This window comes from Tursiops truncatus, chromosome 1, assembly GCF_011762595.2.
Source record: "Tursiops truncatus isolate mTurTru1 chromosome 1, mTurTru1.mat.Y, whole genome shotgun sequence".
In the NCBI taxonomy this organism is placed as follows: domain Eukaryota; kingdom Metazoa; phylum Chordata; class Mammalia; order Artiodactyla; family Delphinidae; genus Tursiops; species Tursiops truncatus.
The window spans coordinates 174,556,650-174,615,219 of NC_047034.1; the positions used below are offsets into that span (position 1 = coordinate 174,556,650).

The 58,570-nt window shown below is 51.5% G+C and overlaps 2 protein-coding genes and 1 non-coding gene across 7 annotated transcripts; all 3 read right to left on the minus strand.

Annotated features, from left to right (window-relative positions):
• Positions 1-3,490: 3,490 nt before the first annotated feature.
• MIIP (migration and invasion inhibitory protein) lies at positions 3,491-13,354 on the minus strand. The gene is given in 11 exon segments (XM_004331064.4): positions 3,491-3,798; positions 3,801-3,819; positions 4,104-4,238; positions 5,201-5,297; positions 5,458-5,587; positions 6,287-6,339; positions 6,425-6,533; positions 10,201-10,282; positions 10,718-11,044; positions 11,294-11,489; positions 13,222-13,354. Coding segments are annotated over 10 exon segments (1,131 nt in total). The 5' UTR covers positions 11,408-11,489; positions 13,222-13,354; the 3' UTR covers positions 3,491-3,733.
• A 4,905-nt stretch (positions 13,355-18,259) lies between these two features.
• On the minus strand, positions 18,260-18,386 carry LOC117309786 (small nucleolar RNA SNORD22). Its single transcript, XR_004524084.1, has one exon. It is a non-coding gene; the product is annotated as a small nucleolar RNA SNORD22 (small nucleolar RNA).
• Positions 18,387-25,785: 7,399 nt separating this feature from the next.
• MFN2 (mitofusin 2) lies at positions 25,786-53,386 on the minus strand. Of its 5 annotated transcripts, XM_019930853.3 has the most exons (19): positions 53,228-53,385; positions 51,883-52,018; positions 47,395-47,573; positions 43,183-43,318; positions 39,990-40,152; positions 39,182-39,306; positions 38,356-38,464; positions 38,136-38,243; positions 36,340-36,493; positions 36,105-36,172; positions 35,842-35,963; positions 34,313-34,439; positions 33,798-33,902; positions 33,420-33,522; positions 32,394-32,614; positions 31,656-31,811; positions 30,041-30,237; positions 29,100-29,234; positions 25,786-27,873 (listed from the first exon to the last, which is right to left on the minus strand). In XM_019930853.3, the coding sequence occupies exons 3-19, from the start codon at positions 47,567-47,569 to the stop codon at positions 27,804-27,806; spliced, it is 2,274 nt and encodes a 757-aa protein (XP_019786412.1). In that variant the 5' UTR covers positions 47,570-47,573; positions 51,883-52,018; positions 53,228-53,385; the 3' UTR covers positions 25,786-27,803. The 5 variants fall into 5 exon arrangements, with proteins under 5 accessions (XP_019786412.1, XP_019786414.1, XP_019786416.1 ...); XM_019930855.3 differs by lacking the exon at positions 31,656-31,811; XM_019930857.3 differs by lacking the exons at positions 51,883-52,018; positions 53,228-53,385 and adding an exon at positions 46,228-46,354 and having other exon boundaries at positions 47,395-47,534.
• Between the last annotated feature and the right edge of the window lie 5,184 nt (positions 53,387-58,570).

Genomic DNA, 58,570 nt, shown 5'->3' on the forward strand with positions numbered 1-58,570 from the left:
GTAAATGGTGCTGGGAAAAGTGGACAGCTACACGTAAAAGAATGAAAATAGAACACTACCTAAACACCATACACAAAAATAAACTCAAAATGGATTAAAGACCTAAATGTAAGACTGGACACTATAAAACTCTTAGAGGAAAACATAAGAAGAACACACTTTGACATAAATCACAGCAAGATCTTCTTGACCCACCAAGTAATGAAAATAAAAACAAACAAATGGGACCTAATGAAACTTAAAAGCTTTTGCACAGCAAAGGAAACCATAAGATGAAAAGACAACCCTCAGAATGGGAGAAAGTACTTGCAAATGAAGCAACGGACAAAGGATTAATCTCCAAAATATACAAATAGCTCATGCAGCTCAATGTCAAAAAAACAAACCCAATCAAAAAATGGGTGGAAAACCTAAATAGACATTTCTCCAAAAAAGACATACAGGTGGCCAAGTGGCACATGAAAAGACGCTCAACATCACTAATTATTAGAGAAATGCAAATCAAAACTGCAATGAGGGATCACCTCACAAGAGTCAGAATGGCCATCATCAAAAAATCTACAAACAATAAATGGAGAGGGTGTGGAAAAAAGGGAACCCTCTTGCACTGTTGGTGGGAATGTAAACTGATACAGCCACTGTGGAGAACAGTATGAAGGTTCCTTAAAAAGCAAAAAATAGAACTACCATATGACCAAGCAATCCCACTATTGGGCAGATACCCTGAGAAAACCATAATTCAAAAAGACAGATGTACCCCAATGTTCACTGCAGCACTACTTACAATAGCCAGGTCACAGAAACAACCTAAATGTCCATCGACAGATGAATGGAAAAAGATGTGGTACATATATGCAATGGAACATTACTCAGTCATAAAAAGGAATGAAATTGGGTCATCTGTAGAGATGTGGATGGACCTAGAGCCTGTCATACAGAGTGAAGTAAGTCAGAAAGAGAAAAACAAATATCATATATTAACACATATATGTGGGATCTAGAAAAATAGTACAGATGAACCTATTTTCAGGGCAGGAATAGAGACACAGATGTAGAGAACGGACGTGTGGACACAGGGCGGGGTTAGGGGAGGGTGGGATGAATTGGGAGATTAGACTGACATAAATACACTACCGTGTGTAAAATGGATAGCTAGTGGGAACCTGCTGTATAGCACAGGGAGCTCAGCTCCGTGCTCTGTGATGACCTAGCTGCGGGGATGGGGGGAATGGAGGGAGGTCCAAGAGGGAGGGGATATATGTACACATTATGTACAATAACAAAAGGTGGAAGTGACCCAAAGGTCCATCGGCAGATGAATGGATAAACAAGATGCAGTAGATCCATACAAGGAAATTTTTTAAAAAATAAATTATTTATTTTTTTGGCTGCGTTGGGTCTTTGTTGCTGCGCCCGGGCTTTCTCTAGTTGCGGCGAGCAGGGGCTACTCTTCATTGTGGTGTGTGGGCTTCTCACTGTGGTGGCTTCTCTTGCTGGGAGCATGGGCTCTAGGCGCGCGGGCTTCAGTAGTTTTGGCACGCAGGCTCTAGAGCGCAGGCTCAGTAGTTGTGGCACACGGGCTTAGTTGCTCCGCGGCATGTGGGATCTTCCCGGACCAAGACTCGAACCCATGTCCCCTGCATTGGCAGGCGTATTCTTAACCACTGCGTCACCAGGGAAGCCCTGAAATACTTTCCAGTCTTAAAAAGGAAGGAAATTCTGGCACTTTACAACATAAACTCTGAGGGCATTATGCTAAATGAAAGAAGCCAAATAAGAAACAAAAGACATAGTGCATGATTCCAGTGGTACGAGGTCCCTAGAGTAGTCACATTCAGAAAGTAGAATGGTGGTTGCCAGAAGCTGGGAGGGGAAGATAGGGAGTCAGTGTTTAATCTGTATTGAGTTCCAGTTTTGCAAGAAGAAAAAAATTCTGGGGATGGTTGGTGGTGATGGTTGCACAGCAATGTAAACGGACTTAGGGCCACTGAACCGCACATATAAAAGTGGTAAATTTTGTTATGTTTTACACTACCGAAAATAAATTTTTAAAAATTAATTTAAAAAATTACATGTGGAAGAGACTTTGTTTCTTCAGGTGCTAGAATCAAGTGGCAAACCATGACCTGCTGCTGAATCTGCCCAGACACGTGCTTTGGATCAGAGGCATTTGAACTTGAAAGCCTCTGGAGGGGATGCATGCTTGCCGGGTGGCCCTGAGTCCCCCACTCCCAGTCACCTTACATGCCTGGCTACTGAAGGCGTTGGAGGCTGGAACCCCAGATGGAGCAAGGGAAGACGTTTAGGCGAGAGCTCGTAGTGTCTGGTTTTTTTGCGAATGGCCTCTGCTGCGCAGGAGGCCTGCCTTGCGGGAACAGAGCTGGTGAAGTCCGGATGTGGAGGACAGTAACACTCACCCAATACCCCATGAGCCCCCTCCATGTCCCAACTCCTTGTGACTAGTTCTGGCCAATGAACCATGAGCAGAAGTGACCTGTGTGTCATTTCTGGGCTCAAGCAACTGGTGATGTCCCCCCACAGTGGAGCCTCCACTGGTCTGGGTCCCCAAAAGACCCAGACTTTTGACTTGCTGACTTGCTGACTTGCTCATACTACCTGACAGACAGGTAGTATGAGCAAGTCAGCAAGAAATAGGCCTTTATGTCAAACCACTGGGATTTGGGGGTTAATTTGTTACCGTGGCATAACCTCGCTTATCCTGACTAATACATGTGCTGTGCTGGACGGGGAAAGGTTTTCTCAGCTTCACAAGCTCCAGGTGGGAGCCACGGACCACAGCCATAGTTCCACGGCTCTAAGCGAGAAACCTCAGAAAAAGCACATGCCTTCCCTGGGCTTAGGTTCCCCAGCTATTCCATTTGTACCTAAAAATCAGGAATTTCATATTGTTCAACCTATGGGAGTATAAAGACAGGCGCTGCTTACTAATCCAGGAGGGCAGATCTGGGCTCTCGGCCAACCTTGCCTCTGACTCCAACCCTCCTGGCCTTTTCCCCATGTGTCCCTGACGGGGTTCTAGATCACCCGTGGCTTCTAGGGCTGGGCTAGAGATGGGAGTGAAGGAGCCACCTGGCCCAGGGACTTCAAGAGAGTCCCTCCATCACTGGACCCCAGTGTCAGGGGCCAAGAATAAGGGGAGAGCTCACTCATCCCCCACTGTCACAGCTCCAGCCTCATCCACAGGGAACGGCCTGAGACCCCAAGCCCCTTGCTGAGATGGATTTTTAAGGCTGACCTTGGCCTCAGCCTTACTCTGGGGAGCCTCACCCCCACCTGTCTGGTGGGGAGGCCACCTACCCAGAGTTAGAAGCTGCACAAAGAGCCACACTCAGCGCACTGGATCCACCCTGCACAGCACAGGTTGTCAGAGGTGTCCTTCTGCAAGTGAGGGGGCAGGCCGAGGCCAGGGCGCCTCTAGGGCTCTGAGGGCGTCAGCAGGACAGAGCCGGCGCACGTGGGAACCTGGAGCTGCGGGAGTGCTAAGCTTTATTTACAAACGTGTCACGGAAGCCCCTCGGCCCAACCCCAGGGTCTCCTCTGTCCCCAGGAAGGAGACAGGCCTGAGGCCACCCACCGGCCCAGCCTAGGAAGGTGGGGCCAGAGTCCACCTCCAGCTGAGGCTGGGCAAAGCTCCCCTCTCGTGGGCGCCCCTGCCGGAGGAGAGAGGCTGAAACGACGGTAGGGGCACTGTCCACCTCCCAGTGGCCAGTCCTCAGGGCTTCGGCCGGGCGGCACGGGGCTGGGGCATGGAGGGTTCTGACCAGATCGGGGTGGGGCTGGGACCCACGTTGGCACGGCCTGGAGAGTGAAGGGAAGAGTGTCAGGGGGGCCTCTTTGGGGGCAGCCTCGTCCCCTTCTGGATCTCAGAGTTGGGGTCACCTTCCAGGGTGGGGTGGGGTAGCCAGCAGGCAGCAGTGGTGCCTGGAGAGGTGCCGTGGGTCAGGGCCAGGGCTAGGGCCAGGGAACCCCACAGAGAGCCGTTTCCAGGCTCTGCACTCCTACCCCAATCCTGCCCCCCAGGACTCTGCGGTCCCCAGGCCGCTCCAAGGCGTCTGTCTCTCCCAGGGCTCCCTGGACCGTACCCGGTGAGAAGGGCTGGTGGCTGACAGCTTCCGACGCTGGGCCTCAGAAGAGACACTGGACCAGAGGTCCAGGCTCTTGGGGGCTGAGCTTTTCTCAGACTTCGGAGGAAGAATGTCCCAGCCCAGCAGGCAGTGCTGTGGAGAGCAAAGGGTTAAGGTGCCTGGCCTGGAGCGGGGCTCCCCACTGACTGGGCACACCCCAGGGAGGGGCTGTACCTCTCCCCTTGGACTGGCAGCATCCTCTAGGACAGGGCTGTGTCCCCCATGAGGGTGAAGGGGCCTCCCAATCAGTGTCCCCCATGGACTGAGGTTCCCCGAGGGCAGGGGTCTTATCCACCACTGTTACCCCAGGCCTCCCTTTCCTAACCCTGCTGACCCAGGCCCTGGGCCCTGACCACAGATGGGTGGAGGGAAGGCCGTGGACGCTGATGGAGCACGTCCTGTGGACCAAGTTCTGCCCCAAGCCCCCGACAGGTATTGACTCACTGACCTGCCCCTTGTCCACCCCATGAGCCTGAGGATAGTATGTTGTACCCATTTTACAGACGAGCAAACTGACTTTCCTCAGTACCCCTTCTCCTCCCCGCAACCCCAGCACCTCCGGACTCCACTGGGAATGAGTGGGGTCCCCAGTGACCCCTGTCCTACCCAGGAGACACAAAGGACCTAGGTTGAAATCCCAGCTCTTCCATCCCGCTGACCTTGGACAAGTCACCTCCCCCTGCCTCAGTCTCCTCATCTGTAAAGTGGGATAACAGTCGTACCTGCCTCTCAGTTGCTGTGGCTCCACGAGATAATCGCCCTAAGGACTGTGCATGTGGCCACAAGAGCGCAAGAAACGGGGCCCGTGTGCACGAGGCCAATGCACTGCACGGGCAGGCAGTCCTCCTGGAAGCCAGGGGCTGGGTGGGGAGCCCAGCCTCCCTCAGGGAACAAGCACGGTACACATGACATGAGTGGCCCAGCCCTAACCCCAGAGACTTCGGTCCTTCAGCCCAGCCTTGCTATTGGCCTTGGGACAGTCCCTGGCCCTCTGGGCCTCAGGACACGTCCAGAGACCTAAGCCAGACAGGGGACAGCCCCAAGGCCAGCCTCACCCGGGGCAGCGCCAGCGTGTCGGAGGCGTCGAAGCTCTTCCGCCGGTGGATGCGGTACCGGTGCGGGGGGTCCAGGACAGACAGCGGGATCCTCACCCTGGCGGGGGTAATAGTGGGGGCACTGCTGCAGGCGCCTCCAGGCCGCTGTGGCCCATCCTGCCCTCCCTCAAAACCACAGGCCCCAGGCCCTGCTCTCGTCCTCAGCTGCGGCTGCCCCTACAGCTCCCCCCGGTGTCCTGCCTACTCTGGCCACTCACCTGACCTGCGCTGGCTCTGCCAGGGTCTCTGGACCCCGCTGGCCCCGTGGTGTCCGGCACAGGCAGCAGGGGGTGCCGGGATCCGAAGGCACCAGAAACAGGCGCCGGTTGACACAGTAACAATACACACCTGTGAGATCCGTGAGAAGCAGAAGCCCCCCTCAGCCAGGGAACCTAGGTCCCTGGACCCCAACCACACAGGCTCACCCACGTGTACACAGACAGAGCATGCACACGCACACGTGCTCACATGCAACAACACTGAGCACCGCCTTCTACTCAAGCGTGACACTCGCGTGCACAGGCCAGCAACTTCACATGTGCAAATGTCACCCGTGCAAACACAAAGCACGGCTTCATACAGTCATATCTGTGGACACACATGAACGTGCCTACACTTGTAATCACACACACAGGGTGCACACACACGTACATCCATAGGAACACGCCTCACACACATATGTACACACATGTACACACTGTATGCTGCTCGTGCAAACCCACAGCAAAGACTTGGGTGCCCACGTGACTGAGCTGGAACATCCCCCCCCGCTGCCCACCCAGACGACCCCTGTGTGGAGAGGAGGTGAAGGGAGTGGGGACACATGGGAAAATGAGGCAGCTGGGAGAAAACGGAAGGCGCGGACAAGGGGCGAGGTGGATAGCACAGGGCAGGCCCTGTTCCCCCTGAGGCCAGGCCTCAGCTCACCCCAGGCTCGCGGCCCCCCTGCCTGGACCCCAGGCCTCCCTCCCCCCCGTCCCCAGCTGCCTCCCCAGGCCCCCAGGCCTTAGCTGGGCTACGGGGCAGCCGCCGAGCGTTTACACTCACATTCGTGGTCCTCCTCCGCAGCACTACTCTCCTGCAGGCCTAGGAACTGGGATCTGTGAGGGCGAGAGGGTGAGCAGGCCAGGGTGACACAGGCCCTGAGCCCGCCGCCCTGCCCGCCCCGCGCCTGCCGCTGCTCACTCAGGGTCATTGCAAATACACTCCTCCTTGTTGGCTTCCCGGAACTTCTGCAGCTTTGAGAAGAAGGCCTCGGGCTTGCTGGTGACAGGAGAGCTGTTGTCCGGAGACCCTGGAGCGGGCAACACACAAAGGAGCTGCTGTGTGGCCAAGACTCAGGGGAAGCTGGGCACTAGCACCCCAGGCCACCTGCTTTGACCCCACCATACCTCGTACAGACCTGGAGGGGACCTCCACTCATGTGACTGTTGGTTTTGTCTCGTGTCTGTCTACCCTCATGCATATCCAATCGTCCACGCAAAAAATATTTATAGAGCCCCTACTACGGGCCAGACACTGTTTTACGTGCTGGGGAAAGAACAGCTACCTGGACAAAGCCCCTGCCCTCATGAGGCTTACTTTCTAATGTGGCAACAGACGAGCTAGTCACCAAAGAAACCTGTAATACAACATTGAGGGGTGACACCTGCCAGGAAATAAAAGAGAGTCAGGAGGGACTTCTCTGGTGGTCGAGTTGTTGAGAATCTGCCTTCCAACACAAGGGACGCGGGTTTGATCCCTGGTCAGGGAACTAAGATCCCACATGCCATGGGGCAACTAAGCCCACGTGCTGCAACTACTGAGCCTGCACGCCACAACTAGAGAGAGAGAAGCCTGTGCACCGCAATGAAGAGCCCGCGTGCCACAACTAAGACCCGACGCAGCCCAAAATAATAAATAAATAAAAGAGAGTCAGAAAACTGAACTTGGTAGGGCAGGGGAGCCAGAGGAAGTTTCCCTGAGGAGGTGACACCTGAGCAGAGACCTGACGAAGGGAGGGAGGGAGCCGTGGGGACATCCCAGGCAGACAGAAGAGCAAATGCAAAGGCCCTGGGGCAGCTGTGGTTGGTATGTTTAAGGAACACCCAGGAGGTAAAAATAGGTGTAGGGGTGAGGGTGGAGGAGATGAGGCTGGGAAGCCAGCGGTGGGTTTGGGGACAAGGAGTGACACAATCAGATCAGTCATGTACTTTTATAGGACCCCCCTTCTGGCTGCTGCAAGGTGAGGGGAAGCAGGGGCACCAGTTAGGAGGCTACTGCAGGCATCCTGGTGGAGACAAACAGTAAAATTCTAGAAATACATGGAAGGCAGGACTACCAGGATGCACAGTGTTTGAAAAGGAGAGGAAAATATCAAGGCTGATCTCAAGATTATGGCCATTAGCTCCATAAATGGAGTTGCCACTAACAGAGATAGAACAGACTGCAGGAGGACCAGGTGGGGCAGAAATCAGGACCTTGATTTTGGACCTGAGATTAGTCTAACATACCTAATGAGCTCTGCAGAGAAGAAAGCCAGATATACAAGTCTGGAATTCAGAGGAGCAGCACGGGTAGAGATAAAGTCAGGGAGAAGAGAGCATGGAGAGCCTCGGCACTGAGGGGGGGCCTCTGGAATGTGGAACAAGGAAGTGGATCCAGCAGAGACTGGATAGAGCAGCCAGGGAAGTGGGGAAGAGCCAGTGCGGGGGTCCGGGCCTGGAAGTCAGAGGAAGAAAGAGCTTCGGGGAGGAGGGAGTGGCCGCTGTGTCCACGCTACCCAGGGGCCAAGAAAGCTCTGGACTGAGCACTGAGCTGGGAGCTGGCAATGCAGAGGTCACTGCTGACCCGGCCGAAGACAGCGTCAGAGGGTGTCAGGGGCTGAAGTCCAGTTTAAGAAAAAGTCAGGGAGAGAAACTGGAGACAGCGAGTCTAGATGGCCCTTTTGAGGAGTTTTGTTATAAAGAAAAGCAGAGAACACGGGCAGTAACTAGAAGCAAAGGCAGGATATAAAGGGAGCGATGCTTCCTCAGGATGGGAAATCACAGACTGCAGCTTTACCCCTGACCACATGTGAGACTTTGCTAAGTTTTTCAGTCTCTTGATGCCTCAGCCTTCTCATCTGCCAGTGGGGACAATATCAGCATCCACCTAATCAGATCATTGTGAGAAGTTAAGGAGTGAATGGGAGCGAAGCAGAGGAAAGCTCTTGGCACAGGGCCCGGCACATAATAAGCACTCACTGAAATCAATTGTCATTAATATTCCCTGGCGCTCATATACTGACGGGGCAGAGTGATGGTGGAGGAAGGAGAGGAGAGAATTACAGGGAAAAAACCCTCTGGGAGGGACTTCCCTGGTGGCGCAGTGGTTAAGAATCCGCCTGTCAATGCAGGGGACACGGTTTTGAGCCCTGGTCCGGGAACATCGCGCATGCCACGGAGCAACTAAGCCATGCGCCACAACTAGTGAGCCTGCGTGCCACAACTACTGAAGCCCATGCCCCTACAGCCCACGCTCCGCAACAAGAGAAGCCACTGCAGTGAGAAGTCTGCGCACCGCAACGAAGAGTAGCCCCCGCTCGCCGCAACTAGAGAAAGCGCATGTGCAGCAACGAAGACCCAACGCGGCCAAGAATAAATAAATTAATTAATTAAAAAAAAAAACTTCTGGGAGCCAAGAAGGGATGGGGCCCAAGCACACAAATGCAGGGATAGGACGGGGGCTCGGAAAGGGGGGTGAGAGGCGTGCGCACACACACGTGCGCACACACACGTACGCACACACACACAGGGCAGGCAGGGGGCAGCCGCCTCTACTTTCCTAGAGACAGGAAGCAAAGCAGTGAGCTGGCAGTCAGGGAAGTCCTTGGGATGGGGCCTGTGTCCCCACCACCGCAGGGTCTCAGCAGCCCCACAGAGCACCTGCCTTGGGGCAGCAACTCAACTTCTCTGTACACCAGTTTCCTCCTTTGTGAAAGTGGGGGTCCGATAGCACCAACCTCCTAGGGCCGCCCGCTCACTCACTCAGCCAGCGTTGGCTGAGGGCCTACTACGTGCCAGGCACCGTTCTAGGCTCAGACTCGGGGAGCACAGCAACAAAAATGACGGCCAGGCCCCTGCTCCAACAGAGCTTATAGTCCACCGGAGAAGTCAGACAAGAAACAAGCAAACAAGATGACTTCTGAGAATGAATGAATGATACAAGGAACATACAAACGGCTGATGCAACAGGCAAGGATGCAGGTGTGGTGGCCCTACAACGTTGTGCTCGTGGAAGGCCTACCATTTGAGCTGAACACTCAGTGACGAAAAGGAACCAGCAGGTGTGAACCTGGGGAGGTGCGTTCAAAGCAAAGGGCACAGCAAGTGCAAAGGCCCCGAGGTGGCCGTGAGCATGGCAAGTTCAAGGACCAGCAAGGAGGCCGGCGTGAGGAGTCAGAAGGTAGATGGTTAAGAGGCCATGTCACGGGGCCAAGCAGAAGCCAGATCACACCTCAAAACTCTATATAAGGATTTCAGATTTTACTCTAAGTGCTAAGTACTCTGAGTGACGTGATCTGATTCCCGTGTTTAAACATTAGTTCTGGCTGCTGTGCCGAAAATGGATGATAATGGGGGTGAAAGAGCCCAGAGGGAGACCAGCCAGGAAGCCACTGAGTGCTGGGGGAGTGGGGGGATGGGCAGTAAAACATAAAGAGATGACACGCATACAGAGTTTCACAGGGGCCTGGCACACAATAAATGCCAAGAAAATACAGCAGCTCTGATTTGTTCATTCATTCAACAAACACTCGGTGAGCACCATCTCTGTGCCTGTCACTGTGCCAAGGGCTGAGACAGGAGACGCGGTACTGAAGGTGCTCCCCGAGGGGGGTGGAACAGTCGGAAAAAGAGCAGCAGCGCCCGCTGGGGGCGCAGGCAGGCGCAGAAGCAAGCGGGGGCCTCCACCCGCGCCCCGGGCACGGGGGCTAGTCACACCTGCAATCCAGTCGCAGCCCAGGCACGGTCTGAGGCGCCAGCTCTTCTCAGGCACTGGAGACTCCTTGTTGGTCACTCGCGGCTGAGGAGGGAGGCAAAGACGGGCAAGGGCTAGGCCAGCAGGCCTGGCCCAAAGGAGGTCCCACCTTGCAGGGAGGAAAAGGGCTGTGTCTTAACTCATACACTGCCAGGGGCCCCAGGGCTCAGCCGAGGGCTTGGGGGCTGGAGGACAAGAGTTTGGCCCCCACCCGCCTCCATGTGTGTCTTTGAACAAGTCTGTCCTCTGAACGCCCGTCTTCCCATCTGCATAATGGGGCTGGTCACCTTCTTCCCAAAGTGCTGTCTGAGAAACTAATGGCCACAACTTATCAAGCACTTAGGCTGAGCTGGACTTGACTCACGGTACCTCCCAGGAGCCTCACCCTGGAAGGGAGGCTGCCCATGACTGCATCTGTCAGGGGGGAAACTGAGGCTCAAGGACGTGCCCGTCAGTGGATGCTCCACTCACCCGCATTACCTCGGACAGCTTGCTCCGTTGAGCCAGGAGGGACTTCAGGGCCTGTGCCTCCTGGGTGTCTAGACTGTCCAGCTCTGCTGAAGGCTCTGGGTCGCTCGAGTCTGAGGTGGCCAGCAGGGGAGCCGAGCAGGGCCTCAATGGGCCCGGGGGCTCCTGGTGGAGGCACCTGGCAGGTGGGAGAGAGACCACCCCGGAGCTGGCCCCGTCCCTATCACAGGGGTCACCTCGGTGGGCATCCTGTGGGCAGGAGGCTCTTGAGGCCACTGAGGACGTCTCTTGGGATGACGGCATCTCTGAGTTGTAGCTGCTGCTGGAGTCCAGGCTTGACTGGAACAGAGAGGCCAGTTCACCCAGCCATCTACCCAGCTGGCCTGCACTGGGCATGAAGGCCTGGTCCTCACACTTGCTCCAGCCTCTGCATGTCCCAGGCCAGTCCCTTCCCACTCTGGGCCTCACTCAGTTTTCTCATCATCAGTAAAATGGGCATGCTGCACGAGAGGACCCGGAAGCCCTGGATTCTGGCCTGAGGGTTAGGCAGCCCCTCCCTCACTCCCGGGACTTGGCCAAGGCGCTCACCTCTGAGGCTGCCTTGGCCACGGACCGCCGCACGGCATCCTGTCCGACCCACAGCTGCCTCAGGAGCTCCAGGTTGAGCTGCCGTAGCTGTGCCAGATCTCTGGTCTCCACCATCCCAGGCGTATCCACTGGCTTCCCACGACAGGTGTCACCGACTCCTGGACCACAGAGCGCCCTCACGGCCAAGTTCTCCTACCTGAAGCCAAGATAGACAGCACAACATAGCGCTGAGGAGGCTGCCCTGCAGAGCCAGAGGCCGGGGTTCAAATCCCCACTTTGATACTCCCTAACTGTGCAGCCGCAGACAAGTTATTTAACCTCTCTGTGCCTCAGTTTCCTCATCTGCCAAACAGACGATAACAGCATTGACCTCATAAGACTGTTGTAAGGATTAAAGGAGATCATGTATATTAAATGTTAGTACAGTGCCTGGCACACACAGTAAGCACTCAGTAAATGCCTATTATTATTACACTGGCCACAGCGTGTTTCCTAACATGTCAAAAGAGATCAATCCCTCTTTAACGAGCTTCCCTGGTGGCGCAGTGGTCGGGAGTCTGCTGCTAATGGAGGGGACACGGGTTCGAGCCCTGGTCTGGGAACATCCCACATGCCGTGGAGCAACTAGGCCCACGAGCCACAACTACTAAGCCTGCGCGTCTGGAGCCTGTGCTCCGCAACAAGAGAGGCCACGATAGTGAGAGGCCCGCGCACCGCGATGAAGAGTGGCCCCCACTTGCCACAACTAGAGAAAGCACTCGCACAGAAACGAAGACCCAACACAGCAAAAATAAATTAATAAATTAATAAACTCCTACCCCCAACATCTTAAAAAAAAATTCCTCTTTAACAACCTTAACGATGAAATTACTAGATTAATTTGTAGAAGACAACTAGGGCAAGTCCACAGATGTAAAGCATGATAACTTTCAAATTCAACACAAATCAGATTTGTGAAGGGACTCCTCCCTCTCTCCTGCCCTCCCTCCTTCTTCCCTTTTACAAACGAAGAAACCAAAGTTCAGAGAAGTTAAGCTACTAGCCCCAAGTCACACAGCTTGTAGGTGGCAAAGCCAGGATTTGAACCCAAACCGGGCTCCGGGGTACACGGTTATGCCAGCCTTTCCCCAAACAGTGTGGAGGGGGGCCTGGGAAGCTGCCTCCTCCTTCTCCCAGCCTTTGGCCCCCCAGGGATCCAGACTCAGGGACACACTGATGCTGCTGGAAGGGATTTCTGCAGACTAGGGGAAGAGGCTTCCTCTTCCCTCAGAGTCCCGAGCCCAGATGCCTCCAACCAGAAACTGAGTCTCCCCCAGTACACACGATCCCTTTCTAACACTGCGTCCAGACAGACACCCTACTCTCAGAATCCCAGCCCTCCCACCACCACTCCTCACGTGTGGACCGCCCACACCCGGGTCCCCTCCTCAGGGCCCGGTTGCAGTGGCTAAAGCAGAGAGAAGCCAGGCTACCCTGGAGCCGTCCCCACATATACCCATGCAGGGAAGGGGGGCAGCGGAGATGCGAGTACAGACTGTGCGGGGGGTGGTGCAGACAAGCGGGGTAAAAAGCCTCATCCGCAGGACAGGGACTCCCGGCTCCCGTCCTTATCTGACTCTGGGGCAGACCTATAGTTGGAGGATCTCCGTTTTCGCACGGTGTTAAAGAGAACACCTCCGGCTCCGGCGGCGCTCTGGAAAGCTAAAGCCGCACCAAGGTAACGGGAAGGCGACGTTCAAAAGAGAAACTGGGGCAGCAAGAGTACCAGCTGCGGTGCCGCGGAACAAAAGGGCGGGACCCCCGGGAAAGGGAGACTCAGCCTCCCTCTTCTTTCCCTTCGCGGGCCACGGACCCTCCGTGGGGGCGTACGTGAGGCAACCCGTCGAGCCCTTCCTCTCCATACCCGGCCCCGCCACTGCCTCACTCACCTCTAGGAAGCCCCGGAGCCGCGCAGCCCAACGCCGCCTGCGCTGCGGGGAGTTCCGCCCAGGCCACCCTACGCTTCGGCGGCCGGGGGGCGGGGCCTGATCCGGGAGCCCTGATTGGTCAGATATGGGGCGGAGCCGGGACGCTCTTGCGAGCTTTACTTCGCCTTCAGAAACTGCCTTTTCAACACTGAGGCGGGGATAACGACGGTGCTCAACATCTGATTGGTCGACTTCCCAGGTCTAGCGGTCGATAGTCGGAATGGGGCGGGACCCCAGAAGACGGGCTCCGATTGGTCAAGACAAGGCCGCGGCTATTTCACGTTTGGTGACGGCAGTGTCAGAGTCCGGACCTGATGCTTCCGCAGAGCCAAAAGATGCAGCTGTGGGTAGGCGGCGGCCAGTGACCCATGCTTTCATACTTTCTTTCGAGTACTTAGGCCTATTTTGTGCCAAGAGGCACTGTACTAAGCGTTGGGAGGCAGGAAAGAATTAAGAAGGGTCCTTTCCTGGAGGAGGGGGAGAGGCAGCGGGTAAGATATGAACACAGGTAGCTGTGATCCAGTCTGTAAAATATGGGCAAGTTTATATGGAGTGCCTACTTTGCGCCATGTATTTTCCATATGCCAATGCATGCCGGCCTCATAAATGTGCTTTAAGATGAATATTATTGTCCCGTTTTACAGACAAAGCAAAAAACGAGGTCATGAGAGATGAAGTGACTTGACCAGAACATTTTAGAGGCAGTCAGTATAATTCCCAAATTAACAGACGAAAGGAAAGGAAGAAAAGCCATCTCAATAGATACAGAAAAATCCACCAAGCACTGTCCCTTTTTCTTAGTAGCTGCAATTGGCGTGCCACAATCTTTTAAAGAGATGTTCCGGCATTTGACAAAATCCAACACTCATTTCTGATTTTTTAAAAAAATCTTCCAGCTTCATACAACTCAATAGCAAAAAAGACCCCAAACAATCCAACTTAAAAATGCGCAGAGGATCTGAATAGACATTTTCCAAAGAAGACAGATGGCCAATAGGTACCTGAAAAGATGCTCAATATCAATAACTATCAGGGAAATGCAAATCAAAACCACAATGAGTTATCACCTCACATGTGTTAGAATGACTATAACTAAAAAGGCAAGAAATAACAAGTGTTGGCAAGGATGTGGAGAAAAGGGAACATTTGTGCACTGTTGGTGGGAATGTAAATCGGTGCAACCACTATGGAAAAGAGTATGGAGGTTTGAGATTTCCTCAGAATTTAAAAATAGAACTACCTTATTATCCAGCAATTCCACTTTTGGGTATTTATCTGAAGAAAGCAAAAACACTGATTTGAAAAGCTAGATGCACCCCCATGTTCATTGCAGCATTATTTATAATAGCCAATATATGGAAACAACCGAAGTGTCCAGCAATGGATGAGTGGATACAGAAAGTGTGGTATATATCTATAATGGACTATGATTCAGCCGTAAAAAAGGGGAGATCTGGGCTTCCCTGGTGGTGCAGTGGTTGAGAGTCCGCCTGCCGATGCAGGGGACACGGGTTCGTGCCCCGGTCCGGGAAGATCCCCCCTGCCGCGGAGCGGCTGGGCCCGTGAGCCATGGCCGCTGAGCCTGCGCGTCCAGAGCCTGTGCTCCGCAACAGGAGAGGCCACAACTGTGAGAGGCCCGCGTACCGCAAAAAAAAAAAAAAAAGAAGGGGAGATCTTGCCATTTTCAATAACACGGATGGAACTTGCAGGCATTATGCTAAGTGAAATAAGTCAGATAGAGAAAGACAAATACAATATTTCTCTCTTATATGTGGAATCTAAAAAAACAAAAACAAAAAGCAAGCTCATAGATACAGAAAAGAGATTGGTGGCTGCAAGAGGCAGGGAGTAGGAGAAATGGGTGAAGTGGGGTTTTTTTTAGTTTAACTAAATTAATAAAAATCTTTAAAAATAAAAATCTTGGGGCTTCCCTGGTGGCGCAGTGGTTAAGAGTCCACCAGCCAATGCAGGGGACACAGGTTCGAGCCCTGGTCCAGGAGGATCCCACATGCCTTGGAGCAACTGAGTCCATGTGCCACAACTACTGAGCCTGGGCTCTAGAGCCCACGAGCCACAACTACTGAGCCCATGTGCCACAACTATTGAAGCCCACGCACCTAGAGCCCGTGCTCTGCAACAAGAGAAGTCACCGCAATGAGAAGCCCGCGCACCGCAACGAAGAGTGGCCCCCGCTCACCACAACTAGAGAAAGCCTGCACACAGCAACGAAGACCCAACGCAGCCAAAAATAAATAAATTTATAAAAATTAAAAAAAAATCTTGCAGCAAACTAGGACTGGAAGGGAACTTTCTCATCTTGATAAAAGGCATCTATGAAACACCTACATTTAACAGTATATTTCATAATAAAAGACTGAATGCTTTCTCCCTACAATTAGGAAAAGGTAAGGATGTCTGCTATCACCAGTTCAATTCAATATTACACTAGAGTTCTAGCCAGTGCAATAAGAAAAATCAAAGACGTCTGGAACAGAGAGGAAGAAGTAAAACTCTTTATTCACAGACAGCATGATAACAGAAAATCTCATGCACTCTACAAAAAAGCTACTAGAATCGTTAATGGGTTTTGCAGTTGCAAGATACAAGATCAATATACAAAAATCAGTCGTATTTCTATATATTAGCAATAAACAATCAGAAACTGAATTTTTAAAAAACCATTTAAAATACATCAAGAAATATAAAAATTAAATACTTAAGGATAAATCTGACCCCCAAAATACAAGACCTATATATTAAAGTTATAAAACAGTGTTGAGAGAAATTAAAGGAGATTAAATAATTGGAGAGATATACTGTGTTCATGGCTTGAAAAATTCAAATTTTTAAGATATCAATTCTCCCCAAATTGACCTATAGACTCAATACCCAAATAAAATCCCAAATAAAATCCCAGTAAGTTTCTTTGTATAAACTGACAATTTCTAAAATTCATATGGAAGTGCAAAGGACTTAGAGAGCCAAAACAATTTTGAAAACAACAAATTCAGATGACCTACGCTACCTGCTTTAAGATTTATTATAAAGCTATAGTAATCGGGCTTCCCTGGTGGCACAGTGGTTGAGAATCTGCCTGCCAATGCAGGGGACACGGGTTCAAGCCCTGGTCTGGGAAGATCCCACATGCCGCGGAGCAACTAGGCCTGTGAGCCACAACTACTGAGCCAGCGCATCTGAAGCCTGTGCTCCGCAACAAGAGAGGCCGTGATAGTGAGAGGCCCGCGCACCGTGATGAAGAGTGGCCCCCACTTGCCGCAACTAGAGAAAGCCCTAGCACAGACACGAAGACCCAACACAGCCAAAAATAAATAAATAAATAAATAAATTTTTAAAAAAAGCTACAGTAATCAAGAGAGTGTAGTATTGACATCAAGGTAGACAAATAAATGAATGGAATAGAATAGAAAGTCCAGAAATTGTCTCACACATACATGATTAATTTTTGACAAAGATGCAGAGGCAACTCAGTGGAGGAAGGACAGCCTTTTCAGCAAATGGTACAAGAACAATTGGATGTTCATATGCTAAAGACACACACACCACAAAACAAAACAAAAATTTTAAAACCCTCTATCTGTACCATATCTGTACCATATGTAAAAATTAACTCAAGATGTATCATAGACCTAATTGTAAAACCTAAAACTATAAAATTTCTAGAAGAAAACCGAGAATAAAATCTTTGTGACCTTGCATTAAGCAGAAATTTCTTAGATACGACACCAAAAGTACAATCTCTAAAAGAAGAATGGATAAATTGGACTTTGTCAAAATTAATAACTTCTGCTCTTTGAAAGACGTTGTTAAGAGAGTGGAAATACAAGCCGCAAGATTGGAGAAAATAATTGCAGATCACATGTCTAATAAAGAATTTGTATCCAGATTATATAAATAACTCTCCCAACTCACAAGAAAACAACCCAATTTTTTTTATTGACGTATAGTTTATTTATAATATTGTGTTATTTTCAGGTGTATAGCAAAGTGATTTAGTTAAATATTTTTCATATTATTTTCCATTATAGGTTATTACAAGATATTGACTATAGTTCCCTATACAGTAAATCCTTGTTGTTTATCTATTTTATATGTAGTAGTGTATATCTGTTAATCCCATACTCCTAATTTATCCCTCCCCCTGAATCATAAGTTTGTTTTCTATGTCTCTGAGTCTGTTTCTGTTTTGTAAATAAGTCCATTTGTATTATTTTTTAGATTCCACATATAATGTTTGTCTTTCTCTGTCTGCCTTACTTCACTTAGTATGATATCCTCTAGATCCATCCATGTTGCTGCAAATGGCAATATTTCATTCTTTTTATGGTTGAGTAATATTCCATTGTGTATATATATATATATATAAATCACATATTCTTTATCCATTCATCTGTTTTTTTGTTTGTTTGTTTGTTTTAAGGTTAAAAAACCAAAACTTTTATTTAGAAAGGCTGAAATGATTGTATGCTAATTTGAACAGCTAGGTTGTATAAGAAAGTTCCTTTTTTTTTTTTTTTCAGGCTGCACCTCACGGCTTGTGGGATCCTAGTTCCCTGACCAGGGATTGAACCCAGGCCTCAGCTGTGAAAGCACAGAGTCCTAACCACTGGGCCACCAGGGAATTCCCAAGAATGTTCCATTTTTGATGTCTTCCAAGAATTGGATTCCATTATGTGTGCTTTGTTCTTTCTTCAGACCTCTTAACTTCAGACTGGAGTTGAGCAGAAATATGGCTTACTCCTTTCCCCTGAAATCATTCTCAGGCTCCAGACAAGGGGCTGGACCTTTGGGTGAACAAGCAGGTAAGTGGCAATGGTACCTTTTAACTCGGGAGGCTTTCCAGGAGTGATACAGGAACAAGGAACAAGCTGCTGCAGAATGAGAACATCATGTAATTAGCCAAGTATCTAAAATAGCCAAAACTATTCTCGCTATGAATGGCCAAGAAAAGCCAAGCAAATGCTGTCCACAGACATTTGCTGTATCTTAGACAGTTCCTTATGGAACAAGTTCTCACCCTCTCTCCCAGTTAGCTCCAGCGGGTTCACCATTACAGGCTCTGGGGCTAGAACAGGGGTAAGACAGGATGCTTGCCTTCCTCATTGGCATCCATTCATCTGTTGATGGATACCTAGGTTGCTTCCATGTCTTGGCTAACAAGCAAACCAATTTTTTAAATGATTAAAAGAATCGAACACCAAAGAAGAGATACATACAGATGGTGAATAAGCACAAAAAGATGCTCCACGTCACAGAACTCTCCTATTGAGGCTGGTCAGAGACTCAGCTCAGCATCCTTACCCACCATTAATACACCTAGCAGCAGCTTTTATCCCAATCTGTCTTTCTAGAGTCTTCTCTTGCTCTAGGCTCCATTTGCTAGGCAAATGTAAAATAAAGCCAGAATGAGACACCGCCGCGTAACTATTTCTGTGTCTAAAATGATGGCATGTAAAATCAAAGACTCACTATACCAGTATTGGCGAGGACAGGGAAAAACTGGAACCCATGTGCTCTGCTGGTGGGAATGTAAAATTGTACAATCACTTCAGAAAACAGTTTGACAGTATCTTAAAAAGTTAAATATAAATTTACCATATGACCCAGAAATTCCAGTGCTAGGTATCTACCCAAGAGAAATGAAAACACGTCCACACAAAGACTTGTACAAGAATGTTCCTGGCAGCATTATTCATTATAGCCACAAAAAAGGGGAAATAATCCAAATGTCCATCAACTCATAAATGGACAAACTAAATGTGGTATCCATACAACAGAAAATGGCAATAAAAAGAAATGAAGTACTGACACGTGCTACAACATGGACGAACCTCATCAACGTTAAGTGAAAGAAGCCATACAAAAAAGACCACATACTGATGACTCCAATTATATGAAATGTCCAGAAAAGGCATATCTATGGAGACAGAAAATAAGATTAGTGGTTCCATGTGTCTGGGTGGGAACAGAGATTTACTGCAAATGGGCAGGAGGGATCATTGTGAGGTAATGAAAATATCCTAAAATTGGATTGTGGTGATGAGGGCTGCAGAACTTTGTAAATTTGCTGAAATGATTGAATTGTACATTTAAAAAGAGTGAATTTAGGGGCTTCCCTGGTGGCGCAGTTGTTGAGAGTCCGCCTGCCGATGCAGGGGACACGGGTTTGTGCCCCGGTCCAGGAAGATCCCACATGCCGCAGAGCGTCTGGGCCCGTGAGCCATGGCCGCTGAGCCTGCGCGTCTGGAGCCTGTGCTCTGCAACGGGAAAGGCCACAACAGTGAGAGGCCCGCGTACCGCAAAAACAAAACAAAACAAAACACAAACAAAAAGAGTGAATTTTATGATACATATATTGTACCTCAGTAAAGCTGTTTTTTTTTTTTAAAGTTAAACATACGTGACCCATTTGTTCTACTTCTAAGCATTTATCTAAGGGAAAAAATATAATCTACATGAAGACTTGTATATGAATGTTCGTAGCAGCCATATTGTATATCCAAGTGTCCATCAAGGGGGGAATGGCTAAACAAATTGTGGTACATCCATCCATACAATGGATACTACTCAGCAATAAAAATGAACAAACTACTTGTCCACACACAATACGGATGCATCTCAAAATAATTATGCTGGGAATTCCCTGGCGGTCCAGCGGTTAGGACTCTGCACTTTTACTGCTGAGGGCGTGGGTTGAATCCATGGTGAGGGAACTAGGATCCCGCAAGCTGCGCGGCCAAAAAAAAAAAAAGTAAAAAAACAAAGTTTTGCTGAGTGGGAAAAGAGTACACACTGAATCTTCAGTCTATATAAAACTTGAGAAGATGTAAACTCATCTATAGTGACAGAAAGATGAGGGGTTGCTTGGAGATGGGGTGGGCGGGAGGGATGATGATGGGGCACAAGGAAACGTGGGGCATGATGGGTTTGTTCACTGTCCTGATTGTGGTGATGTTTCATAGGTGCATACATCTGCCCAAACTTATCAAATTGTACACTTTAAACATGGGCAGGGCTTCCCTGGTGGCGCAGTGGTTGAGAGTCCGCCTGCCGATGCAGGGGACGCAGGTTCGTGCCCCGGTCCGGGAAGATCCCACATGCCGCGGAGCGGCTGGGCCCGTAAGCCATGGCCGCTGAGCCTGCGCGTCCGGAGCCTGTGCTCCGCAATGGGAGAGGCTGCGGCAGTGAGAGGCCCGCAAAAAAAAAAAAAACAAAAAAAAAACATGGGCAGTTATTGTATGTTAACTATATCTCAATAAAGCTATTAAAAGGTATGAAGCAAGTAAGCAAACAATAAAGAACTTGGCCTAGCTGGGCGCAGTATGTTTGCCCTCACTGGAAATGGACCATTTCCACTCTTATGCCATGATGCCGCCTCAGGGATGAAGGTTAATCCTCCTGGTGGTCAGAGCTGTGAGCTGTACACTTGGTCATCCATTCATGAGGAGGGATGAACAGTCTAAGGACGAGATGATACACAATCTCCTGGGTGGTGGCAAATGGTGTGACTGGAGGTCAGAGCTCAGGAGAAAGAGATCAGAAGACTAGCGCCAAGAACTGGGGAAAGGGGGAAGATGAACCAATGCTGTCCGGTACATGGGGGCGCACGGGATCACATCTTGGTGTCTCATGTTTCAAATCCACCAGAGGACATCTGCTGCCTGGGAGACGGCCCACGACCAGCTGGAACGGACGATGCAGCTGGTAAATATCAGCCCCCCTCTCTGCTCAGCCACCCCAGTGCAGGTGCGATGGGCCCAGGGACAGAGCAGCCAAGATGACGGGGTGAAGTAGCCTGGGCTCCTTTCCTAAAGGCTCGGTCCTGCTGCTGCTGGACCCCTAGTCTGCAGGACCAAAGCTGAGCCCTTGATACGACATCTCCAAGAGACCAGCCAGCCATTGATCTGGTGGCAGATCAATTACATCAGGTCCCCTTTGACCCTAAAGGGAGCGGTTTGTACTTATTGAAATTGATGCTACTCCATGTAAGGGTTCGCCTGACCTGCCTTCAGGGCTATTGCCCGCACCACCACCTGAGGGCTTAAGGCTGCCTGATGTAGTGACGTGGTATGCCACACCACATTGTCTCACACCAAGGGACCCATTTTTGTGCAGAACAGGTGGGACAATGGGCATCTGACTAAAGGATCCACTGATCTTACCAGGGACCCCAACACCCGAGTGGCATGTCCTGCTAAAGACATAGCTCAGGGACCATACGCTACAGCTGTGTTCGCCAGGGAGTTGACATATGCAGCTGTGTCCCCTGAGGCTAGATTACATGGGGAAGGGAAGCAGAGGGTGGACCCTCTCCCTACTGCTCGCAGTGAAGCACTTGTGGAACTTGCGTTTCCTATCCCTGCAAACATTGGCTCTGCCCCGTTGGAAGTGCCAGTGCCCGGGGCTAGGAAACTTCTGCCAGGGGACACGATAGGGTCCCACAGTCCCAATGAACTTGAAGACGTGACCATCACCTGGTCTTCGGGCCTCTCTGCTGGTGGACCAGCAGGCAAAGAGAATTACTGTACTGCTGGGGCTAATAGATTCCCATCCCCGTGAGGAGTCAGGACAGCGTGTACAAAATGAGGCAGAGGTTTTTCCAGAACCTCCTCTGGTGTCTCTCGGTGTCTCCACACCCACTGAAAATAGTAAGTGGCAATTGTGGCAATCACAGCCCACCCAGGGCAAACAGCCAAGGGCTCAGATCCCTCGGGGATGAAGATCTGGATGACCCCACCGGGAAATAATCAGACTAGCTGCAGTTTTGGCCATGGAATGGGGGTGGACGAGGGACCGACCGTATCACCTCGAAGGGGACTCGGTTTAATGGGACTTAGACCTCCCCTCTCGGGGAAGAAGGGCGGGGAGGCAAGAGCAGATCTGAGTGATCGGAGGGGTGAACGCTTCAGACCCTCTTGGCCTTACCCGCCTTTTGTTCCGGCTCTGCCTCGGCTGAGCGGTCTGATGCAAACGCAACTCGCCTGGCCACACCCCCTGCCTGAGTCCTGGCCCTCTCACCTCCACCACCCCCCGCGGGCCCCACTTGGTGCTCAAGCATTTCAATATGCAACCCAGAAATGCACAGAGTCAATGTCCCATGGGGCAAATCTTCACCAGCTGGAAGAGGGAGACGGTGAATAAATTCTGCCCCCTTCCTCTCCACCAGGAAGGGGCGCCGAGACTCATTCCATGCCTCCTCAGGGTCACATTTGGTGGCGGCCAACTCCACCACGCACACCCCTGCTGGCTCTCCCTCCTTCTGACCGCCCCCTCCGCCCTCACTGCGTTTCTCTGGGGTCGTTGTGCCGATTAAAACGAGGGCGCACAAGCCTTCTGCTTTAGGCTCTGCATTCCAGGAACCCGAAGCTGTGATTGCCACTGTCACATGCTGACTCCCCAGTGTGCGTCTCTGCACCAGACATCACCTGAACTCCAGGTTCACATATCCAACTATGGAAGAGGGACCCTAAGTTCAACACGTCCAAAACAAAACTCCCGATCTTCTCTTCCACACCTGCTCCACCAGGAAGCTTCCCCATCCTGCCACCGACCCAGGACAAAACCCGAGTCAGCCGTGACTCATCCAGTCCATCAGCACATTGCATTGTTTCTGTCTTCAAAAGGTCTCCAGAACTGACCACTTTTCACAGCCTCCATCAGAACCGCCTGGTGCAAGGCACCATCCTCTCCTCCCTGGAATATTGCACTTGCCTCCTGACTGGTCCCCCCTGCTTCCATCCTTACTCTCTTGTCTACTCTCCCTATAGCAGGACCCGGGACCGCTCGAGCATAAGTAAGTCAGCTCACGTCACCCCTTGGCTCGGAACTCTCCATGGCATCTACCTCGCTCACGGTGAAGCCAAGGTCCTCACAGTGGCCGGCAAGACCCCAGTCTCCCCTGGTTCCTTTCGCAACTGAAGTCCAACTGCTCTCCACCTCCCTTGCTCTGCTCCAGCCATGCTAGTCTCATTTTGTTCCTTGAAGTCACTGGCATGCTCGTACCTCAGGGCCTTTACACATGCGGCTCTGCCTGGAATGCCCCGCCCCAGATGTCCACAGGGCTTCATTCCCTACCGAATTCATTCGGCTCTTTCTTCAAACATCATCTTCTCAGCCAGGCCTACCCCAGCCACACTCTTGTTACCCCCTCCCTGACCTTCCCTGCCCCATTTTCCCCCATAGCCCTTATCTTCTGACATACTCTTTAACTCAGTGGTTTTGCCTGCTGTCTGCCTTCCCCCACAAGTATGTAAGCGCCATAAAGGCAGGGATTTTTTTCCACCTTATTCACTGCTGCGTCTCCAATGCCCAGAACCATGCTCGGCATACAGCAGGCACTCAAATATTTTGATGAATAAACTTCATCGTTTGTACAAAGGGGAAAATCGATCACTAGGTTTTTGAGAGGATTGGCAGTCACGCGTATGCATGTCTGACACAAGCCAAGCCCTCTACAAAAGTTGCCTGTTCTAATCTCTGAGTCTGGCTCAGAGACAGAAAACCCTGGCCTGGAGGTCAGAGTGAACCTAGCTGACATCTGTGAGCAGGACCCAGCGCTTGGAACAGGGAGGTACATTCCCGGCTACATATTCCGTGATTAAATTGCGACACTGTTACTGAAGGGCCCAAAATCTCAGGCTCTTGATTCCCCAGAACTCTCAGTGGGCAGATGAGGTAGTCTGAGGAGCCACAGGAATGAGTCTGGCCTTGACTGGGAATAAAGAACTAGGAGGTGTTGAGTGAGGCAAAGAGGGTAGAACACCGTTTTTCAAACGACTGGTCACGACCCAGGAGTGGCTGGTGAGCAATTTAGTGGGTTGCAAACAGCAGCTTCTTCATGAGAAAATACCTGTGTATTGCAGAAAAGGGGTAATGATTGACTTTTTTTTGGTGTCACTCGCACATATATGTGTGTACTCAATCGTGATGCATTTCTAATAATGGGTCAGGGTAAAAAAATGTTCAAAAGCCACTGGGCTTTGGGGAATTTGGACTTGGGCTCCAATCCAGCCTCCATCACCCTCCAGCTGCTGATGTCTGAACTAGTCCCAACCTCTCTGAGCCTCAGTTTCCACAGTGGAGTGGAAAATGTTAATTACTAAACATACAACACACTTGAAAGCCCCTAGGCGCCATGCCTACCTATCGGAAGTTTCCAGTAGCATTTGTTACTTCTGTCCCCCGGCGCTAGAGGGTTGATAAATGGTGCGACTGTGTTATCAGGGCAGGATCTGTTAATTCAGCAAGTATTTACTGAGTTCTGATTCTGTGCCAGGCACTGGTCTAGACCCTGGGCGCTTTACCAATGAACAAAACATGTAAAATTCTCATGTTTTGCTTATGTTCTTAGAGCTTATGCTCTAGCAGGTGCAGACACAGACAATATTGCTCAGATGACTAGGTAGGAGGGTACTCAGAAGGGTACTCAGAAGTGCCATGGGGGAGGGGAGAGAGGGATCTTAATAGGGAAGGGTGTGCACGGACCTCAATGAGGTGACGTCTCAGCAGACCTGGAGGTAAAGGAGTTAGTCAGCTGTGGTGCATTCTGGACCACGGGCAGAGGGTCAGCCAGGCAAAGGCCGTACGGTAGAGTGTGGGCAGCAGTTTCAAGGGAGAGCAAGGACCAGTGTGGCCGAAACAGAGGGAGCCGAAGAGGGAGGGGCAATCAGGGGCAGTGGATCCTGAAAGGCCACCACAAGGACTTGGGCCTCGACTCTGGGTGGGACAGGGAGCCAGAGCTGTATTTTGAGCAAAGGAGTAACACGAGCTGGGTTCTACTTCCAGCCTACGTCAAGGTCACTCTGGCTGCTGCTTTGAAACAAGTGTGAGAGGGCCAGGGTGGGAGGAGGGGCTGAGTTAGAGGTAGTAACGTGGGTCAGAGCCGTGACTGTGAATGGAGTGGATGAAATGGTCAGGGGCGAGGTGTATTTTTAAGACAGAAACTGACAGGTTGGACGCAGCACGTGTGACAGGGGAGTCCAGATCACGCCCCAAGTTTGTGACCTGGGAATCTGGAGGGACGAGGATGCCATCCGCTGAGGTGTGGAGGCCTCTGAAATGGATAAGCAGCGCAGGCAGTGGGCAGTGCAGAGCCCAGGGGACAGGTGTGCAGGGTCAGCGAAACTGACTAGTCACGCCCGAGCCACTGCTGAGGGCCCTTTAAAAAAAAAAAAAGAAAGAAAAGGTCACAACCAATTTCTCAGAAGACAAACTAGGGTGAACCAGTCTGAGTCATTACTTTTTAAGTGAAAAATGAATGGTTTAGAGTTATGGCGAAATCTGTAAAGAAATCACTCTAGATTTCCTGGTTCTCAAAGATCAGTTACGCCTTTTGCTCCTCTGAGAGTATCAGATTCCTTCCAAGAGTCAGGAGGAACCCACAGGCAGATTACAGTGGGAACTTCCCCTAAACGAAGTTAAGGTCATTTCAAAATACAGCCTGCAGACTTTGTCACGTCAAAGAGTTTGCATAGGAACAGTAAGCTGAGGAGACACACAAAACACAAATGGTTTCCAACTAGGTTTTATTTTAGTGTTCAATATTATCAGCAATGATACAGGAATAATTCAGGCAAATATATCACCTTAAATACATCAGAGAAAAAACCCACCATGTCAAGCACATCCTGAACTCCAGCAAATGAACATAAAAACAGAGGACGAAGTCAGCAGCATTAAATTAAAGTGCTTTTTGCCACAGTTCTTTCAGAGTCTCGCCCTCAGTGGTGTAATTTCAATTTTACTTATTGTATAAGAAGCTCAAAATCTCATTCACTGCCCAGAGGCTACATTCAAAAAAAATTCATGTTTAGTTATTCTAAATAACCACCCCCCCCAAAAGCACAAGATTCATTGGAATTGTGTGACACTGATTTCTCCAGACACACTGGGAGGTAACCACCATCCAGGCTGGCAAAAAGCTCAGAGCGTCCTCCCGCCGCACGGCGGCCTCGGCCAAGTCCATCGCTTTGTTCCACGCACCAGGGTAGACTGAGGGTTTGAAGGACAAGCGGGCACCTGGAGAGCTCGCCACCTGCATGCCACCCGCCAGTGAGCAGAGGTCACCAAGTCATTTCCCCAAAGTCGGAGGGCGGGTGGATTCAAGAGAGCAGGACAAGCCCCACCTCTCTGCCTGAGCCTCTTTCTGGGAGAGACGTGCTGCTGGCTTCTAGGAAGTTCTCTGACCTACCCTGCAAAGGCTGTCACCCGAAGGCTGTTTGCCCCAGACAGTTAACACCTTGGAGACAGGAACCTGCCCCCACTTTGACCGGTAACAATCCCCAAACTCAACAACAGGAAACACTTCTCAAAATCAACACGAGGCCCCATGTGTCACCTGGAGGCTCTGGGATCAGGGAGGGTGGGAGGCTGGGTGCTGGGTTCCCCGCACTGTCTCTTGGCCACGTGCAGCATCGCTGGCACAGGAGACTGCATCCAGAGGTCTGGTGGCCAAGGGCAGCTTGGGTCGAGGTGGGGTGAGGGGTGGGAACATGTCTCTTATAGAGCATCAAGCTAGTAGAGTGGGCTCTCAGACCCCACGAACCCCTCACAGAGCGAGGTCAAATGCAAGGTCCTGTTCTGCATCAACTCCAGATTCTCTAGCTGTCCTGGGAGGGGCCCACTCCTCTTAGCCTGCCGCCAAGGTTCCCTCCTTCCGCCATCTTTCCTTCTACTACATCCTTTAACTATCTGCACCAACCTATCTTTCATAAATAAGAAACCAGACTGATAGGCTAAGGACCGAAACCAGAACAAGAGACAGAATGAGGAGAAGGAGGCAAGCCTCCCCCCATCACGGCCCCGGCCGCCTGTGACAGCAGGGGCACTGGGACACGCCCTCCACACATGCCAGTCAGCGTTCCAGCTACCTCTGCACTCTCAGCCCCGCCACCAAGACTGAAGGGCTGGTCTGGAAGGCTCTGCAGATGGGATGAGGTATGAAAGCCGAAGGACCAAACTGACACGTAAGCCACAACCATCCTGGGACGGCCTTGGCCTTCCTGGAACTGTTCCCAGCGCAATCCGGGAAGAAAATGCAACCACCTCCTAAGGTGGCCTTTCTCTGTGGGTGCGCTGGGGTGCGTGGTAGGCAGGTGCGCGTGGGTCAGTGTTAGCGTTGGCTGGAGGAGGGGGTGTCTTGCCTGATATCCTTAAAGGCCCAACCAGGCCTTCTGCAATGCTGGCTGATCCCAAGACCTCATCAAGCAATCATGATTCTCAATCAACAGAGCCTGACAAAACCGAGAATAGACTCGACTTAACTCCTCAGTATCATGCTGTCCAGAGTCATCATTGAAAAAAACAAGTCTCCTTTAGGGGTATGAGCTGGCATATCTTCCTGCAACAGCAGGCAAAGGAGGGGGAAAATAACTAGCGTCTCAGGGCTCAAAACGGTGGGAGACAGTGGGTGCTTTCATTCTCACGGTGGCGGCAACGGACAGGAGCTGCACGTGGCCCTGGTGGGAGGCCCCTCGCGGCTGGCAGCGCTGCCCCTCCCTACGCGGGCTCCGGCTCCGGGCTGCCCACTATCTGCTGGGCTGCAGGTACTGGTGCGTGAACATGTTGAGTTCGCTGTCCAACCAACCAGCTTTATTCCTGCAGAGAAACGGTTACCTTGTAGCAGTAACAGCTGATAACAAGTAAGAGCACTGTGTGCCAAGGCCAAGTGCTGCTCTACCGGACGCTTGACTTGTACAGACTCATTTACTCATTATCCCTCCAATAACCTCCACTTCACCGATGAGGAAAATGAGGCCCAGAGAGGTTCAATAACTTCCTACGGTCACGCGACCAATCAGCGGTGGAAATAAAATCAGGTTTTTCTGACCCTCAAGCTCTGTGTTTGCTTCATGCCGGGACCACGGGTAAGTCCCTGGACTGCTGGGAACAGTCTTCCTGCCTGTCAGCAGGAGGCTGGGCTGCTCACACGCAGCCCTTTTCAGGTTCACCCTGTCGCTGCAGGTGACAAGCAGCAGAGACACCGCCACCCCGAAGCCACACGCCGCGTGAGATTTCCCCGGGGATGAGCAGCGTGTCTCTAGAACACAGCTGTCCCAGGGCAGTGGGCGGGGAGGGCAAGGCCCACCAGTGCCCTCTGATGCAGCTCCCCTCTGTGCTGACGTCAGGGCGGGGGCAGGAAGAACAGAGTCCCCGTGTGCTGATGTTATCCCGGCCTGAGTGGGCCGAGGGCTTCTGCAGAGCACTCGCACACTCAGCTCTGTGACTGTGTCATGAAACCTTACTCCATTTCACAGATGAAAGCAATGAGACATAGGAAAGCTCAGCGATTTGCCCAAATGGGGGTGCCAGGACCAGAAGCCAGGACTCCTGACTCCTGAGACCCATCCTCTCCCCAGCAGCCTGCTGCTGGAAGCTCTGACTTTCAACAGAGACCCTACGCAGACCTGGGTTCTGCTCCGGGTTCTGTCGGTCACCGGCTACCTGGCCGGCTCCCCTGTGGACACAGATGCTGCCGTGCCGCACCGTGAAATGGCGGAAAGTGGGGGCCGGGTGTAGCCCACTGTTCCCGCCGACGGTAAAGGACAATCAACGTGTGGAGTGTCACAGAGTGCTGGAGCCTAGCACGCCTGGATTCTTCTCCTCCTGGCTTGACCACTTACTGTGGGATCCCAGGTAAGTTACTTAACCTCTCTAGGCCTCGATCTTCCATTTTATAAAGTGAAGGTGATGATACGTCCCTAAAGGGACGCTGAAGATGGGACAGCACGTGTCAAGTGCCTGAGAACCCACGGTTAAGGACGTGCCTGTGAGCTGTAACCCCAGGGACCAGACCTCCTCTGCTGCCACATGGCCAACCTCACCTGAGCAGTTTGGCTTTGCTCTGCAGTGAATCAAGAACCTCAATTTTCTTGTTCATGGCGGCAATTTCCTGCTCCAGGTTCTCCCGGGTGACATCAACTTGCTGGCACAGATGAGCAAAGGTCCCAGACAGTTCCCTGAGGGGGGAGAGTCAGGATCAAGCAGGCCACGTCGGTGGTGAAGCAGCCAGCCCATCTGTCCCCTGCGCCTGTCCTGGTCTGTCAGAATCGCCCCCGCCCGCTGCTGAGGCCGCGGACATCACAGCCACCACACGCACTAGCGTCAGCACAGAGCAAGAACCCGGAGCACAGAGCAAGGCGCCCCGGCTCGGGCACAAGAGACCAGGATGCAGATCGCGGCCCCGCTGCTAATCAGCCGAGTGCAGGAGACACATGACTCCTCTTCACATCTCCGTTTCCTCATTTTGAAAAACAAGGTGCCAGTAAAAACGTCTACCTCAAAGGGCTCGGGGAGAAAATGAAGAGTTAGGTGCCAAACGCCTAGCAGAGGGCCTGCCACATAGCAGTAAAAGGCAGGCAGCCAGCGCCTTCCCGACCACCACCCAGAGCAAGCCATCCATTCCCACCTGCCCTAAGATACGCCATGAAGAATGGGCTGTGGCTCAGAACATCAAAGCTACGCCCACAACCCAAGCCCTTCGAGGTAACCTTTAAAAGATGGCTACAGGTAACACCCCTCGTCTTCCCATGTCTTCCTTCCTTGGGAGACCAGAGGCCTACTTGGTCCCAGCCCAGGACGTAAGGTGTCCCTGGAGACCCCTCCCCCATCCCTAGCCTCCACGCTGGCGCTGCACAGCTGAAGGCCAGAGTCAGACAGCACTCAGGGCCCAGTGGTTTCCAGGTCAGGTTAGGAGGAAACCTAGAGGGCAGTCCTGAACCACGGGAGCCGGCACCGGCCCCTCGGGGCTGACGGGGCCACTCACTGCTGGACTTGGTGGCTGCAATTGGAGCCGGTATAGCTGATGATGAGCTGCAGCTTCTCGCTGGCGTACTCTACAAACTGGCGCTTGAAGGCCCTCTCCTTGGCCTTGGCGGTCCAGGTCAGACGCTCGTAGACGTACAAGAGTCCATAGAGGCCAAGGGAGAGGGCGATGAGTCGCCAGCCCACAGCCTTCCACACCTGCAGAGGCACAGTGGTCAGCTGGCACAGTCCCTCTGCCATCCCACCGCCCATCCTCTCAGCTAGGACTTTCCCAAGAGCCTCTGTGCTTCTACTCAGAACACTCCTTTCAATGTCTTCCTTGGTCTCACTGAGGCCAGAAGGGCAGGGACCTTGTCTAGTTTGGAGACGAGGGAAACTTAGTGTGGGCCACACAACATGACTTGTGCAAAGTCCACCTCTGTGGTTGTGAGCACCAGAAGCACAGATCCAGGCACAGAAAAATCTTAAAGATAAACGTTGGAGTACTCTGAAGGGACCTTCCATTCTGGTGACACTGACAAGCAGAATTCTGCACATCGGTCCTCAGTAGATGGCTTCTTTTGGTCTGGTTTGTAACACTTTGGTTGGAGGCAGTGTAGTTACAGTCAAAGAGCACTGGACTTGGAGCCAGAAATCGAGGCTCTAGTGTGAAGCTCTTCCTTGGCTGGTGACCTTGGGCAAGTTTGTTTACACCTGTTTCCTCCCAAAATAGGAATAACGGCCCCCACCCAATTCTCAGGGTTGTTTGGGTAAAATGAGACACTGACTGTAAAAAGGGTTACATAACCATCAAGTGTCAGCTTCTCAGATCATGACCCTCTGCCAGGTCACCATCTGTGAAAAAAAACCAGAGCATGTACCATCTACAGCCAGGAGGGAGGGGACCTCAGCTCCAGCCCGCCCTAGTCTTACAAGCTGAGAATGGAATTCCTGGCAGTTTCGTTAGTTACGTTCTGCCACCACTCCACAACTCAAATGACCGTGACAAAGAGAACTTTCCCACATCGTCAAGAAAATTCAAGGCATAAATAACTCTAGCTGCAGTGTGTCTTGGGTCAAGACATGGGAGTACCCCAGTAATCAAGAAGGCAGCCTGTGATCTCAGGCCTTGGGGCAGAAAGAAAGGGCAATAAAACTGCAGCTGGAGAGACAAGGGTTCAAGGCCCAGCCTGGCCTCTTTCTGTCTCAAGCCCTTGCAAGTTTTGCTCTCGGTTTACTCACCTACCAGTGAGAAACTCCTGGTCATACCCACCTCTCTAGAACCCAGGTCCGTCAATTTCTCAGGTCACTTCCCTACCCTACTGGCCCTACAGGGGAAAGAATATGGTCCTGGAGTCAGATGGGGCCAGAGTTCAAATCCTAGCTGTGTGTACTTGGCAAGCCAACTGCAGATGTTCTTCTGTAAAACAGGAACCTAAATGTCACGTTAGTTGAGTGAGACTTAAATAAGTCAATAAATGTATGTTAAAGGGCTAAGGCTACACGGCTCCTGAGATCACAGCAAAAAGTCATCACGGATGTGAAGTGCAGGGCCGATGCGGGGACACCCACCAGACTGTGCCTCTCGGTCCCCACACACCTGCCACCCCCCTTCCCGAGCAGGGCTTGTCACTGACCACTCCTCCAACGACGAGAATGCCCATGGAGGTCCTAGAGGTCAGGGAGGCCAGGCCGGTGACCATGGAAACCATGAGCTCCTCCTGGGTGAGGGAGCCCTGGGGCAGTGGGGGCATGCTGGGGTTGGCCGGGGTCAGGGGCATGGGCCGCTGCACCTGCAGAGAGAAACAAGGCGGGGCTAAGAAGATACCGGCCAGTCTCTCATTCTAGGGTCCAGAACAGGGGCACGAGGAGTGGCTCTTCAATTTCCCAAAAGGGAAAATGAGCTTCACATGTAGCAGAGAATTTAAGCTCCTAACAGACCTGCCGGCCCAAAGGTGAGCACCGTGGGGTACCACAGAACGGGAGCAGTGGCCGCCCTGGAACGCTTCAGCACAGGTCCCCAGGTGTGGGACGTGGCCCGAGAGCAGCCCGGGCAGTAACTCCAATGGTACAGAGATGGGGGGTTCAACATCCAAACATGAAAATGGTGGTATGTGGACAGATAGGTCATCTATATTTAATAGTTACATGCTCACTTTAACGTGTAATAGAAAAAAAAAAATGCAGCTTGCATTTGTAATTTCACAAATATTAGTGCTTAGGATAAAGCTAGGTTGATTTGTGGCAAAAACCTGACCGTGGTGGTGGCCCACATGCCACGGCTGTGACCTCAGGGCACTTCTTTCAGAACAGTTTGTGTGCCTGAGGTGCAGACTGACCTCCCTTGATGCCCGAGGGTGCGGGACTTCGCTTGCCTGTTCGTTGTAGCCCATCAAGGCCCGGCGGCTGTTCTTGGGGCCCAGGAACCTGTTCACCAGCATGGTCCACCCGAGAGAAAAATGAAACTCGATGTCCTCCTGAAAGTCGGCACACAGCTTGTCGCAGTTCAGGTCGTAGCTGAGGGAGAAGCACTGCCGAGGGACCAGCAAGTCTATCTGACTCCGCATGGACACAGGAAGGAGGGGTTTCAAGCCGTCTGTCAGGAACAGAAATGCGGAGAAAGCACAGCAGCTCAGCCCCGTGCCACGCCAGGGCTGAGCCTCAGAACACTCGCTGCGGCCCAGGATGCTGACGGTGAGGCCCAGAAACCAGGCCTGGAAGAGTGGGCCAGTGGGTGAGGGGATGCAGGCCAAGGTTCCACACCAGCTAACGTGCGGATTTAAGGAGCAGGCCGAGCTCTCAGCCTCTGCTAGTTCCAGGTGGTAACACAACACACCCCCACGGGGACCTCCCTGGTGGCGCAGTGGTTAAGAATCCGCCTGCCAGTGCAGGGGACACGGGTTCGAGCCCTGCTCTGGGAAGATCCCACTTGCCGTGGAACAGCTAAGCCCATGCGCCACAACTGCTGAGCCTGCACTCTAGAGCCCGCGAGCCACAACTACTGAGCCCACACGCCACAACTACTGCAGCCCGCATGCCTAGAGCCGGTGCTCCACAGCGGGAGAAGTCACTGCAATGAGGAGCACACGTACCACAGCGAGGAGTGGCCCCCACTCGCCGCAACTAGAGAAAGCCCGCGTGCAGCAACAAAGACCCAACGCAGCCAAAAATAAATAAATAAATTTATTAAAAAAATTAAAAAAGGACGCCCTCCCCCCACGACCGACCCCCCACGTCTATGTGTGGAATGAACTCATGACACATGCCCAGAACCCCAAGGTATGGAGCTGACTCATCATAAAAGGTGACAGACAAGGAAAGGCCGTTACTTCTGTAGACTGGCCTGGAACTGATCTTTGGGCAGCCCAGGGACCAGGTCCCGAGGCCCCCACAGCACTGACCTATCATCTCCTGCTGCATGGTCTGCAGGGAGCTGGTGATGGCCGTGGAGCAGCGGTCCGACATATTTCGGCCCAGTCCTTCCTCTATATGGCGGTGCAGTTCCTGCAGCCAGAAGAGAGGTGAAGGGAAGCGGCGCCCTCTGCCAGAGGTTCCCTTTGGGGAGCCCAGGGACAGGGAAATCCGAGGCTGGTCAGCCCAGGCCCACCAGGCGACAGCGGCAGGCAGGCCGCATGGGAGCCCGGGGCTCGTGTCCCCGGCTGAGGGGCCCTGACTCAGAGCAGCAGGGCTGAATCGCCGTCTGCTTGGTGATCCCTTCCAGTAGCCAACAGGGAATAAGGGGAGCCCCTGCCCAGAGCACCTGCCACTTAACGACTCACATTCTTATAAACCTTGAGGACCACTGGGGAAGGGTGGAAGTCCATCTGGTACTCGTCCACCAGCACAGAAAGGCGCCGGATCTCCTCAGCCATCGCGGTGGACACCTACAGCAGAAGCAGCGTGCTGGTAAGCGTCAAGGAGGAACGTGGTTCAATTCCGCAGCACCAGGAGAGAGTCTAACAGACTCTAGCACACTGGATATCTTTCCCCTCGCCCATGCAGTGTCCTCAGCTGATCTACGGAATTAAAAGTTTTTGAGGTAGAGAGACTGGCTGACCAAACACTCCTGTAAGATATGGAGGAGAAGGCCCAGAGGAGGGGGGACTTGCCCAGGGTCACACGATGGAAGAGCAAACCCAGGGAGGCGCCACATTCTTGAATCAGGGCCACGACTTCCTCCTGGAAGGCTGAGGAGCCCCCAAGGAATAGGACGTCTGTGTTTTCACTTTTCTAGCTCCCCAGCCTCTACTCGGAGTCCGCATCTCCCCAGTGTGCTTCCTCTCCCGCCTCTCACCTGCCTCTCAACTTCCTCCGTAATCTGCTTAATTCGCAGTTTGTAGTCTTGCGCCAAGAGCTCCAGCTGCTTGTCAATAAATCGCAGCCGCTCCTGCCGCTCTTCACGCATTTCCAGGCAGTAAACCCTGAAAGAGCGAGCTCTGGTTACGCGACGCAGGTCCCCACACGACTAAGCAGAGAAGCAAGAGGTGACGCGGGGAAGCCTGTGTGGGCCCCGGCGGTGATCCTGGCAGCTCCACGCACATCCCCGGACGCCTGCTCTTCCCCTTCCCAGGTATGAGGGAGAGATGGCGCCGACAACTCACTCAAGTTTTCCAAATTTGGAAGATGTGGTGGTGACCGACAGGGGAGGGAGCTTTCAGGGGCTTTAGAACAAGTTCTGCCAATTAATATAGAAAAAAATCACTAGGATAATCAAGAAAAAGAAAAAAGAGGTACTACACTACCCAGAAGCCTGGCCAAATTCCCCAAGTCTGAATTACTGATGGGGTCAGGGAAATGGGAGTTCCAGCACACACTGCTGGTGGGAGCTTGGACGGGTTCAGATGTTTCAGAAAGCCACAAGTAAAACTGAGTAAAACTGAAATGCATATACCCTAAGAGGAAACCTTCCACCTCCAGGAATTAATGCTAGACTCTCGCAGATGTGCACAAGTGGACACACAGACTGGCATCCACTGCAGCAGGGTTTGCAATAGCAAAATAATGAAATCTAAAAATCAATCTACGGGAAAATGAGGTACATTCACAATGGACTACTCTACAGCAGCTAACAGTCCTAAACTCCATCTACAGGTATCAACAAGGACAAAGGGCAAAAACGATGCTGAGTGGAAAGAGAAGCCAGGTGCAGCATGATCCCGTACCTGCACATTTAAAGCACTTGCAGAGCAACGTTATGTATTCTTCAGAACTTACATAAAAAGTACTGCTTAATGAATGACAGGACTACACACCAAATTCATGATTGCAGTTGCCTCTGAGGAGTGGGCAGAGGGACACTGGGACAGGGGCTGAAGAATCAAAGGGTATTCAACATTTTTTTCTGTGTTGTTGTTGTGTTTTTTTTTTTAACATCTTTATTGGAGTATAATTGCTATACAATGTTGTGTTAGTTTCTGCCGTATGTCTTTTACTTTAACTTAAAAATATAGCAAATATTGTCAATTCTGTGCAATGGAAGCATGGTATGCTATTCTCTGTACTTTCCTATATTTTAATTTCTCCAAAAAAAGGGTATTTTTAAGAAGTATGTCCTGCTTCAACTCTGAGAACGGCTGCTGTGCTCGGCGCAGCACTGGCCCAAGGCCGCCAACGTGGGCTCGTGGGGAGCCTCGCTGCACAGGCCAGGTGGGACGGACAGACGCCCCACGGCCTCCTCACCAGGCTGCTCCTCGTGGCTCGAATGGGGCCTGGAGGGAGCCCTGAGACTCCGATCTGGCGGCCAGGCTCTGGCCCTGGGCCGGGTCCAGGCCGCGGTGAGGCGGTCACTGCCACGCTCCCTCCTGTCACCTCCGGGGCTCTTACCGCTGCTCCTGCGCCGCAATGTGCAGAGAGTCCATGATGAGGCGAACAGCCTCCGCGATCTGCTTGGCCCGGACTGTGTGCTGCTCAAACTTGGTCTTCACAGCCGACTGGGAGATGCACTCCTGGAACACACAAGAGGCACAGAGCGGGGCAGAGGCCGCTGGCCAAGGGCCAGGCTCTGGCATCCACTGCCAGGGACACGGCTGGAAAGAGCCGGGGAGGCACAGAATCGCCAGACACCAGGATCAAAGGCTTGTGCTCACCTCAAATCTCCTCTCAAAATTCTGAAACTCAAACATCCTCACTTGAAAGCCTTCTGCAAGAGCGCCCCCTAGGAGAATTGCACCACATTAGTCGAGAAATAACTCGCAGCCGAGAGCTTCTCACTCAGGGCTCTTCTCACCACCTCGTTCTCAGAACTGTTTCTACTGGCTGACTTAGTATGAGACCCAAAGACTCAAATGTTCGGGAAAAGCAAGAAGCTGGTTCCATCGTCACCTCCTTCGGGCATGCCCTGGGCCTTCTGGATCCTGGCGTTGAGCACCTCCTTGGCAGACACAAAGAAGATGCGGTCTCCAGCCTGGCCTCGATCCACCACGCCCAGCTCGTCCACCAGGAAGCTGGTACAGCGCTCCATGTGCTGCCGCCGTACCTGGAGCCCAAGCAGACGGGCGTTACGTGAGCAGGCAGGGTGCAGGTGGGCCCCTCCTGATGGAGCCCGCGGCCCCCAACTGCTTCTTTTCTAAAACACAGATAATCTGTTAACACAGCTCAGGATTCAAAAGGTACAAACACACATGCAGCGACCATCTCCCACCATCTGTTCTCCAGCCACCAGGCTCCCCAGAACCCACGTCACAGGGGTTCCCTCGGGTACAGCCTGTCAAAGACAGCTGGTGCATCAACAAGATGAAATGCTTACATGTGCCCCAAATTGCCTTGTTAGAGCCTACAGAGTGTCTCACTTTGGCGCCCCAGAAGGAAAGGAACCTGGGTGGGGGGGGGGATTGGTCAAGAAACCTACACCTGGACTCTGTACTGACAAGCTGAGTCTACCCTGGGCCTCGTTTATTACATGAGTGGCCGCACCCCAAAATCCCTCCTAGCTCTGAAGCCCTAGGGTTCTACTACTGGAACTTAAAAGTGATGACAGCCTCTTGTGGACACCTGCCACATGCCAGGCCTTTTCTCAAAGTTAACAGATTTCATCCTCTCAACAACTCTATTATATCCAACTCACAGGTGAGGATTTCCCAGAGGGATTAGGGAATTTACCAGTCACACTGCCCAGTGTCAGCCTGCTGACTACGTGCTTTATCATCACCCCATATCACCTGTCTGTTACTCCTTTTTCTTTCATTTCACGCATAAAAAGTAAAGCATTCTGAGCTGTTGGTAAGAACCAATTATTCTTCACTCCTCTTTTAAATTTCTTTCCTGGATGTCTTTCTAAAGCTAAGCCTGTTCTATAATGATTAATTCTTTATGAACTAAATAAAGAGAGCAAGCAAGGGTGCAGCAGCTAACGTGGTAGGGATGCTTCTCAGACCTGGAAGAAAACCTTTTGAAGAGTAGAGGGGTCCGGGAAAGCGAATGGGAGAAGTGAAGGGTTTGCGTTTTGTTGCTGTTGTGTTTTTTTGCCGCACCACACAGCAGGCAGGATCTTAGTTCCCGGACCAGGGATTGAACCCGTGCTCCCTGCAGTGGAAGCGTGGATTCTTTTTTTTCTTTTTTTTTTTTTGCGGTATGCGGGCCTCTCACTGTTGTGGCCTCTCCCGTTGCGGAGCACAGGCTCCGGACGCGCAGGCTCAGCGGCCATGGCTCACGGGCCCAGCTGCTCCGCGGCATGTGGGATCTTCCTGGACCGGGGCACGAACCCGTGTCCCCTGCATCGGCAGGCGGACTCTCAACCACTGCGCCACTGGGGAAGCCCCTGGAAGCACAGATTCTTAACCACGGGACCTCCAGGAAAGTCCCAAAGAGTTGTTTTTGTTTTTTCAGTTTGTTTTTGTTTGGTTTTGTTTTTGCCACACTGCACAGCTTGTGGGATCTTAGTTTCCTGACCAGGGATTGAACCTGGGGCCTCAGCAGTGAAAGCACTAAGTCCTAACCACTGGACCGCCAGGGAACTCCCACGAAGGGGTATTTTTAAAGCCATCAGCGACCCCAAGGAACACCCGGGACTTCTTTGGTGCTGAAATTCATTCAGGGATGTGGCCTGGGAGAGCATAAAGAGGGTCTGGGTAGACACATGGGGTAGCATTCCCCAAACTGCTGGGTAAAGAGGCACCCACCTCCTCCATGTACTCAGGCTCCGAGGCGGACGCGTCCCAGCGGTTGTTCAGGATGAAGATGTTAGGGCGGGACAAGCGCTCGCTCACCTTGTGGAAGAACTGCTTTTCCTGGATGGGGGGGAAGACCTCAGTGGGGGAGGAGCTGTGCCAGCCGAGGCCCTGCCAGCCCGCCCACTCAGCTGGGTCCTCGGAGTGTGGGAAAAGGTGGAGGAGGGGTTACCGTCTGCATCAGGGTGGACTCTGAGTTGGCCACCAGCACGAACACATCGGCGTCCAGGCAAAATTTGTCAATCCAGCTGTCCAGCTCTGTGGTGACATCGATGCCAGGGCTAGAGGCGACAAGGATAAACTGTCACCGGACACACAGACCATGGGCCCCATCCTTCCTGCTCTGAACAGACCTGAGGCAGCCAGGCAAAGGAGGAGAAAGCTACAGAAGGGAGAGAAATTGGGCCTGGCCCTTATTGGAGGGATTTTTACTTTTCATCTCATATCCTTCCAGACTCTGAAAATGTGGTTTTTGCCATACACGTCTATCACTTTTATAAAAACGTAATGATCTGAATTTTACTTTGGGGGTATATAATTAAGGTGAAGCTCTGTATTTATGTGAGTCTGGCAAGCACCCTAGTACCCCACTTCTTGGTATAGTTACAGCCTGTCCACAAAGCAGGAGCAAAGTGTTCCTTTGAGAAAAATAAAATACAACATGGACCTCACCACCGCAAGCTCCACCCCCCCGCCCCCAATAAACACACTAATGTTGGGCTGAGGCTGAGAACCTTCCCAACTTTTGAGCATCCTCCCTATCCCTCTTTACAGGCCATCACTGGGACATCTTCAGGGCCCTGACACCGGCCCAGGGATACAGTAACCAGACCCTGGAGGAAATCCAAGAGGCAGGAAGATTTGGTTGAGCCAGTTTGAAAAGCAATACTTAAGCAGAGCAACAACGGGACCTAGGGGATCCTGGCCTGGATGATCCAGAAATGGAAACCTGGTGCCCTCCCAGTTTGGACCTCCTGGGGAGGCACCTGCCCTCTTACCTGTCCATTAGCACAAGGTCATCTTTGAGAAGCGGACACTTGGAGTTGGGCCACATCACACTCACCAGGCTGCCGGCATGCAGCTGCTCGTCCTGGTGAAGGGCGTGGGCCAGCTGGTTCACAGTCTGATGGGAGAGAAAGGAAAGAAAGATCAGGGCTGAGGAAGAGCCTCCAGCGTGGAGATTTCCAGTGCCATGTGGCCACAGCACGATGGCCTGAGACTGCTGCCTGATCTGCTACCCCTTTTTCTTTCATTTCACACATAAAAAGTCAAGAGCTGGGAGCTGTCAATAAGAACCAACTATTCTTCACTCCTCTTTTGAGTTTCTTTCTTGGATGTTGTCCTAAAACTGAGGGTTTTCTGCATTAATTAATTCTTTATGAACCAAAATGAGCATCTGGCCCCAACCAAGAATGCAGCTGGCTCTCAGAAAAATGAAAACACGCAAGCCCCGAGCTGACGTGTCAGAATCACAGAGCAAATGCAGGGATCGCTCTCTGGCAACACGCCAAAGAACAAGGCACATATGCTCTTCATCACAAAGAGAAAAGGCCTGCCCAGCAATTCACAAGGACTGTGAATCCCGACTTCAGGCGCTCCAGCTTTCAGACCCTCCCTGAAGCTCTCGCAACTCCCAAGCAGCCAGGCTAGGACAGGGCCTCCCAGACTCCACCGCAGTGGAGGGCACTGCCCTCTCCTTAGAGCTTCCAGTGGTCTTGGCACAGTGGATGCGCTGGTTGGTCTAAGCCCAGATTTAACCCACCAGCACGCCCAGGGCTGAGAGTCGGGCCGGCGCTGTCCCCTCACCTTGACACTCCTCTTCTCCTCTGAGCCCTCCGTGAGGAGGAAGGCCTCGTGGCCATCCGTGCCCTCCACCCGCAGGAAGCAGTTGGTGGTGTGGCCGATCCCGGAGGGCAGCACTTTGTCCCAGAGCATGGCATTGATCACAGTGCTCTTCCCGTTGCTCGTCCTACGAGGAAATCCCGGCTGTCAGTGAAGCTACCACTATCTGCGTCTCAGGCTGTCACTAAGAAGTTACAGCCTGGAAGTCCAAAGTCTTGTTCTCCACAGTGAGACGTGTGCCCAGACAGGCAGAGAGGGAGGGCTCTCTGTGTTTATGAAAATGCTGGACAAACACCGTGACCCGTGTCTGTGATGTGCTCCCGGTTCATCACGGCAAACCAGCCTACGAGGGGCTCCCTCGGTGTGGCACTGGCACGCAGACACTCACTGCCCTCAAGGGAGCCCACCATCGAGCTTGAGGCTCTCAGCATCACTCTGGAGATGACCTGACTCCGAGGGACAACCCACTCCTCCTCTTCTACTTGGAACCACTGACTCACCCCCAGGGTGTCTTCCTCAGTCTAAGTGACCTCAACTGAATGACCCCAAAGTCCCTGGTTTTCTACAAAAGGCCAATTTTGCTGCTCTTCTCCCACCATGCTCCTCCCAAACATGAAGCCCCACCTGTCAGTCCCAGCTGATAAGGGCCTGCTACAGGGCAGATTACTGTAGCATTCTTGCCCATCACACCCCTTTCCGACATTCTGGGTCTTGAAAACAGCTCTACTCTGCAGACTCATCTCTTCAGCTCACCAAAGCCAGGGCCACACCTCTGAGGGGAGGACGCAAAATGTCAGCCCAGAGGTCTGAGGGCCACCCCGAGGTGATTAGGGGCAGGGGTGGCAGAGTGCCAATTCCTCAGGCTACCACTGTGCGCACAGCACCCAACCGTCTGGGTGTCTTTTTTTTTCCTGTATTGGGCTTTGCTTTTTTTAAAGGTGCTGTGGTATAACACGAAATATGTTCGGTCTTTGTCCCCAGTTCCTGGCACAGAGCTCCTAAAACCCTTGGAATTTCCTGAGTGGCAGGAGTGTCTGCAGTTACTCTTAAGGAGCCCCTGTTGGGCACACCTGTTTATGCTAGTAAGGTGACTCAGGTGGGGCCCCCAGGCAGCCTCAGGATGGGCTGGTCACCAGAAAGACCAAGTGATAAGAGGGTTGGGACTTTCAGCCCCACCCACTGACCTCCAGGAAAAGGAAGGAGGGCGCTGTGGATTAAGCTCCACAAAAGCTCTTGAACAATGAGAACTGATGAGCTTCAGGGTGGAAGGCAGTGCACCTCAGCTCCACAGGGACAGAAGCTCCTGTGCTCAGGACCCTCCCAGACCTCACCCTGTGTGCCTCTTCACCTGTATCCCTTACAGTATCCCATACTTATATACTAACTAGTAAATGTAAGTAAATGTTTCCCTGAGCTCTGTGAGCCGCTCTAGCAAATTAAGAGGAAGAGGTCGTGGGAACCTCTGATCTATAGCCAGTGGGTCAGACGCCCAGGTTTCCAAATGGCACCTGAAGCGGGGGCGTCTTGAGGGACCGGGCTCTTAACCTGGGGGTTCTGACGCCACCTCCAGGCAGCGTGTCAGAACTGAGTTCACTGTGTAGGCCACCCAGTCAGTGCCCACCGAGAACTGGAGAAGTCCTTGGTACTGTGGCAGACGTTCCAGAGGTGCCTACCAGACCACAAAGTATAACAAGAAGGATATCTGAGGGCTAAAAATATAAAGCACTTAGAAGAAAACATAGGGGAAAAGCCTCATGACACTGGGTTTGGCAATTTCTTAGATATGACATCAAAAGTATAGGCAAAAAAGTATACATAAGTTGGACTATATCAAAATAAAATATTTCTGTGCGTCACAGGACAGTTAACAGAGTGAAAAGGCGACCTATAGAATGAGAGAAAATATTTCCAAATCATATGTCTGATAAGGAATTAAATCCAGAACCCCTACAACTTAAAAACAAAAAAACAAAAAAACCACTCCAAAACGACATTAAAAAAACCCCCAAACAACCCAATTTAAAAGTGGGCAAAGGACTTGAATAGACATTTCTCCAAGGAAGATATACAAATGGTCAACTAACACATGAAAAGCTGCTCAACATCACTGATCACTAGGAAAATGCGAATCGAACCTACAAGAGATACCACCTCACACCCTTTAGGACGGCTACTATCAGAAATACAGAAAACAAGTATTGGGAGGATATGGAAAAACTGGAACCCCTGTGCACTGCTGGTAGGAATTAAAATGGTGCAGTCGCTATGGAAAACAATATGGTGGGTAGTTCCTCAAAAAATTAAAAACAGGGGATTTCCCTGGCAGTCCAGTGGTTAGGACTCTGAGCTTCCACTGCAGGGGGCACAGGTTGGCATGGGTTCAATCCCTGATCGGGGAACTAAGATCCCACATGCCGTGCAGCGTGGCCAAAAAGAAAAAAAAATTTTAAACAGAATGATCAGATGGTCCAGCAATTCCACCTCTGGGTATATTCCCCAAAGAATTGAAAGCAGGGTCTCAAACAGATATTTGTACGCCCACGTTCATAGCAGCATTATTCACAATAGCCAAAAAGTGGAAGCAACAAGTGTCCATCGTGGATGAATGGATAAACACGATATGGTATATACACACAATGGAATATTGCTCAGCCTTAAAAAGGAAGGTATTCTGACAACTGCTGCAACATGGATGATTCTAGAGGACATTATGCTGAGTGAAAGAAGCCAGTCACAAAAAGACAAATACTGTGTGATCCCAGTTACCTGAGGCACCTCGAGTAGTCAGACTCATAGAGACAGGAAGGAGAATGGTGGTTGCCAGGGGGGTGGGGAGAGGGGAACGGGAGTTGTTACTTAACGGGCAGAGTTTCAGTTTTCCAAGGGGAAGAAGTTCCGGAGGTGGACGGTGGTGATGGTTGTACAACAACGGGAATGTATTTAACGAAACTGAACCATACACTTAAGAATAGTTACGATGGTAAATGTTACGTTATGTGTATTTAACCACAGTTAAAAATAAATAAGAAGGAGAGCACTGAAGCACGCCAGCTGCTTCTCTGCCTTGGGGCCCTCAGGCTGTGATCCCACACAAAGTGCTTCCTCCCTGCCTGCCCCCCGCTGGGAAGAAAGAAGGTATGAGGGCTTTGAGACTCACCGGCCAAAAAAAGCCACTTTCATGTGCCGCCGGGCCAGCACCTCGCTGATGCCCCTCACTTTGGACAGGTAACCTCTGACGTCCAGAACCTGTTCTTCTGTCGTAACAGGGTCCAGTTCCGCATTCCTGTAGGTGTCTGGAGGCGGAGATTGAAAATGGCTCACCCCACGGTCAGAGTCCCACAGTCACAAGTCTGGAAGGCAGGGTCCACCACCATGGCTCCCTGCTACTCCCTACTGTGGGCCGCAGTGCAGTGAAGAACACGGCTTGGGGGACTTCCCTGGTGGTCCAGTGGTTAAGACTCCAAGCTTCCACTGCAGGGGGTGTGGGTTCGATCCTTGGTGGGAGGTCTAAGATCCCGCAGGCCGTGCAGCCAGAAAACAAAGAACACAGCTTGGGAGCAAGTCTGCCTGAATCCCAATGCAAGAAGTGCTGGTTCTCACCTCTTCCTGGCTCTTTGTGACCCCAGGCAAATGAACCTTCCTGGTCTTAGTTTCCTCACCCTTAAAACACAGATGACAACAGTACCTACTTCATGTGACTACTGAAAGGATTAAATGGATTAAAACACAAAATCGCTAAGAATGGGGGCAGGTACCTAATTAAGTTATATGTTTTTTACTTAACAAATACTTACCAAGTTCTCACTATATGCCAGACACTGTTCTGACTACTTTTCTTTTTTTTTTTGTAATTTTTATTTATTTATTTTTGGCTGTGTCGGGTCTTCGTTGCTGCACGTGGGCTTTCTCTAGTTGCAGCGAGCGGGGGCTACTCTGTTGTGGTGCATGGGCTTCTCATTGCGGTGGCTTCTCTTGTTGCGGAGCATGAACTCTAGGCATGTGGGCTTCAGTAGTTGTGGCTCGTGGGCTCTAGAGCGCGGGCTCAGTAGTTATGGCTCAGGGGCTTAGTTGCTCCACGGTATGCGGGGTCTTCCTACATCAGGGCTCAAACCCGTGTCCTCTGTATTGGCAGGTGGGTTCTTAACCACTGCGCCACCAGGGAAGCCCCTGATCACTTTTCAAATACGGTCTCATTTAATCCACGGCGTGTACCCATCAGAGTTAGCAGATGGCAGAGCTGGGATTGGGACCGGGTCCCTCTGCACCTTCACGAGGCCCTGCCTGCTCTGGACCCGCTCACTGCTCCAGCCAGGTCTTGGGCACCCGCTGCCTCGCGTGCTGCCTCACCACATCCCCACACTTGCCACTGCTCTGGGCTTTGCTCAGTGCTTCCCCACGCCCCTCCCCTACTCTGAAGAACTAATGCACCGCCTCACGGTGCCTGGCTCTTTCCCACTTAGCCTGCCCTGACCGCCCCTGAGTCTGGTCCCCTTGTTTATGCTCCCACAGCACCCTGTACTTCTCCTGTCTTAGCCCTTATCTCACCACAGGGTAGCCGCCTAGCTCACCTGTCTGCACCACCTACCACGTGAAGGCCAAGCTGTCTGATCCCAGCACCCAGCGCTCAGCAGGTACACAATGTTCACTAAGCAAACAGATATTAGGATCACTGCACTGCTTCTTCCCAGGGCCCTTGACAGGCAGGTGGATAACGTACGATGACAGACGGGAGCAACTGAGCAAGATCCTGACCCCATCCCATCTAGTACTTGCGCGAGGAAGGTCACGAGCTGGCTGGACAGCAGACGGGTGTTTGCCCCTCAGCACACTCTTGCTGCAATGGACTAAATGTTTATGTGCCCCCATGTGATGACGGTATGATGGTACAGCTGACCCCTGAACAACACGGGGGTTAGGGCGCCGACTCTCCACACAGTCAAAACTCAGCATGTAATTTGGTCAGCCCTCCGTATCCACGGTTCTGCATCCCCAGATTCACCCATGGATTCTGTACTACTACATAGTATTTGCTATTGAAAACAATCCACATATAAGTGGATCCGCGCAGTTCAAACTCATGTTATTCGAGAGTCAACTGTGTATAGAGATGGAGACCCCATGCCTGGGATTAGTGCCCTTACAAAAGAGACCCAAAGGGCTAGCCAGCCCCTCCTGCCGTGTGGTTACATGTGACGATACAGAGAAAAGACAGCAGTCTAGGAAGCTGGTCCTCGCCAGACACCAAATCTGCCGCTACCTTGATCTTGGGCTTCCCAGCCTCCCGAACTGTGAGAAATAAAGGTTTGTTGTTTACAAGCCACCGAGTCTATGGTATCTGTCACAGCCTCCCAAACAGACTAAGGCACTTGTGAACCACTGGGCTGACAGGCCCCAGCACACAGAGCACTCCCACAGCATCCAGAGCACGGCGAGCGCGTTTCAGAGATGCCCAGTGAGTTTCCCCCGCAGCTGGTGCCACGAAAGGAAGTGAGCAAACCAACAAGACCTCCCCACATCCACTGGTCACCCGCTACTCAGACCCATCAACATTCTTCCCTTATGTGGGCACCGGGGTGTGGCCTTTGGACTGCGCCCCAGAGGAAGCTGGCTCTTAAGCCTGTGGCTACATTTAAAAGAAACAGGCAGTAGGCCAACAAGCTCTTGTTACCTGCCCTTTAGAGAACAGTCCCAAGGCAGTAGCCAACCCCTTCGCTAGCCAGGACAATCCCAAATACATCTCAGGATCGCTCCAGTGCTTTCCCTTCTAGTCCGCCAATACGAGAGGCTCCATATTTTCACAAAAAGAGAAACCAAAACACCCACTCCTGATGCCACCACACAAACACCTTCATTATTAAGCACGTGTTCATCCACAGGACCATCTGAGTGAGTCAGAGCATCACAGAGGGTTAGTCTGGGCTCCGGCGGGACAGGGGCCTGGTCTGTCCCATCTCTGCAGGCACAGGGCCAGGCACACCAGAACTACTGCTAAACAAACGATAATAAGTTGGAATAATTGCAACCACCAATCTTATAACCCTGAAATTCAAATTTTTAAATGGAACCAATACTTCGGGAACGCCTCTCCTGCTTCAAGCACCACGCTGAGGGCAGGGCATAGAGTCCATGCTTAGTCCATTCGGGCTGCTCGAACAGAACACCATGACTGGGGGCTTAGACACAACAGAAACGTATTGCTCACAGTGCTGGTGGCTGGAGGTCTCGGATCAGGGTGCCGGCCTGGTCAGGTGAGGGTCCTCTTCCAGGTGGCAGATTTCTTGTTGTATCCTCACGTGGCGGAAGGGGGCGAGGGAGCTTTGTGGGGTCTCCTTTATAAGAGCACTAATCTCAGTCATGAGGGCTCCACCCTCGTGACATAATCCCCTCCCAAAGGCCCTACATCCTCACACCAACACTTTGGGCCTCAGGATTCCAACATGGGAACATGGAGGGACAAACATGTACACCACAGTACTGGAACTATTTCCCTTCTTCAAAGGGAGCTAAAGTAGCAGCCTGACATGTAACCCCGCCAGAAGCCAAGGTGCTCCAGTGGGAAGCAGAGCGTGGAGAGCAGTGTGGCCCAGGGGCGTTCCCATTGAACTTTTAGGGTTCTGCAGACTAGAATTTGGAACCCCCTGGTCTCACCTGAGCCCCTCTTTCACAAATGAGGAAACCAAGGACAGATAAGATTCAGCTACTGGGTCTTCACTGACAATCCCAGGACCTAGAGCCAAGGTGTGCCTTCTAGAGAGGGAGTCTGAGAAGCCGGTGGCTGGACTTGGTGCTCAGAACTAGTGGGGCCCTGGGAACCAGTCCTTCTCTGCTGAAAGAGCAGGGATTAGAGGTTGGGCTCAGATTAGTAACTAGAGGAAAAGGTACTGGTGACACAAGTTTCTTATTCATAGTCCTGTTGTCTAAAAATATCAGTGAGAGAACACCCTGGTCAGGAACAACCAACACCCGGACAGTGCCCAGACTGCTGGCAGCCAGACCGGGCCAAGGAAAACACCTGGGATTTGGAGCCAGAGACACCCGGGTAAAGGCCGCTGTGTCACTTCCAAGGTATCAAACAACTCTCAAAACCTCAATCTGCTTGTCTCTTAGATGAGGAGACGATTCACCTACCCCTCGTGACTAAATGGAACAGAGTTCGTAGAATTCTTCAATGACAGGTCCCTTGTTTTCCTGGCCCAATCTCCCCGGAGTCCAATTCCATGATTCCAAGAGCAGAGCACCACTGAAGGTGACAACCCATCTGGTCATGAGCTCCTCAAGAGCAGTGCTGTACTTCCCCATCCCCAAATCCTGCCACCTAAATATTGAGGCTGACAGGCCTGGGCCTGGCTGAGTGGGTTGCCTGTCTCACCTTCAAGGAAAGTGGCACTCTCCTGGATGTAGGCCCCCAGCTGCTCAAAAATGCCATTGATCTTCTTCTTGGCGGTGACAAAGTGCTTGAGCGGGGAAGCATTCACTTCAGCCATGTGTCTCTTATCCTTCTTGACTGTGATGATGGAGTTGCATCGAGAGAAGAGCAGGGACATTGCGCTGCAAGAGAAAGAAGACACGTGAGCGAACCCAGGGACACCCAGCTCAGGACGTTCTGCTGGCATGCAGCGGGGTGCAGCAGGGGGACAGGCACCAGCTCGAGGGTCCATCCTGAACATGGGCCCTCCAGGACTAGATCAGGGACAGCAAGATCAGAACCAGCACCTCAAGAGTAGGAAGGGACCACTTGGGCCTGTCTCCATGTCACACAGTGTGGGCACCCAGGGCCCTGAGCTCAGGTCTAGCGCTGGCTGTTCCCTGCCTGGTGAACAGGGACAGGCCTGCCCTCCCCATTTCAGAGAGAGACAGAGGGGAACCACAAGGTAACACACAGAGAAGCCCTCTTCCTAGCCTTATGCAGAAAAGAGTGACAGAAATTTCACTTATTTCCTATACATCACCCCCCTGAGAAAAAGCGCTGAATATTGAAAGCAGTGACAGCATAGTGACACTCAAGGTCAGGCCCTCCCACCACCCTGCCCTGGCTACTCTGCTGCCCAGTCCTGATGGCCCTAATTCCTAACAGGTTTTTGGTGTTTGGTTTTATTTTTGGTTGCTGGGGAGGGGTGGAGGAGTGGATGGCAAGGAAGGGTGATCTTCAAATGAGAGAGGTCTACTTCTACAATTTACTTAAAAACGTTTACTGTTCTCTTTCATTTTAAATGTGTACACTGTAGAAAATGTGGAAACTAAAGGAAAAAAAAAATCCACAACCCCACCATTCTGTGACAGGCACTGTTAACATTTGCCTATCATCAGTCTGTTTTTGTGTGGGTAGCTCTCCTGCTCTTATTCAATCACACGCACATCTTTGCAGGCTCTTTTTCTTCACATGGCAATAACATGCGAGGGGCCATGAGGCTTAACTCCAAAGCCCTAGAGATCTTTGCTCAAAGTCAAAAGAGGGAGACAGACCAGAGAAGGTGGTCCCCAGATGTGGCTGGGCATCCCTGGATCGTTCCTCAGAGTTCCCAGCTCGCACAGTGCCATTTCTTCAGTAGAGCCCTCAGACACTGGGAAGTCACAGGGAAAAGGCCTTTCTGAGGATGAGGGGAGTGTGCACAGCTGTGTGTGCCCGGTTCTGCCCTCCTCAACACCCAGCAATTTCTTGTTGGCCCCTCTCCCCCAGCCACCCTAATCACGCCGCTCTCCACCAGACCCGGCACTCGCTCTAGCTGGGAAATGACAGCGCATTGCCCACAAGCGAACATACACGAGAAACTGCCAAAGCATTTGAACCAGTTCCTGAGAAGCAGAAAGAACATCTGGAACAAATGCATAATAACTGAAAAGTGGCCCTTAGGAACTAACCATCCCAAAGGGTGGGCAGAAAGAGAGACACACAGGGAAATGGGGACCCACAGGTTTTGCCTAAACCTACCAATTATTTTGCGCTGTTCCTGATTTCTGGGGAGATGAGAGAGGAAAGTGAGTGTGTGTCCCCCTCCCCAGGAATACACCACAGCTGGGAGATTTTCTAAGCATGGAGCCCACGTGTCAAAGGCTGAAATAAGAAAGACAGCAGAGCTCTGAGAAGGGGAACTAGGAAGAAAATACCACTGGCTCCTCCAAAGCAGAAAAGGAGAGTACATTGAAATCAGGCTTACTGTGGCCCAGCAGGAAAGACTCTTAGAGAAACAGGGGATATGTGTAAGCAGAAGAGGAAAGTCACCGAAAGGAGAACTGGGTCTGGGATGGCATGATGTAGCTAGCATTATAGATAGATTCTGGAATCAGACAGAGCTGGGTTCAAATCGTGACTGTAAATATCTCGGCTGTTTAAACCTCAGAAGCTTGGATTCGTCACATGTACAAGCATGATATCACGTAGACCATGAGAAGATTAAAGATGACATGGCACGAACTCAAAGGTAGTTTTACATGTTATAAAACAACAAGAGTAATAAACTCCACCAGCAAGATCACAAGACTTCCCCCTGGAATAGCCAGCCTTCAGGGGAGGGCAGAGGCAACTCCTCCACCAGCACACCCACAGCTGCCTGACGGCTGCCATGGGGACCAAGGACACAGGTCAGCTCAGGGGTGAGGCTCCGCAGTGCCCCACCCCAGAAGTGACTTGCTTGCAGGCAGCAAGTTCTCAGATCAGCTGGGCTTTTAGAAGCAAGTGCTTTCAAATTCTGGCCATTGTTTGCAAGTCCAAAGGGTATGACACCAAAGGCGTTAGTGTTCAGTAAACGCAAGATTTAAAAGCATACACACTAGTTAAAGCTTAGTGCTTCCGGGTTACCTGGGCTGCTCAGAGCGCAGCCCATCCAGGTGCTGCCCTGCTCTCACATTACCCAGCCTGCAGCTGCATGTCCCGAACCGCCAACCCCTCCAAACTGCTTTCTCTGCCTCTGTTCGTGCCTGAGCTGAGATTCCATGTTCGTGTTACACATGTTGCTTTCAGCCTGGAATCCTCTTTCCTTATTCACCCATTTGGCCTACTCCTCCTGTCCTTCTAGACCCAACGCTAGTGTCACCCCCTCCATGAAGCCTTCCTTGACATCTCTGTGGAGGCCGTGCAACCTTACCAGACTTTTGGCTTTTTTTTTCGTCATACTTTCTCCCTGTCTAATCTGTGAGCTTCTAGAAAGCCAGTCTCTAATACACAGCAGTGACCTATTTCCATTTCTACTTTCCTCCTCTACAACTGTAAGAGACAGCGTTTGAGATAGTGAATGCCCTAAAGGGGATTACCTTCCTACCCTTCCAATCCTGGAATACGTATATTTACTTTTTTCTTAAAAAGCAGCCTTTGGCTAAGTATGTTTCCTACTATTTGGAGTTCAGTGAGTCAAGAGAGTTAAACAAATCTTTCAGATTCCAGAATGTAATCCTTCCAAAGAGCAAGCTGGGCATACGTACGTGCACAAACGGACCACAGCTGCAAGTACACACACACAAGCCAAGATAGGGCCCCAGCTATCTTGGGGTTCCACCTGCTGGCTTCCTATGCTTCTAGAGCTGGGGGAAACAGCTGGTTCCTGTTCCTCCTCTGGAAAGCCCTGACAGCCCCTACTTCACCGCAGCGCTCACAGCAGGCAGGCACAGCCAGTCCCCCAAGCACAGCTGGGCCAGAGTTGAGCTCCGGTATCAGCTATACACTACGTGGCACGCTTCAAGCTGTTGTGACCGCCTCAAAGCGCTCCTGAGGTCGTGGTTTCAGAGAGTTTACAGCAGCATTTCCCAAAGCGTGGTCCACAGAACTGCAGTGGACAAAAATGATCCCATAGCAGAATCAATCTGTAAAACACTATGTGCTACAGTCCCCCTCCACTGGAGTACACGAGCACAGCAAAGACTTTGGGAAGGAAGGCCTGTTTAACTGTATTTAACGCAGCATTTCACAAATTTATCTGCAGAAACCCTTCTTCCATGTCACAGTTTTTAAAACCCTGTGGGTCATACTTTGGGAAAAGCCTAATTCATCCTAGTAGTTTCCCACTCCCACCCCAAAAAAGTGCTGGGGGCACAATATTAACAGATATTAACCTAAGACCAGAACCAAACCCAATTCTAAACTGCTGTTAGGGACTTCCCTGGCGGTCCAGTGGTTAAGACTCCATGCTCCCAATGTAGGGGGCATGGGTTCAATCCCTGGTCAGGGAACTAAGATCTCACATAATGCAGCCAAAAAAAAAAAAAAAAAATTAAACAGCTATTAGCACTCCCAGGTACTGAAAAGCTCTGCCTCAACCTAGGCTGTTAGTTAAGGAGGATTAAGTGCCTTGGGTATAGGGATAGCAACAGCAAAATTCACCACAAGGTGTGTCTGGATCCCAGGCACAGTGCCTGAATCCACACCACCTCTTTACCCAGTTTCATGCAGAGCAGCTCCTAGCAGGGAAAATAAAATGGATCCACGGACTGTCTGCTGGCACAACTGGAACAGAGGAAAAGCTGAGAAACTGAAACAAAAGAGTATGCAGGGTAAAGGGGCAGAGCAGACTCTTAGAAGAGCTGTGATAAGGAGCCAGCGGGCCAGCGTCTGCTGGGCAGAGACGGGGAGGGAGGAGCCAGCACAGCAGAGAACAAACGAGGGAGATAGAGACTCATTCTTCCGGGAGCCCAGAGATCCCAGTCACTTTCTGAACAGTCAATCTTTAACCGGGCTCTCTCGGCAACCAGTGAACTCCTCCATGGAAGGTAAAAGGAACTACAGTTCTTTCCAACGTGGGTTGGAATGCTCCAGCTCCGCGCAGAGATGACCCCATCCAAGAGACTTGCTGCTGGATGGCCAGCAGAGTACACCCCTTTCCCCTCCACCCAGATCCAGGGTGCCAGGTGTCACAGCCACCCCACTTACTTTATGGATGGTGAGAGACCTTCACAGGGTGGGCATCATGGACATGGCTGGAGGCAAAAAGATGAAAAGAATCTGAGTTCTCCTCTGTCCTGTCTCAGGTTGAGGTTGGCTACTGATTGTGTTGACTCCACCAATTCTGAGTTATTGGAAAGGAAAAGGGACATGTCAACAGGGCAGAAAAAAAAAAAAAAAGCCAAAGAAGTCTAATCAGGTTTAAAAGCCAAACAAACTCATCCCCGAGGGAAGCTTACTCACTGAGGTATTGGGGTGGTATGTGAGGAAGTGCCCTGGGGAAAAACACAACACACAGGCGCGAGGCCAAGCCCGGGTGTGCACAAACACGTGTTCAGACGTGTGCTGGTGAGAAGCAGGGACCCTGGTAAAGGCACATCCAGAGGGGTGACAGGAGGGGGCAGAACCAGGTCAAGGACTGGGCTTCAGGGCTGTGGCACTGAGGATTAGAGACGGGAAGGTGGAGTTGAGAGAGAGAAGTGGAACTTACTGAAAGCCTCTATCTACCAGATGTTGTAAAATATCTTACTTAATTCTCAATTCCATGGTGCAAAGAGACGCTTGGAACACTTAAGAGATTTATGGGCTGCTGGTTAAGCGGCCAAGCTGGGAACTGAGATATCACCTCCCGTTGACTGTAAAGCTCACTTATTTTCAATTATGGGAAGCTGCCTCACCCGACCCTTGGGGATGGGAAGGGTGACAGTCTGGGAGGAGAGAAAGAGAGTAAATAGAGAAATTAAAGAAACAGGGCAATCAAGGCTTAAAACAGACGGGAATGGGCAGCTCTGTCTTCAAGCATCCAAGCAGCTAATTATTCGACATTTTCTGTCTGCCCTCTGTGTGTGTGTGTGCTAGGCGCTAGAGGTAGAGATGGATAAAAAACAGTCCCTGCCCTCAAGGAGGCTTACCGTCCACTGAGAAGCCAAACAAGAGACAACTGTGCGACAGCAAGAAATGCCCAAATTTGGGGAAGTCAGAGCAGGGCGCCTACGGTGATGAACGTAGGCACCTCTCGCGCTGAATAAGTGCAGGCAAATACAGAGAACTGGATGAGAAATGGGGAAAGGGCAGGGGTGGGATGTGGTGGAGAAGGGTGAGAAAGCGGGGGTGACAAGAAGCCTTAGGGGACCCCACTCCCGAGTCCCGCGTCCCGCCCCCTCCTGTCAGGGCCGCTGAGGGCCCGGCGGCGAGGCCGGAACGTGGGGACGTCCGCCGGCCCGGATCCTGAGCCCCCGGGAACCCGGCGTCTCACAGGCCCACGCCGAGGGACTCAGGACTCGCCGTGCTGGCCCGGGCCGGGCCCCACCACCCGACGCGCTCGCTCTCTCACCTTCACCTTCCCGGCCTCCCGGTGGCCATCATAACCCCGACGTCACCAACACGCGCCCCCCAGGCGGGAGGAGGAGGCAGGACGCACGCGTCACCAGCCGCCGCAGGTTCGCCGTTCTGGTCCCAGTGAGTCGCTGGACTCCGAGCTCAGCAGCTTCCACCCTACTAACGCTTATGGGTCAGGGGTCAGCTGGCTCAGCGCCTGGAGAAGCGCCTCAGCGATCTTATTCACCGCCCAGGCGTCCCAAGCCGATGACGTAAATTTCGGGTCTCCCGCTGCATCATGGGGGCTGTAGTTCCGCCAGGCGCCGGTAAGGGCTGGGGTGGGCGGGGCCACGAGCTGTCAAGGGGAAAAGAAACCAAGGGCGTGGATTAGAGGTTCCCGCTCTTTCGTTTGTTGCCCCAGAGCCTGACCCCAAGGACCCTGTCTGCTCTGGAATCCAAGCTTGCGTTTGGTATTTTAGACAAGAGCTCTCAAGAGTAAGACAGGAAGCAAGCCTGGGCCTGCCGCCCTTCAATTGACTTTGAGGAAGTAAGAACAGGAACAGTCCCTGAGCAGGCTACCTAACATACATCGTTTTGATTTTCACAGCGGTCCCAGTTGGCTCAGAGGGGAGATTACCCCAGCTCACATATGGCAGCTTACTAGGCCTCCTTATGTGCCAGGCACTGGGACACCGCAATAAACAGACTCCTGATGGCCTCAACAACAGCAGGGAAGGCTCCAAGCCTGCGCTCTCAGGTATGGTACCCCCCCAGCCATATGTGCTACGAGCTCCTGAAATGTGGCCAGTGCAAACTGAGATGTGTAAGACTCGGTAAGAAAAGGAATGTAAACAATCTCATTGATATTTTTGTATTGTAAAATGATAGTATTTTGGATAAATTGGGTTAAAAAATATATATTACTAAAATGAATTTCACCTGTCCATTTTACTGTTTAAAATGTGGCTACTAAAAAATCTCAAATTACATAAGTGGCTCGCTGTGATATTGTGGTTTATAATAAGAACTATATATTTGGTCTTTGTCTACTGTGCCTGGCAGAGCTCCTAAAGTCCTGGTAATTACCTATATAAGAGCCATAGGGGCATCTTTTGTCATAATATTTAGTTCTGTCCTCAGTTTCTGAAACAGCTTCAGAGCTATTCAAATAAAGGCGAAATGAGTGTCTTTTTGTTATTCACACCTTTCAACCACACCTGAGTTTGTGTTAATGAGACAACTTTTGGAAAACTCCTAAAGATGGGGGCTGGTTGCCAGGGGAACCCAACCACGTGATTAGAGGGTTGCAACTTTCAGCCTCACCACCCCTCTCAACCTCCTGAGAGAGGAGTTGGAGGTTGACTTGATCACTAATGGCCGATGATTTAATCAACCATGCCTATATTCTCAGTGAAAGAAAGGTTCTTGTCCATGGCAGAAAGAATTCAGAGGGGCTTCCCTGGTGGCGCAGTGGTTGAGGGTCCGCCTGCCAATGCAGGGGACATGGGTTCGTGCCCCGGTCCGGGAAGATACCACATGCCGCGGAGCGGCTGGGCCCGTGAGCCATGGCCTCTGAGTCTGCACGTCCGGAGCCTGTGCTCCGCAATGGGAGAGACCACAGCAGTGAGAGGCCCGCGTACCGCAAAAAAAAAAAAAAAAAAAAAAAAAAAAAAAAAAAAGAATTCAGAGATGAGACAGGGAGGTCAAGAAAGTAAATTGAGTATTTATTTAAGCAAAAGTACTCTCTCAAAGGGAGAGCGGGCAGACAGGTGAGTGGCTGCCCCGAGTTTTCTTGGCAAGTCGGTTATGTGGGGCAGAATATTCATTGCAGAAGGAAGGCTTGGGGGTCGTGTTCCCTGATTTTCATTCCAGCTCCACCTTCCCAAGGGGAGGAGGGATTTTTGTCCTTATTTAACCCTTGATTGGAAGTGTCGTGGCGCCAGTGTATGATGGGTATTTCTTATCTGCAAGGCTAATTTTTATTGTAATGAGAGCATAATGAGCAAAAGGTTACATCTGGACACCGGAGATTCCCACCTTTTCCCACCTTTCTTTGTCTGCCACCCCAGGATATGTGCTTTCCTGTCAGTCTGGAGGTTCCTGCTTTTCTCTGTCTGCCTGTGGACCCCAAGATGCATGGTTTCCTGCCATCTGGCCTGTGCTCCCCTTTCTCTGCTCACATCTAGCTACCTGCCTGTTTTTTTGGTGTATTTTTTAAAAAATAATTAATTTTATTTTTGGCTGCGTTGGGTCTTCGTTGCTGCGTGTGGGCTTTCACTAGTTGTGGCCAGCAGGAGCTACTCTTCATTGCGGTGCGTGGGCTTCTACTGCGGTGGCTTCTCTTGTTGTGGAGCACGGGCTCTAGGGGCATGGGCTTCAGTAGTTGTGGTGCTTGGGCTCAGTTGCTCCGTGGCATGTGGGATCTTCCCAGACCAGGGCTCAAGCCCATGTCCACTGCGTTGGCAGGCAGATTCTTAACCACTGCACCACCAGGGAAGCCCTACCTGCCTGTTTTAACACCTATGTAATGAAGTCCTCATAAAAAGCCCTGAACTATGGTCCAGAGAGCTTCCAGGCTGGTAAACAAGTGGAGGTGCTGGGAGGGTGGCGTGCCCAGAAAGAGCATGGCGGGCTTCCCTGGTGGCGCAGTGGTTAAGAATCTGCCTGCCAGTGCAAGCGACATGGGTTTGAGCCCTGGTCCGGGAAGATCCCACATGCCGCGGAGCAGCTAAGCCCGTGCGCCACAACTACTGAGCCTGCGCTCCAGAGCCCACGAGCCACAACTACTGAAGCCCGCGCGCCTAGAGCCCATGCTCCGCAACAAGAGAAGCCACTGCAATGAGAAGCCTGAGCACCGCAATGAAGAGTAGCCCCTGCTCGCTGCAACTGGAGAAAGCCCACGCGCAGCAACAAAGACCCAATGCAGCCAAAAATAAATAAATAAGTTTATAAAAAAAGAAAAGAAAGAGCATGGAAACTCCTCACTCCTTCCCACATGCCTTGTCCTCTGCATCTCTTCCATCTAGCTGTTCCTAAGTGGTATCCCTTTATAATAAACTAGTAATCTAGTAAGTAAACTGTTTCCCTGAGTTCTCTGAGCCACTCTAGTAAATTAATCAAACTTTAATTTGATTAATTAAATTAAATTAAGGGGCTCATGGGAATCTGAAATTTATAAATGGTTCAGGAGGGGCTCATGGGAATCTGAAATTTATAAATGGTTCATCAGAAGCACAGGTGACAACCTGGACTTGCAATTGGCATTTGAAGTGGGGACGGTCTTGTGGGACTGAGCCCTTAACCTATGGGATCTGATGCTATCCCCAAGACAGCCTTTCTGTTTTCACTCAGAATTGGAGGACTGCTTGGTGTGGGAAAAACCCAGACACATTTGGTGACCAGAAGTGTCATTAAGTGGAGTATTGTGTGGAGTATAAGGAAAAACAATAGAGTTTTTCCTCTACACTAGGATTTATGGTTCACATTATTCAGTTGTACCTTGGTATCCACAGGGGATTGGTTCCAGGACCCTCCTGGAACACCAAAATCCTTCAGTGCTCAGGTCCCTTATATAAAATGGCATAGAACAGCTCCTCCACGTCCAAATACGTATTTGGATAAGGAAGGCCAACTTTATTCCTACTGGACTGCACTGCTTTATAACCATGGTAGAATCTTGCCTGCGGACACCTTAAGAAGCAAATCGTTAGCCTCTGGACCAACCAGCTTATCAGTTCCCAGTGAGGTTGGTCAGAGGTAGCTGTCCCGCCCTTTCTGTGCTAAGTGAGTTAGTAGCCTCGCATCCTAAGAGTCAGACCCCAGACTGTGAGGCCACACTCAGACCTTGCCTCAGGGTGTGGCCAGGCCTCTGGATGTGGCACACATGGGGGCCTGTACTTGCTGCCTTGTAGAGCAGCTGTCTGTTTTCCTCCTCCAAGCTCCCTGGCCTCCCTAAGGGGACTGTCAATACTCCAAGGGCACGAAGTGAATTCCATTTCCCTTCTTCAGCAGAATCTTGCCCAAGTTAGGGCAAGATTCTGCCTGGAGGTTCTCCCCCTCAAACATCTGTCCTGTCCGTTCCCTCCTGCGAGCTCTGGCCTAGGCGTTGGCCACTTGCCTGAGCTGCTGCAGGAGCCTTGGAATCCATCCCCAGCCTCTAGTATGACCGTCCACCCAGCACCCTGCTTTCTCTCCGAAGCACTGCCTCAAGCTGTGAGGCCTCCAATAACAAGGCTCCCCTAGCTTGGCTGGTCGTGTGATTGTGGGGCTGCAGGGCAGGGGTGCGGTGCATTCGCAGGACATCTTTTCCACATTACCTGTTTCTATTTTGATGAACTTTTCCACGGTGGACATGAATTGCATTTATAATCAGAAAAAGGTTAACAATGAAAAACAACCCTAAGACACACACACACACACACACACACACACACACACACACACACACACGTATAGCACAGACCATCTCAGAAAGGACACCCAAGAAACTGATTAGGCATGGTCACTTCTGGGGAGAACTGGGAAGCCAGGGGTGAGAGACGGGAAAGAGATTAAGATTTGCACTGTTTGAATTCACCATGTTGTTTTTTTTTGCGGTACGCGGGCCTCTCACTGTTGTGGCCTCTCCCGTTGTGGAGCACAGGCTCTGGACACGCAGGCTCAGCAGCCATGGCTCACGGGCCCAGCCGCTCCGCGGCATGTGGGATCTTCCCGGACTGGGGCACGAACCCGTGTCCCCTGCATCGGCAGGCGGACTCTCAACCACTGCGCCACCAGGGAGGCCCCACCATGGGTTTTTTTGTTGTTGTTGTTGTTTTTTTTTTACCGGTACACGGGCCTCTCACTGTTGTGGCCTCTCCCGTTGCGGAGCACAGGCTCCGGACGCACAGGCTCAGCAGCCATGGCTCACGGGCCTAGCTGCTCCGCAGCATATGGGATCTTCCCGGACCGGGGCACAAACCCGTGTCCCCTGCATCAGCAGGCCGACTCTCAACCACTGCGCCCCCAGGGAAGCCCGTCACCATGGGTTTTTTAAACACAAAAACTTATCTTTAGAGGGGAGGGATAAATTAGGGATTTGGGATTAACATGTACACAACTACTGTAAATAAAATAGATAAGCAACAAAGACCTAATGTATAGCACAGGGAACTATATTCAATATCTTGTAGTAACCTATAATGGAAAAGAATATACATATACCTGAATCACTTTGCTATATACCTGAAACATTGTAAATCAATAATACTTCAATTTAAAAAAATTTTTTTAAAAACTTATCTTTAGTATATATATGCAAACCCCCTGAATGACTCCAATTAAATTAAGTCCAACTCTCCTTAGCCGGGGGAAAATGGGT

Coding starts and splice junctions, on each gene's coding strand:
- MFN2 (XM_019930853.3), bottom strand. CDS start 47,569: ATGTCCCTGCTCTTCTCTCGATGCAACTCCATCATCACAGTCAAGAAG. Junction 40,153..43,182: donor AAAGTGGCTTTTTTTGGCCG/GTGAGTCTCAAA, acceptor ATTTCCTCGTAG/GACGAGCAACGGGAAGAGCA. Junction 35,964..36,104: donor ATTTTGAGAGGAGATTTGAG/GTGAGCACAAGC, acceptor TGTGTGTTCCAG/GAGTGCATCTCCCAGTCGGC.